We start from the raw sequence: 72,089 nt of genomic DNA, 5'->3' as shown, positions 1-72,089 counted from the left end.
ATGGTTTTGGTAAATTCAGTAGGTCTTAAAAATTTCATAGCTATACTTCCGTCGCGAGTCCTTGAAGTTCTTATAGTTGCCCTCCCCCCGGCATATTTTGAAAGATTGAGTGCATAATGCGTTTAGTCTATAGCGGTAAGTATATGCAATTTTAAAATTTTCAAAAAATATTTTGACCAACTTGCGGCGGGTTTAGAATTTTTTCACTATTTTTTCCGAACTCCCCGTGGTCTAATTAGTCAGTAACCGCTGTTAGTTGAGTTAGTTAGATAAAGTGCAATCATACCCACGTACTCTCCCAAAAGTAATTAATGTAATGATTTATTTATTTGAATGATTGCCCACAAAGTCAACAAAGTGACGTGTAAATGGGCATCGTACGTGGTTACAAAATGTCAAGAGAAAGAAAATAAGTGTAATTACAAAATAAGAAAACATTAACACGCAAGTAGTCAGGAGCAAATAGTACAATAGCATTGGGCAAAAATAACACCACAAGATTAATTAAAACCGGGTATATGTAGAAAAAAAAATAAAATAAAATGTTTTCGGGAATGGAATTGTGGTCGAAAAGCCGAGATAAGTAAATTTTTGAAATTGATTAGCAGTAAAATAATTTATTTCAACGGAAAACGGTAATGGAACGTTGTTTTTTCTTAAGCATGCATTTAAGTTTCAATAAAAAGAAAAACTAATATCTGATCCTTCAGACAAGTGATAACCTCAGTCTTATCGATAATTTTTAGGTCTTGATTCTAATCAAGACATTTTTGATTAATATCTGGATATGATGACCCGTTGTTGGGGGCTTCTAATATCTGGGATTTGACCACCTGCCGTTGGTGGCTTCTTATATCTTGGATATAATGACCCGTTGTTGGGGGCTTCTAATATCTGGGATCTTATCTCCTGCAGTTGGTGGCTTCTTATATCTTGGATATGATGACCCGTTGTTGGTGGCTTCTAATATCTGGGATGTGATCACCCGCCGTTGGTGGCGTCTAATTTCTTTGATGTGATCACCCGTTGTTGGGGACTTATAATATCTGGGATTTGACCACCTGCCGTTGGTGGCTTCTTATATCTTGGATATAATGACCCGTTGCTGGGGGCTTCTAATATCTGGGATCTGATCTCCTGCAGTTGGTGGCTTCTTATATCTTGGATATGATGACCCGTTGTTGGAGGCTTCTAATATCTGGGATCTGATCTCCTGCAGTTGGTGGCTTCTAATATCTGGAATTTGATCTCCTGCAGTTGGTGTCTTCTTATATCTTGGATATGATGACCCGTTGTTGGGGGCTTCTAATATCTGGGATCTGATCTCCTGCAGTTGGTTGCTTCTAATATCTGGGATCTGATCTCCTGCAGTTGGTGTCTTCTTATATCTTGGATATGATGACCCGTTGTTGGGGGCTTTTAATATCTGGGATCTGATCTCCCGCAGTTGGTTGCTTCTAATATCTGGGATTTGATCACCTGCCGTTGGTGGCTTCTTATATCTTGGATATGATGACCCGTTGTTGGGGGCTTCTTATATCTGGGATCTGATCTCCTGCAGTTGGTGGCTTCTAATATCTGGGATCTGATCTCCTGCAATTGGTGGCTTCTAATATCTGGAATTTGATCACCTGCCGTTGGTGGCTTCTTATTTCTTGGATATAATGACCCGTTGTTGGGGGCTTCTAATATCTGGGATCTGATCTCCTGCAGTTGGGGGCTTCTAATATCTGGGATCTGATCTCCTGCAGTTTGTGGCTTCTAATATCTGGAATTTGATCACCTGCCGTTGGTGGCTTCTTATTTCTTGGATATAATGACCTGTTGTTGGGGGCTTCTAATATCTGCAATCTGATCTCCTGCAGTTGGTGGCTTCTTATATCTTGGATATGATGACCCGTTGTTCGGGGCTTCTAATATCTGGGATCTGATCTCCTGCAGTTGGTGGCTTCTAATATCTGGAATTTGATCTCCTGCAGTTGGTGTCTTCTTATATCTTGGATATGATGACCCGTTGTTGGGGGCTTCTAATATCTGGGATCTGATCTCCTGCAGTTGGTTGCTTCTAATATCTGGGATCTGATCTCCTGCAGTTGGTGTCTTCTTATATCTTGGATATGATGACCCGTTGTTGGGGGCTTTTAATATCTGGGATCTGATCTCCCGCAGTTGGTTGCTTCTAATATCTGGGATCTGATCTCCTGCAGTTGGTGGCTTCTAATATCTGGGATCTGATCTCCTGCAATTGGTGGCTTCTAATATCTGGAATTTGATCACCTGCCGTTGGTGGCTTCTTATTTCTTGGATATAATGACCCGTTGTTGGGGGCTTCTAATATCTGGGATCTGATCTCCTGCAGTTGGGGGCTTCTAATATCTGGGATCTGATCTCCTGCAGTTTGTGGCTTCTAATATCTGGAATTTGATCACCTGCCGTTGGTGGCTTCTTATTTCTTGGATATAATGACCTGTTGTTGGGGGCTTCTAATATCTGCAATCTGATCTCCTGCAGTTGGTGGCTTCTTATATCTTGGATATGATGACCCGTTGTTCGGGGCTTCTAATATCTGGGATCTGATCTCCTGCAGTTGGTGGCTTCTTATATCTGAAGCACTCTTGATGTCTAAATTTTTTAGAGTGATAGTACTATCTGCTAAGTCAGGGAAGAAGTCTGGCATACTGGTTGTAAGGCTGGCAAGTTAGTTAGGTCAAGCGGTAGAGAACTAAAGTTTTGGACTAGAGTTTCATTTAAACAATTTGACATGTCAGAGTCAGAATCAGTCTTTTCCCCTGTGGCGAATATTTAGACGAGGGGGTTGGCTTCGAATCTGGTTTTTTAAAAGAAATATTTTTAAGCCTTGGATTTTTGCATGTTAGATTGTAATAAATTTGTACAATTAAGAAACCTCTTAATTTGATAGTTTAAGCTTTTAGGCCTAATTAATATTAAGTGGGAAATTAATTTGGATGAAAAATAGGTGGATATCTTTTATTACTTGGGAAATAATGCACACATTTTACATTTAAATTTTGGAAGTAAACATTTATTTTGTGTATATAAAGTTCATAATTAATTTCACTAAGGCAATAAATTAATTACCTACGAGGATTTACCTAGTACATATGTTTAATATTAGAATTTAACTCGTTTGAAAACTAATAAAGTTTTGAACCGGTTTTTTTTTAATTTAGTTAGTAAAATTTGGGATTGTCGATTGGTGATGATGGAACCAATTTTTTTAAACTCAATGGAACTGAAATATCAATCATCTACTGAAAGAGGTATCAACCTAATTTTTTTCAAAAGAAGGTAAATAAGGATTAGATGGCTTGCTGCTTCAAACAAGATTTTTAATCATGAAGAGAATATTTTGTTAAATTTAGTCAAATTTAGATATTCGGTAATAGAGTTGATATGAATAAAGCCCTTTTTGCTCATGTCTATTTTAAACTTTAATCACAGATTTTGCTTACCATTTTACAAGCATAATAAGCACTACTGAAGGACGCAAATCTATCAGTGATCGTAACAGTGACCAATATAGCAATTTGCCCAATTAATCGGTTTGAACTTAAAAGCAAATAAAATAGTGTAACATTTTAAAAAAGCAAATAAAATAGTGTAACATTTTAAAAAAGCAAATAAAATAGTGTAACATTTTAAAAAAGCAAATAAAATAGTGTAACATTTTGAAAAAGCAAATAAAATAGTGTAACATTTTAAAAAAGCAAATAAAATAGTGTAACATTTTAAAAAAGCAAATAAAATAGTGTAACATTTTAAAAAAGCAAATAAAATAGTGTAACATTTTAAAAAAGCAAATAAAATAGTGTAACATTTTAAAAAAGCAAATAAAATAGTGTAACATTTTTAAAAAGCAAATAAAATAGTGTAACATTTTTAAAAAGCAAATAAAATAGTGTAACATTTTAAAAAAGCAAATAAAATAGTGTAACATTTTAAAAAAGCAAATAAAATAGTGTAACATTTTAAAAAAGCAAATAAAATAGTGTAACATTTTAAAAAAGCAAATAAAATAGTGTAACATTTTTAAAAAGCAAATAAAATAGTGTAACATTTTAAAAAAGCAAATAAAATAGTGTAACATTTTAAAAAAGCAAATAAAATAGTGTAACATTTTAAAAAAGCAAATAAAATAGTGTAACATTTTAAAAAAGCAAATAAAATAGTGTAACATTTTAAAAAAGCAAATAAAATAGTGTAACATTTTTAAAAAGCAAATAAAATAGTGTAACATTTTAAAAAAGCAAATAAAATAGTGTAACATTTTAAAAAAGCAAATAAAATAGTGTAACATTTTAAAAAAGCAAATAAAATAGTGTAACATTTTAAAAAAGCAAATAAAATAGTGTAACATTTTAAAAAAGCAAATAAAATAGTGTAACATTTTAAAAAAGCAAATAAAATAGTGTAACATTTTAAAAAAGCAAATAAAATAGTGTAACATTTTAAAAAAGCAAATAAAATAGTGTAACATTTTAAAAAAGCAAATAAAATAGTGTAACATTTTAAAAAAGCAAATAAAATAGTGTAACATTTTAAAAAAGCAAATAAAATAGTGTAACATTTTAAAAAAGCAAATAAAATAGTGTAACATTTTAAAAAAGCAAATAAAATAGTGTAACATTTTAAAAAAGCAAATAAAATAGTGTAACATTTTAAAAAAGCAAATAAAATAGTGTAACATTTTAAAAAAGCAAATAAAATAGTGTAACATTTTAAAAAAGCAAATAAAATAGTGTAACATTTTAAAAAAGCAAATAAAATAGTGTAACATTTTAAAAAAGCAAATAAAATAGTGTAACATTTTAAAAAAGCAAATAAAATAGTGTAACATTTTAAAAAAGCAAATAAAATAGTGTAACATTTTAAAAAAGCAAATAAAATAGTGTAACATTTTAAAAAAGCAAATAAAATAGTGTAACATTTTAAAAAAGCAAATAAAATAGTGTAACATTTTAAAAAAGCAAATAAAATAGTGTAACATTTTAAAAAAGCAAATAAAATAGTGTAACATTTTAAAAAAGCAAATAAAATAGTGTAACATTTTAAAAAAGCAAATAAAATATTGTAACATTTTAAAAAAGCAAATAAAATAGTGTAACATTTTAAAAAAGCAAATAAAATATTGTAACATTTTAAAAAAGCAAATAAAATATTATAACATTTTAAAAAAGCAAATAAAATATTGTAACATTTTAAAAAAGCAAATAAAATATTGTAACATTTTAAAAAAGCAAATAAATTATTGTAACATTTTAAAAAAGCAAATAAATTATTGTAACATTTTAAAAAAGCAAATAAAATATTGTAACATTTTAAAAAAGCAAATAAAATATTGTAACATTTTAAAAAAGCAAATAAAATATTGTAACATTTTAAAAAAGCAAATAAAATATTGTAACATTTTAAAAAAGCAAATAAAATAACATTTTAAAAAAGCAAATAAAATAGTGAAACATTTTAAAAAAGCAAATAAAATATTGTAACATTTTAAAAAAGCAAATAAAATAGTGTAACATTTTAAAAAAGCAAATAAAATAGTGTAACATTTTAAAAAAGCAAATAAAATATTGAAACATTTTAAAAAAGTGTAACATTTTAAAAAAGCAAATAAAAGTGTAACATTTTAAAAAAGCAAATAAAAGTGTAACATTTTAAAAAAGCAAATAAAATAGTGCCACATTTTAAAAATATAAATAAAATATGGCGGAACGGAATTCATCTTCCGTGAATTGAACTACTTCTGGTCCAGCTTCACTATGATTAATCAATGGAGCAGAAGCTCCAAAAAACAAATCGGGGCTGGAAGTACCGGATAAGGTTTCGTGAATTAAGTTGTGGGAGGATCAACCTGGCAATGAATCAACGGGAAGACTAAGGGTGGATTTTCTAAAAGTACGTCGATTTACTGCAGCAACTCCGACCTATAATGTAACATAACACTAGATTAAATAAAACGTACTAGATTAAATAAAACATATAAAGCGAGGCAAATGCTTCCCTATTTAGAAGTATAGAATAATCACACCTTAGGAAAACGTCGAAGAAGCCTTTCATGTTCAGTTAAAGAAACTTCAGGGGTCATAATGTGGGTCATAAATCTGATAGTTTTATTCATAAATTCTTAAGAAATTAAGTTAAATGACTAATATGGTTCTCTATAACGTCAGTAACAGTCCCGTTATCCTACCATCCCAGGGAGTTGGAGATAACCATGGAAACGGGCACTCAAGATAGGCTAAAGCTAGATCTAAGGCGCCGCCACAAGGGAAAAAGCCTTGACAACCCTAACACAGAAAAAAGGGGGAAATTCTTATTCTTCTCGGAAGAAAAGCAGTTCGCGTGTTTAATAACAATACACAAGGCCATTTTATTATAGATTATATATTCGTATAAATCCATTATATTGGCCTGAAATAACTATTTTATTGTTTTCGTTCAGTAGAGATTCAGCCAAGCTTGAAATCCTATAACTTATTAAAGTCGAGAAAAACAAGTTAAATATTTTATTTCATAGAGGAAGGTAGCAATTATCTGACTTTTATTATACATCGTTTACCAGGCCAATTCAAGGGGGCTGCCATTGCGTCTTAGTAGTTTTTGATACCGCCATCTAGCGTCGAAGTAAAGCGTAAAATTCCGTATTTTTGTCTCTTTAAACGTCGGTGTTTAAACCCATCTAGCGTTCAAAAGCAGGAAGTTCAAAACCATCGTCTGAAATCCTTTGGCTCGGTGAATCCGAGGATTTGAACATATTTTTTAATTCTCATTGGTAATTAGTAAGTTTTGAAAAATAAAAATGGCAAGCTGGGGTAGAACATGTTCCGTTCTTGGCTGTAAAAGTAATGATAGGGATTTAAGGGAGTGGAGATCGCGGGTTTGCAAACTTCATTCGGGACCTGACAAAGGGTTAACTCTGTGTCATAAAGATTGTCGTTGTCCGCGGCCATTTTTAAAATACGGAATAAAATCAAAGTACAGATGGCGATTACCAAAAACTACTCACATTTTAAAAATGGGAGGTAACCTCGTACATCGCGTATATCAAAGGCCAATATAATGAACAGAAAGAAAGGCACTAGGTAACTGGGACGGATGCACACTTCCGTAGTGGCCAGTTTGACAGCACATTAGAATATATTTAGTTCGTAGTGATAATAAACTGTCTTACTTTCTGTTACTTCCATTTGTTTTTACCATGGGTAAAGAATGCGCGTGAGGAAATTGTTTTCACGCTGTAGGATAAGCAACTCCCTATCTCCGACGGCAGCTTATTATTCGATCTATACTCTGTCCCAGCTTCGGTTGTCAGCACTCACAAACCAAGGTCTCTATGTAACGTAGTTTTGTGCGTGCTGACAACAGACGAAAGCAATATGGAGTTTAAGGATTTCAAATCTCCCGATTCACTTCGAAATTCTTTAGTTTCTTGTCAGCACGCATAAAGCTATGTTACACAGAGATCTAGGTTTGCGCGTTCTGACAATCTAAGCTGGAGCAGAGTATATATCGAAAATACTGCCGTCAAACATAAGGAGTTGCCTATCCTATAGCGTGAAAACAAATTTTCTCACGCTCATCCAAAAATTAGTATTTTTGAAGAAAATTTACATAGCGATCGGTCAGGTCCTTTTACTTAGTCACTACAAAAAAACGACCCATTTCACACTCTCTCAAAAGAAATATTCCGTCAAATTTTAAAAATACTAGCTATTCAAAATAAATACTTGACAGAGTAACATTAAAGACCCAATTTTCAATATATCGACGGTTTTTCAAATAAATCTTTGGCAGCAGTAAATAAAATTTGATTTCTAGCCAAAGCGCACATTTGCCAGGGCAAAATCAACCACCAGAACCTTAACACAAACTCTCTCAAAGTGAAAGTTCAAAAGAAAACTCTCTAATACCGAAACACCCATATAAATAACGTAATAATATAAATATTATAAGGGCAAGTTTTCTTACTTTTATATTATTGCCAGTGTTACTCATAGTTTTAAGTACTATTTAACAAAACTAGTTCTAACAATAAGGTAGGCGGTTGGAACACCCAATGGATAAGGTCTTACTTATAAATAAAAAGGGGGATTATTTAACCTTTTTCAACATGTAATATAAATGAATTTCACGCCTAATAAAAGATTCGCGCTATTGTTTTGGGTGTTTAAATTCTTTTGAAACAGTTTTTTCATTCCAATATCTTTATTAGAGTAAAAAACTAGTTTTGCTCACGTTTTTTTCATTAGCCGAGGGGGCGGTCTATATCTAACAAACCACGCAAAAAACGAAGGTGAAAACTTTTTCAAAGTAAAAGGAGAAGAAAATACCTAATGTTCAAAACATAAAATGGGGTCCTTAAGTTCTTATCTTTAAAAAAATCTCTACATTGACATTGCTACTATAATGTAAGTTTGTTTTTAATATTTTTTATATAAGGCTTTTGATTAGATTGATGGAGTTAAAAGAACTCATTAAAAACGCATGAGCATTCAAGTTAAAATCCCTTCTGGACCCAGACTAACTGACTAGCCTTTAAGCAGCCTAAAACCACATTATAAACCCGTGAAGAGCAACCAAAAATTTAAAACATTACTCACATAAACTTGAGTTTTCCCAACACAATTGGTTTCAATAGGGTTTCAACTGCCAGAGTCTAGATTTTCACCATAATCTTCAAAAGATGTAGCGACGGACACGAAATTTTCTTTTTCACTGTCGAACGTAACACCCTCATCTTCTTCCAAGTTCCTTTGTCTTTCAATATTTTCCCCACTTTCAGTTGTGATGGGTAAGGGCGAAGCGTTTTGGCATGGCGAAGTAGAGTTCAACATTTCCGAATCAGCGGTGGTGGTACTCTCAAAGTTGGTCTTTGCAATGATATTTTTGTTATTTTCAACATTGGGATGAGAGCCCAAATTGCATTTGGTTTCAAATGGGTTGATGTTTTCGTCAAATTCCATTTTGGGTTTGTCTCCGGAGATTAAACTGAATGGTAAGAACAGGAACTCACGGAAGAACGCGATATTAAACGAACTATAACTAACAGTGATGGAATATCCCCGCCAGACAGACCGTTACCGTTGTGAAATTTTGAATTTACACAAGGAAAGACCAGAACTTCAAGAAGCCAATCAAATTCGAGTAGGCTTCCATAAAAATCCGAACACGTAAAGCCTAATTACGAGCGATGCACAGTTAACACTAACAGGCTAAGCCTAATTACGAGCGATGCACAGTTAACACTAACAGGCTTAGCCTAATTACGAGCCATGCCCAATTAACCCTAAGAGTTTAAGCCTTTTTCGAGCGACGCCCAGTTAACCCTAACAGGTTAAGCCTTTTTCGAGCGATGCCCAGTTAACCCTAACAGGTTAAGCCTTTTTCGAGCGATGCCCAGTTAACCCTAACAGGTTAAGCCTTTTTCGAGCGATGCCCAGTTAACCCTTACAAGTTAAGCCTAGTTTCGAGAGATGCCGAGTTAACCCTTACATGTTAAGCCTAGTTTCGAGAGATGCCGAGTTAACCCTAACATGTTAAGCCTAATTTTAAGAGATGCCGAGTTAACCCTAACATGTTAAGCCTAATTTTAAGCGATGCTCAGTTAACCCTAACATGTTAAGCCTAATTTTAAGCGATGCTCAGTTAACCCTAACATGTTAAGCCTAATTTTAAGCGATGCACAGTTAACCCTAACATGTTAAGCCTAGTTTTAAGCGATGCACAGTTAACCCTAACATGTTAAGCCTAGTTTTAAGCGATGCACAGTTAACCCTAACATGTTAAGCCTAGTTTTAAGCGATGCACAGTTAACCCTAACATGTTAAGCCTAGTTTTAAGCGATGCACAGTTAACCCTAACATGTTAAGCGGAGTTTCGAGCGATGCCGAGTTAACCCTAACATGTTAAGCCGAGTTTCAAGAGATGGCGAGTTAACCCTAACATGTTAAGCCGAGTTTCAAGAGATGGCGAGTTAACCCTAACATGTTAAGCCTAGTTTCAAGAGATGGCGAGTTAACCCTAACATGTTAAGCCTAGTTTCAAGAGATGGCGAGTTAACCCTAACATGTTAAGCCTAGTTTCAAGAGATGCCGAGTAGGCCCAACATGTTAAGCGTAGTTTCAAGAGATGCCGAGTTAAGCCTAACATGTTAAGCCTAGTTTCAAGAGATGGCGAGTTAAGCCTAACATGTTAAGCCTAGTTTGAAGAGATGCCGAGTTAAGCCTAACATGTTAAGCCTAGTTTGAAGAGATGCCGAGTTAAGCTTAACATGTTAAGCCTAGTTTCAAGAGATGCCGAGTTAAGCCTAACATGTTAAGCCTAGTTTCAAGAGATGCCGAGTTAAGCCTAACATGTTAAGCCTAGTTTCAAGAGATGCCGAGTTAAGCCTAACATGTTAAGCCTAGTTTGAAGAGATGCCGAGTTAAGCCTAACATGTTAAGCCTAGTTTCAAGAGATGCCGAGTTAACCCTAACAAGTTAAGCCTAGTTTCAAGAGATGCCGAGTTAACCCTAACAAGTTAAGCCTAGTTTCAAGAGATGCCGAATTAACCCTAACAAGTTAAGCCTAGTTTCAAGAGATGCCGAGTTAACCCTAACAAGTTAAGCCTAGTTTCAAGAGATGGCGAGTTAAGCCTAACATGTTAAGCCTAGTTTCAAGAGATGCCGAGTTAAGCCTAACATGTTAAGCCTAGTTTCAAGAGATGCCGAGTTAAGCCTAACATGTTAAGCCTAGTTTCAAGAGATGCCGAGTTAACCCTAACAAGTTAAGCCTAGTTTCAAGAGATGCCGAGTTAACCCTAACAAGTTAAGCCTAGTTTCAAGAGATGCCGAGTTAACCCTAACAAGTTAAGCCTAGTTTCATGAGATGCCGAGTTAACCCTAACAAGTTAAGCCTAGTTTCAAGAGATGCCGAATTAACCCTAACAAGTTAAGCCTAGTTTCAAGAGTGCCGAGTTAACCCTAACAAGTTAAGCCTAGTCTCAAGAGATGCCGAGTTAACCCTAACAAGTTAAGCCTAGTCTCAAGAGATGCCGAGTTAACCCTAACAAGTTAAGCCTAGTTTCAAGAGATGCCGAGTTAACCCTAAAGAGTTAAGCCTAGTTTCAAGAGATGCCGAGTTAACCCTAACAAGTTAAGCCTAGTTTAAAGAGATGCCGAGTTAACCCTAGTGGTCCTGGTGAGGGGGAGGATCTTGGGACTGGGAGCTCGCCTGTCGGGGGGGGAGGTGCCATTAGCCCTCTCGGGACCGATGAGGTGTAGCTAGGTCCCTTCTGAACCCCTCTCTTAGGGACCATGGGGACGCTACGTGCAATTCAAATCAACTTGCACCATAGTAAGGCGGCCTCTGCGGTACTCTGCAGGAGGTTTGCTATAGAGGGTCTTGATCTGGCCCTCATACAAGAACCGTGGATTTGCCATGGCAAAATCCTCGGTCTTGACGCGGCGGGGTCATTATTCTATGACCAAACTGCTGCTAGACCTAGGGCGTGTATTTTGGTTCGGAGGGATCTTTGTTGTATCTCTCTACCGCTGTACACATCCCAGGACACGGCGGCCGTGAATCTAGTCCTGGCCACTGGGCATGCCAAGTTGACTATCACGGCTGCCTCCGCATACTTTGCCCACGACGCGGACTCTCTCCCGACAATTGAGGTGATCAATTTGGTCAATCAATGTGAAAAGAGAGGGGACAAACTAATCATTGGCTGCGATGCCAATGCTCATCACATCACGTGGGGCAGCTCTGACTGCAACAAGAGGGGTGATGATTTACTAGAATATTTAGTTGGTTGTAAACTCTATATTCTTAATCAAAACAATGAACCTACTTTTGTTACTTCTAATAGAAGGGAGGTCATTGACCTCACGCTAGCCACAGAAAACCTCGTGTCTTCCGTGTCTAACTGGCATGTGTCAAATGAACCGTCTCTGTCGGATCATAGGCACATCTGCTTTACTGTCGCGATTACTTCTGTCCCGGCGGGGACGGAGATACGCAACCCAAAACGGACTAATTGGGCCGGCTATAGGGAAGACCTAATCCTACGCTACGGAGGGGGTCACACTCTTAAACTTACTTCACCTAAGGATCTTGATCGGGCTGCTGGTGATTTACAGTGCTCCATCATGGAGTCGTTCCACCGGAACTGCCCACTTAAGACCGTCAACCGCTCGAGGCTTGTCCCTTGGTGGAACGCGGATCTCAGCCGGCTTCGTAAATACACGCGCAGGCTCTTTAACAAAGCCAAGCGCACGGGTGACTGGGCTGGATACAGGCAGTCCCTTAACGCCTACAACAGGGCCATTAGAGCTGCTAAGAAGGACTCCTGGCGGACCTTCTGTGAGCAAATCTCCAATGTCCCTGCCACGGCTAGGGTCATGAAGATTCTAGCGCACGACAGCACACATCGACTTAATGCTATTAAGCTACGGGAGGGTGTGTACACTAAATCTGGGGCTGAGACTCTCAAGCATATGCTGGAGGTCCATTTTCCTGATTCTACTTTTATTAATCCAACAAACCCTGACTCTCTCTACCCTGTCCTGCACAGGGCTAAGAGGGAAGACTGGCTTGTAGCCAGACAGGTTGTCACGATTCCCAAGCTTCGGTGGGCTGTCAACTGTTTTGAGCCCTACAAGTCTCCGGGACCCGATGGGGTCTTCCCTCTGCTTTTGCAGGAGGGCTTAGACCACATCGCCTCTCCGCTATGCAAGATCTACAGACTTTGCATTGCTCTCGGTCACATACCTCGTGACTGGAAACGCTCTAGGGTCATCTTTATTCCCAAGCCCGGGAAGGCTTCCTATCTCGAGGCGAAAGCATTTAGACCCATATGCCTGACCTCCTTCTTCCTCAAAATTCTGGAGAAGTTGGTGGACAGGTACATCAGAGACGAGGTACTTTCGATAACTCCTCTCTCTTCTTCACAATTTGCCTACCAAAAAGGCAAATCCACTGAGACGGCCCTTCACGGCCTTACGAATTGCCTGGATAGGGCATTCGAGTTTCAGGAAATTTCACTGGCTGTCTTCCTCGATATCGAGGGGGCCTTTGACAAAGTCTCTAGCTCGGTTATTACTGAAGCTGTTGAGAGATTTGGCATCAGCGCCACTCTTGGCCGCTGGATCAAGTCCATGCTTACCGACCGCGAGGTGTCGGCGTCCCTCCTTGGGGACTCTCTAGGGGTGACTACCAGCAGGGGCTGCCCTCAGGGTGGAGTGCTCTCCCCCCTGTTGTGGTGCCTGGTGGTGGACGAGCTCCTGGGGAGGCTCGGGGGTGCTGGGGGCTGTTGCTGCTTCGGGTATGCGGACGATGTAGCGATAGTCTTTACGGGGAAGTTCCCGGATACTGTTACCGCGCTTATGAGATCTGCTCTCTCTAGCGTGGAGCAATGGTGTCAGGCGGTTAACCTCACCGTTAATCCTGATAAAACTGTCCTTGTTCCTTTTACGAGGAAGAATACTAAGGATCTGTTCAATGATATCTCTTTCTTTGGCCAGGTCCTGACAAAGTCCTCCGAGGTGAAATACCTGGGGGTGACTTTTGATTGTAGACTCACATGGAAGCCGCATCTTGATCGGTGTATTAAGAAGGCCAAGATGCTCTTCTGGAGGACCAGGAGCTCTGTCGGCCAGACTTGGGGCCTCAACCCCAAGGCTGTACACTGGCTCTATACTGGGATCATCAGACCCATACTATCTTACGGGGCACTTGTCTGGTGGACAAGGGTCCGGCTTAAGACGGTGCAGGCTGCCCTGCGCAAGCTTCAAAGGCTTGCCTGCATTGGTGTTACGGGGGCCATGAGATCGACCCCAACTGCTTCCCTGGAGGTGCTCCTTGACATGCTTCCTCTTCATCTCTTCATTGAGGAGGAGGCTGTCATGGGAGCCTACAGGCTCAACATTAGTGGCTGTTGGGTTCCAAGACTTTGGGATTACAGCCATACGAAGCTCTTTCGGGAGTACGCCGCACTTGAGCCGTCGCTTACGATGTGCTCTGACAAAACCGTTACCAGTTTTGATTTCACTAAGCCATTCAGTATCCACTTCCCCAGTCGGGCAGAGTGGACTAACCTGCTGCCTCTTGGCACTGGGGGTGAAACCATTTGGTTCACCGATGGCTCCAAGACTGATTCCGGCGCCGGCGCCGGCTATTACTGTCAAACCACAAGGGTCGGCTTTTCTGCTTGCCTGGGCACCTTCGCTAGTGTGTTCCAGGCTGAAATTGCCGCGATCTGTTATTGCGCAGATTACTGTATTAACAAAGGGTATACCGGACGGACTGTGAGAATTTATTCTGACAGTCAGGCTGCCCTGAACGCTCTGAACCAGTGTCAGATTTCTTCTCAACTGGTGCGTAGCTGCCTCGACCTGCTAGCGCGACTGGCATCCTGCAACAGGGTTCTGCTGTACTGGGTGCCAGGGCATAGCGGTTATTATGGCAATGAGCAAGCCGATAGATTTGCGAAAAGGGGTGCGGAGGCCAAGCTCTTGGGGCCGGAGCCGGCCGTCCCCATCCCCTACAGGCACGTCAAACGGTGTCTGCATGACAGGTTGACTGTCATACAAAATCAGCTCTGGCACAGCATGGAGGGCCAGAGACAGACAAAGTTGTTTGTCGATGGTCCCTGCAGGTCTCGTGCTAGGGACCTAATTTCGCTCGGCAGATGGGATATTAGGCTGGCCACCGGTCTTTTGACCGGGCATTGCCGGCTTAATAGGCACCTCCATCTGATGGGTTTTGCCGACGACCCTCTCTGTAGGTCGTGTCAGGAGATGGAAGAAACATCCGCCCACGTACTTTGCGAGTGCGACTACTTCGCCTCGCTTAGATTAGAATATTTTGATTCACACACCCTGGAACCCTCGAGGGTCTCCTCTCTCACGGTGGAGCGAATTCTTCGCTACGCTGCAGCTACAGGCCTATTCAAGGCCTGATTACGAGGATGCACAATATGCCTTTGGCATCGGTGCTAGGGCGCGTACCCTCCTCATCAACAATAATAATAATAACCCTAACAAGTTAAGCCTAGTCTCAAGAGATGCCGAGTTAACCCTAACAAGTTAAGCCTAGTTTCAAGAGATGCCGAGTTAAACCTAAAGAGTTAAGCCTAGTTTCAAGAGATGCCGAGTTAACCCTAACAAGTTAAGCCTAGTTTCAAGAGATGCCGAGTTAACCCTAACAAGTTAAGCCTAGTTTCAAGAGATGCCGAGTTAACCCTTACATGTTAAGCCTAGTTTCAAGAGATGCCGAGTTAACCCTTACATGTTAAGCCTAGTTTCAAGAGATGCCGAGTTAAGCCAAACATGTTAAGCCTAGTTTCAAGAGATGCCGAGTTAAGCCAAACATGTTAAGCCTAGTTTCAAGAGATGCCGAGTTAACCCTAACATGTTAAGCTGAGTTTCAAGAGATGCCGAGTTAACCCTTACATGTTAAACCTAGTTTCAAGAGATGCCGAGTTAACCCTTACATGTTAAGCCTAGTTTCAAGAGATGCCGAGTTAACCCTAACATGTTAAGCCTAGTTTCAAGAGATGCCGAGTTAACCCTAACATGTTAAGCCTAGTTTCAAGAGATGCCGAGTTAACCCTAACATGTTAAGCCTAGTTTCAAGAGATGCCGAGTTAACCCTAACATGTTAAGCCTAGTTTCAAGAGATGCCGAGTTAACCCTAACATGTTAAGCCTAATTTTAAGCGATGCTCAGTTAACCCTAACATGTTAAGCCTAATTTTAAGCGATGCTCAGTTAACCCTAACATGTTAAGCCTAATTTTAAGCGATGCTCAGTTAACCCTAACATGTTAAGCCTAATTTTAAGCGATGCACAGTTAACCCTAACATGTTAAGCCTAGTTTTAAGCGATGCACAGTTAACCCTAACATGTTAAGCCTAGTTTTAAGCGATGCACAGTTAACCCTAACATGTTAAGCCTAGTTTTAAGCGATGCACAGTTAATCCTAACATGTTAAGCCTAGTTTTAAGCGATGCACAGTTAATCCTAACATGTTAAGCCTAGTTTTAAGAGACGTACAATTAACCCTAATTAAAAAAACGGCATTTTAAGCTTAGTTTAAACGAGCTATTAATAAACTTAGCAACCGACGTAGCTAATTCTTCTTGCCTTTCCCTTAATAGTTAATAAAATCTTTAACACCTTTACTAATATCATAAAACCAAAATATTTAAAAGTAGCTAAGCTTAATTTCTCATAGTCTTCATATAATCCAAACTAAGTCTCCTTATGCAACCACCACCTTGCTATACATAAAATTATCATATATTCCTGAATCTAAAACCGGTTTTCCGGTTAACCCTCCATGTCCCGTTTAAAACCCCTTTGACTGTCAATAATGTAGAAATATTTTAGGGCATGAAACCAGATTAAAGTGGAAAGAAATAATCAAACTGATTAAACTTAAGGCCACTATTTGAAATTAGAGAGTCGAAAGGGAAATTAAGTCGATACCTGTTTACTGCAAGATTTAAAGGGTATATCACCCAAAAATATTCCCCTTTTTAAATTCTTAAAGAATGCACGGATGGTTATAAACTCTTCATTTAAATGACTCATGTTTATAGAGTGGTTTATTTTTCCGATACTTCAAAATTTTAAAACTGGGCTTTTGATCTCAAATGTCAATTGAAATAAAAGACAACAAAACATCAGAGTAAACGAACGCACAGCACAACAGATTAACCGATAAAACACAAAGTAATTATCGGTCGTACTAAAATTTGAAATTCTTCATACGAATTTCTCTCATTTTTTGTAACATTTTTTAAAAATGAATAAAACCAATTCAGACTTACCAGTTTCTTGAGAAGTAAAACCAGGGTTAAGTATAGTCGGTGACTTTCTTGACCTTTGGCCCTCTTCTACGAACCCAAACAGTGGCGGCGCCAGGATATTCTTTGGTGTAGGCTAAAGGTTTTTCACAAATATGGGCCCCCTTAATTATTGTTAAGAAAATTTTAGAATTCATTGTTTAAATTGTTTGTGAGTATTTATTATCGTAACTCAAAGCCGGTCTGTGCTTTTTTGTAAGCTTCAAAACATTTTCCATAAAGCTTAGTTAAAGGGGCACACTTTATAGGTTTCGACATTGATAGACAAATACCATAGTCTAAACGATCATGATATTCAGATTTCAAAAATGTGCGAAAGAAACGAAACCATATCAATCCGAAAGGGGATCCGACTCATCCTAGCTAATGCTAGTGGTGAATAAACAGTTGCATTAGAGGGTTTAAGCTGAAACTACGCATACTCTATATTTAGCAGTCCTTAAGGCCCGTTTTCCATCAAGCTTTTCAAGAAAGTTTTGCTTCAAAAACTGAAGCATAACACTATAGCGAAATCAGAACCCGTTTTCAAACGCGCTTTTTTGGGCGCTTTTCAATCAGATTCGCGTGAAATAATGGAAAAGGTGATATCCTACATGGGTAGATATTTGCTTTCCCTTTTATCCTAAAAAGCGCTGACCAGGTAGTCAAGTGGTTACGTTATTTCTCTCGACCAATAGAGTAGTGGCACTCCATGTTAATTTCTCATAGAGCGTAACATAGCCAAGGTATGCAGATGCCATTACTCTATAGATCATCAATATTTTCTAGCGTCATATTTATTGCGATTTTTTTTCGACAGCCGCGGGTTTTAATAACAATAATAGTAATAATAACAATAGCTTTATTTCATGGATATTCCTATCAGTTTACAACTGGTTTACTTAGGAGTCCGGTTTAAGTTAAAAATGTTAATTAAAATTAAACAATATCTTTGACATATTCCAGGATCTTTGTTTTAAAAACAGATATTGAATTAATTCTTTTTATGTCGTGTGGGATAGAGTTCCATAATTTTATTCCCCTGCCTTTTACGGAATAGATGAATTTGGATTTTGAAACATAGTCTTTATGTACTCGGGATACTTATTGTTAATAACCTTTTGCATAAAAATAGCTAAATGCAATGTATGGAGTTGGTTAAGTGTTAATCTCACTCGCATTTAATTACATTCAACTACACAACAGTCGTCCTGACTTCGTATCAAAATTAATGTTAAATCTGACACCGCCCCCCATTTGTCACGGACCGTCACAAATTTCGAAACCCCCTCCCCCAATAAGAATGTGACGTAGTTTATTTACGATCCCTTAGACATGTTTATTTTTACGTGAAATGTTTCACATCCTTTTTGTCAGTAGAAACAATGGGCTTTAATAATTTCCCTTCTCAACGAAAGTGGGGCCAAAATATACTACATTAAAATTCAGGGCGTCGCTGGGCCCCTAACAGCGTTTATGGGCCCCCAAATTGAAACGAAAAGTAGGCTGTAGCCTGTGTCGCCTACCCCTGGCGCCGCCACTGAACCCAAATGCTTTATTCATGACCTTGAAAATTTCATCAGTTATGTGTCCAATCCTAGTTTGACTTCCGTAATACCATCTGTATAAAGTTTTAAAAGTAAAAAACATTTGTTAATTTTAAATTTTAAATTTGAAACTTGTATCGGTGACTTTTTTATTATTAAAGAAAAATAAACAACAATTGTTTAAATTACTTTTTATACTATGGATTGTATAGTTTGTAAAATATTTTGAAAAAAAAAATAAGGTTTTCATAAAATTTTTTGAAAGTTTTTTGTTAAATATTAAAATAATTTTTTTTTTCAAATTCGTGGACTCATCAACACTAAACCTAAACCCTAAAAAACTACTTGTGCTGGGACGTTAATTTTAAGTCGCAGGTACGTATTAACTAAATATTTTTCTAATCGGCAGCCATCTTGAAAAATGTAAAAACAATTAAATTACGGAATAACTTCGGTAAGTTTCAACCTATTACATGGTAATTAAACACACTGGTTCACGCGGCCATGTTTTAAAATGGTGGCCCAAAAGATTACCAAAACGTCATCGCCCTTCTTACTCTCCCACTACCTATTATTCTCTATATGCATTTGCTAAATTAAGTAAGATCCAAATAGCTAAATTAAAATACATTATAAAACACTATATACTGTAAATTTAAAACTAAACTTGGCCCTTCTAAAACTAAATGAGGGAAAAGGCATTTTGTAAACTGAATTTTATTAAAATTTAAAAATCCCCATTCCCTTGAGTAGATACGTGTCGGACCCTATTATGCTTTCTTAACTTAAACCCATAAAACTGACAATAAGTAATTTAAACATAATGCTTTCAAATGCCTAAAACGAAACATTAAATCCTTTTAAGATAAAAATGTCTTTTTTAATTTCGTTTAAGTTTCATGTTAAATTCATCCTACAGCTAAGCTTAAATACAATATGTATAAATATAGGATAAAGTAAAAAAAGATATAGTATAATTAATAATTATTTAAAAATCAATTAATTTGAATCTTACCTTAATTTAAAACAATTGGCGTATCGTTGGTTTCAGCCGTTACTAAGAAACGCCAGTAAATTAATAAGAAAATAATTAACTTCCGACATCGAAACTTAGTCATTTTATTTAATATAAGCTAATTTAAATTTAATTTAACTTTAGAACGCAACTAAATAATATTTAAAACGACAAACTGACCAGCTCAGTCGAAGGCATTAACGAACTGATTAACTAGAGATTAAAACCCAAATGAGATTGATTGTAGGCCTTAAAGTGCAAAGATCATTTTTTAATTTTTTTTAAATAAATTTGACCTAAAATCTTGTAGACCAAAAAACAACACCAAAAGCTCTGCCGCCGTATTCTGCAGGCTTAGCCTTCCCCGCTCCCTTGGATTCTCCTCGCTCATTGGTCCATAGAGAACTGGATTCTGGCTTTTGATTTACGGCTTAGGTTTCGAGGCAAAATTGGATTCTGGGCTGAGATTGGATGTTCATGCAAGCAAGGAAAGATAGTGGTTCAGTTCAGTTAGCTTTTCAATTGACACTGAACGTACGGTGTAATGTCAGCATTTTGTGTCGGTTATCGTCAAAGGTCAGTGCAATAACCTTTAACCTCTATGTTTAGGTTATTTACGCCATCTATTTCGTGAACCTTCAAATAGCAGACTATTTTCCCCAATTCCCACATGTTTAGGGTTAGTGTACTGTATCTCGGTAACATGACTCTGGAATGGAAGTTTATTCAAGTATTATTTAATGTGTAACGATAGTGTGGTTTATGGTAGACGAAGTATAATTTTACATTTTAATAATATAACTTCACAATCTTTACTAAAATATAGCATTGTAACAGGGGTTAATTCTGGTCGTCAAAAACCTTGTAGCAGAGGTGTTTTATCATTGAAAGGGGCGTGTGTAGCTGAACCATGCAAGGCTATCTAAGATATATTGTGCGCAATACACTGGTTAGGCTTTGGAGAGCCTATTTGCCTTTATGAAAGAGAGATTCCAATGCACAGAAATTGAAGACGTAACTGTTCTGATATACCATTCCAGTTCACGGGTAGAATGTATCATGTCACCAAGTAATAAGCTGAGAAAAACGAGCGTAAAAACGCTGCTGTAGGTTGAAGAAGCCTAAAACAATAGATTTTCGGTTATAATTCCCGGGTTTAATCATGGCATTTCTAATTTCTGTTAGTCCTGGATGAGTACTAATTGTTGGTATCGAGTACCTCGATCGAATATTAATACAAGTACTTGTACCAATAATAAGTGATACATAGGGCTCGGGGATCGGTTAACCATTATTCAAACATATTACCATACCAAAATTTGTTAAACAAGAATTAGATAAAAGTATCTCGTCTCGATTTGTTTTGGAAAAAGGTAGAGTGATGCATTATTAATCGTAAGTATTTTTTCCGAAAAACTAAAATTTTCAACATAATCAGAAGAATTTTACTCAAAAAAGTTTTTTGTGATACGTTTTATTCGATTTCGAATAAAAAATTATGATGTATACGTTTCTTGATACAAATGTGGTTTTGGATTCTTTTATCGATTAGTATTTGGACGAATAACTGGCACTACTATTTTTTACGATAAACTTTGATCTTTTTAAAATTTTTGAAAGTCTATATTAACGAAAAAACGCGAAGTTTAAATCATTGATAAATAATAGTATTTAAAAACCTGATAATGGTATGAACAATCAATAAAAACATTATGTTTTTCAATATTATCAGAAGTATATAATACTTCTCTTCGAGAGAAGTGTACCACAAAGCGTGGTAACATGAGAACATAAAAAATCAGGTTACTATAGCGAATCACATACGCGATAAATAGTACCCTCATCATTACTCTATTAGCACTTGACTATTTCCCAAGGCGTGCACTGTTAAAAAATGTTGCCAAAATTGGATTTGAATTGGTCCAAACGGCTGACTCTGAGACAGCACAGTTTTTTATCTATTTTTGGATAGTGTTAAAAAGGGAGGGTCGAATGATAAGCCAGATTTGGAGTCTCATTCAAAATTGGATCCAGAATCATTTATTAAGGGATCTGTTATAAACCAGAAATGGGCAGGAAATTATCCACACATCAATCAAACCCACATTGGACAAATTTCTAACCGATATTGGACTAAAATCAAACTCTCATTGGACAATTTCTAGCCGACATTGGACTAATATCGAGCCCATATTGGTGTAATATCTAACCGTCATTGGACAAATGTCGAACAATATTGGACTCATATGAAGCCAAAATAGAGGCTAGATTTTTTATTTCACCGAGCGATGATTGTTTTGGAAACGTTCTGTTCTCGACGTATCCATCTGTCTGTGTGTTTGTTGGTCTGTCTGCCTGTTGTTACACCCCAGGGGATCGCGTTCGCAGTTTCCTAATCTGAACAAAAGGGTTCTCAATTTCCGGATCTTATTCACAGCTGACGGATATCTGAAAAACTGTACTGACCACTATTCTATTAACTGTCATCAACAATCTAACTACACCATTTTAAGGTCTTTCAGACACTCGCGAAAGAGGCATACTCTAGGGAAAACGTCTCTTAAAACGATACAACTAGAAGAATAATAAGTAACTTCAGATAAAAATAATTAATATCATCAGGAGTTCATAATAACCCCCCTTCGGGGTGGAAGTATGAAACTGGCCATAGAGCTAATGGTAAAAATCGCGAACAACAAGATTCTGTCGTTGCGCACAGAAAGGATTAGCCTGTTTATGGACATACAACCTTACAGTATATCGTAGTGGTATCTATACTCCTTGGTTTTCGTTCCGAAACTTACGTTGGCTGGGATCTCCGTCGAAAAGAAAAATGGCGATGTGGTGGACGTAGAAACACGTTGCAATTCTTATATTAAAGATACTGGGAATAAATTTGTCCAAACCGTTTTAATTTAACCACGGAATTCTCACTCACACATATCACAACAAAACATCATTGATGATCGTTTAAATGTTTTGTAGAAAACTAGAAACCCCGACTAAAAGCCAAGGCTTAATTTACACCGTTCCGACAGAAACAGACGTGAGCCATTTTCGCTCGCAAAATCACAAGATAAAATAGTGCTAAACCGGAAGTGTGTAAGTTTATGCGCGTGGGTGCTAAAAAATGGGGTAACTATTTTTTGGGAGCTAAGCGGTGTATGAATCCGCTGAGCTTTACGGCGAAACTTTGTTGTTACGGGCTTTTCAACCAGTTTCGTACTTCGGGTTATTATGAACTCCTGATATCATATAATATTAATAAATTATTTGAGAAAAACCTCTAATAGGAGTAGTAGAAAGGGGTAATTCAGCGTAAATATGGACAAACGTTAGCGATTATATTGGCAAACGAAGTACCATGAGAGGGTCTTGTTTTAATATAACTACCGAAGTATAACGAAAGTGTCTACAAAAAGAAGTGAGATCCTATGAAAAACATTAACATGTACAAAAATGGGCCAAGCCTCGCTTCGTGCCCTCTCCGTCGTAAAACGTTCTGAGATCCCATGTAGAGACAAGTCTGCCTTTTTGTTCTTATTCAATCGCCAATTGAGCAATTATGTTATAAATTAAGTCCTTTTCCTAATTAATAACCAATATTCTTTGACTCTATCATTATTAGACATCTTTGTTCGTATCAAAAATATCGTGACTTGGCAAGCGCGGGTAATTACCTTATAAACGTGTACATAAGGTTATGCATAACTCGCCTTATAATCTTGTAAATAGGGTTATGCATAACTAACCATAAAATTTGTACATAGGGGTGTGCATGACTCATCTTATAAACTTGTAGATATCCCCTCAACCATAAACGACTTAGTGAATATCCCTTCGACTATTTTAAAATCGGCAACGATTTAGTGAATATCCCCTCGACTTCCTTTAAATATTACTTACTTGCGATTGCCAAGTCACGATATTTTTGATACGAACAAAGATGTATAATAATGATAAAGTCAAAGAATATTGGTTATTAATTAGGAAAAGGACTTAATTTATAACATAATTTTTCAATTGGCGATTGAATGAGAACAAAAGGCAGACTTGGCTCTACATGGGATGTCAGAACGTTTTACGGCGGAGAGGGCACGAAGCGAGGCTTGGCCCATTTTTGTACATGTTAATGTTTTTCATTGGATTGGGTTTTATCGAAAAGATTGGAACAATAATTGAGTTTGGCGATCTGATCATAAATAACTGACACGGAGAAAAGCGTATACAAGTTAAATTCTAATAAAAAATATTAGTGACAATATTCCAGATGAAAGTCTACTTCAAAAAATGATTTGGATATTTTTTACAAAGCTTAAATTACAAAATATTACGCTAAAAGTTAGACTTTAAAGCAAGTGGATTTTATAACATAAAATATTTTTAATTTAACCGAACGTAGAGTACGACCCTTTTTTCTACATAATTTTTTTTCGAAAAATTTTGTCGATTGCATACATTTGTTGGTTAAAATCTTACTAAGATTATTCAATCTCTAAAAATATCATCTAAAATCGTTGTATTGTTTAAACGAATAAACTTCTGAATAGTTTTCGATTATTTGTAGTTAATCGTATTTTTCGAAAAAATCGACCAAAAAACCCCGAGCCCTATCTCCGAGTGACGATGACGTGAAAGGTCTGATCATAATCGGATTATAGCTTCGTGTTTTCATACTTTTTATGGTGCGCATTTACTTTCAGTGCATGTAGCCACAAATAAGCTTTGGTGTTATGTAACGTTAACAGTCATGTTGACAAACTAAGAAAATCGTTGAGGTGAAACGAGAGGATAGTGTTTACACGGCAACCCTGTTGTGAATATGGCTTTGAACATAGAGGGTATACAGTTGAGGAGTAGAAAATTGGGCCTTTACAAACACGTAAAGGTAATATCCCTCCAAAGTTTTATCTCTTCATTTCCCGTTTTTCCCCATCGGATGATTTTAATGTGTACAAGTATATCCTTATTGGATGTAAAATGTAAATGGATGATTTACAGTATATTCGCTATGCTTTGTATAGAGTGCTGTCAGTTGTGACGTCAGATCCAAGGTTAAACGTCACGAGTCTGCCTTTAGCAATGAGCGGCCATGACAGTTACCGCTTTTTCTTTATGGGAAAACAGCATGGGTGACGTCACACCGGCGCTTCTGACAGCACTCTATACTGTTTAAATATTTCATAAATTTTAACTTCAGTATTTGCTCATTAATTACATTTCCATATTGTAATTAACTAGGTTCTAATTTACATTAATTATGGCAATAAGTAATCCTTAATCCATGAAAGGAAATTTACAAGTAACAAGGCTACGTGAACACCTAACTAGCCAAGGCTCAGCACGCGACCATAAATAGCCTTTCCCGTTCAAGAAAATGATTAAATTAAGAAATTACGCGCGGCTCAAATGATTAATTAGATAAAAAAGTTTTTAGATTCACTTACCTTTAGTTGTAAAAAGTATTTCCACCCAGTAGTTATTTTTTTTTCAAAATCTTTACCGACAACGAGGGTGAGCGATCTGAAAAAAAATTCCACATTTTGGCTAGCGAGGCTTACGACAAGGTGACGTCACAAAGAGGAAAGGCAATGCGGCTTTTCGTTGGACTGGTTCAGGGTCACGAGATCTCTCTTACTAACCACGTGATAGAAAAAGTCTCCAATCCCATTTGTCAAAAGCTTCAACGGTCAAAATTTGAAAAGTTATTTTTAGTGGCGGATCTACTTATGTAGAAAAATGGTGTATCTCATTTTTTATGCGGATTAAGTATTTTTTAAGCTTTCCTCAAGGGTAGAAAGTAAATTAATTGTTATTATGGAAGGTGATTAGCTGAAGATAGGCACGGTTTTAATTATATCCTATTTTAATACGAATTACGAAGAAGTCGAGAATTTTACAAGTGTACACTGCAGTGACTGCCACCCTGTTCTCGGATTTCCATTGTTAAAATTCAACTTCTTTGTTTGGTGACATTTGTCGTGTAAGTTTTAACTTTATTATAAAGTTCTCGCGTAGTTTTTAAATTTAAAAAAAATTTAAGCCAAATTTTCTCGAAGTCGCGGTAAAATGACCCCTACCAGCATAAAAAGGCGACCTTTTAACCAATCTATTAAACGTTTGAGCAATCAAAGCTTCAAAAGTTTTAACGCGAGTTCGGCGGAGAGTTCCGGTAACATTAAAGTTGTAGTCAGGGTTAGACCCTTAAATTCCGCTGAAGTTGCAGCAAACACTAGATCAATATTGGAAGTTCCTGAAAGGCAAGCTATCAATATACCGTGTTGTTGGCGCGTTTGTTTAAACCCCTTTTCCTATTGCATTGTACCCTAGAACTTTGCTAGTTTTTGATCCTGTTGAACAAAATGACGAATTCTTCTTTCGCGGTGTCGAACAATTACCAAGGAGAGACCTAGCTAAAAAGGCCAATCGTAATCAGACATTTGTATTTGACCGGGTATTTGATGGGAGCTGCCCCAATCAAACTGTCTTTGAGGAAACCACTTTACCTATTATTGATTGTCTTATGAATGGGTTTAACTGTTCAGGTAATACCGAGCTATAGAATGGGGTAGTGTGTGGTATTGGTTTTAAATTTATTGTACTTCAGTCTTTGCTTATGGCGCAACTGGGGCTGGGAAAACCCATACAATGTTAGGCAATGCTGAAAACCCAGGAATATCCTTCCTTATGGCTATGGAAATGTTCACAAGAGTAGGTTTAGTGGAGGACAAGGAATGCGAGATATCAGTGTCATATTTAGAGGTATTATTAGAGTCTAACCATGGGTTCTTAGAACAATAAACAAATTGGTTTGCCTACTCAGGTCTACAATGAAACTATTAAAGACTTATTGGTACCATCAGTCCCTTTAAATATCTGGGAAGATAGTTTTGGGGTTGAAGTGCGGGGGTTGTCCATGCACAAACCCAAAGATGCTGAAGAGCTTTTGCAATTCTTGGGTCGTGGCAATAAAAATCGTACCCAACACCCGACCGACGCCAATGCCGAATCATCCCGCTCACACGCAGTGTTTCAAATTCATTTGAAACAAAAAGACAAAATTCCTGGGCCAAATGAACGTATTAAAATGGGCAAAATGAGTTTGGTGGATTTGGCTGGGTCTGAACGTGCCACAGCTATGAAAAGTCATAGCAAAGCTCGTCTGATGGAAGGGGCTAACATAAATCAATCCCTTTTGGCACTAGGAAGTTGTATTAATGCCCTAGCTGATAAGAAGGTATTGCTTATTGATTTAAGGGTAATTCTCTTAATGAATGTAGTTACCATTTATTTCTTTTTCTTCTTGCCAACCTAGAAAGGAAACCACGTCCCATATCGAAACAGTAAATTAACCCGGATTTTAAAGGACAGTTTAGGGGGAAACTGCGTAACAGTTATGATTGCGGCTGTTAGGTACTTCGATCTTAACCCAAACTAATTAGTAATAGGCTTAATTAACGTAATTATCCATAGCCCTTCGTCACTGACCTACGAGGACACGCATAACACGTTAAAATACGCAGCTAGAGCCAAGGAAATCAAACTAGACTTAAAACGCTATACCTATAGCGTCGAGTCCCATGTCTCTCAATACAAAGAGATTATCGAGGCTCAACAACTTGAAATTGCCCAGTTGAAAATGAAGTTGAAAACCTACGAGGAGGAGAGCACAATTTCCATAAACGAAACGACGTCTGCATTCTCTTGTCAATGTTCGCTAATGGATTATGATCAAAATAATCCTGAGAAAGTCGCGACTACCTCTGGTCCGACTCTGGTGAATGAAACACCAAAATTAACCGAATTAGATCCCGATTTCGTCATAGCTCTGGACGCATTATTTGTAGAGCAAATTAAGATAAGGACAAAAATGATGAATTGTGAAAGTGATGCCAAGCTCTTGTTGGTAAATTAGAACTTAGTCTCTAAGTAGTTCGGAAGTAAAAGTAGTTCTTCCTTAATGTTTTTGTCGTTTTCTCTTAGCTTAAGCGGCATTTTAAAGAACAATCCCACGAACAAGTTCAATCGTTAACATGGGAACAACTAAATCAAACGAGGGTAAATTAAAATTACAAAAACTAATCAACATCTTAGAACTTCATCTTTTTTTCTTTATAGAGCGCCCAAAGAATGTTAAGCGTTTCAAAGGGTTTGCGAAAAACGGAAAATAGGTGTATAAACGCAGAGGCTATTTTCGCTGAGAAGTTGGAAGCAATTCAGCAAAGCATTGCTAATCTACTTGAGGAGAAATGTGGCATTGACGCCTTTGGAAACAACTCCTTACGTAGATATATCGACAACAAGAGAATGGAAGTCGAGATTGCGTGTTTGAACGTTCAAACGCAACATATTAACAAATTGTTTAAGCTGCAATTAAATGATAGTTCTTCGAATTTAAAACTGGCCATTAACGCCTTGCAGTTGGTCAAAGATCAACAGTTGCTTCTAATGGTTCACGGACGGTTAACTGATGATCTGAAAGAAAAATATGAAAATCTTCTGGATCAGGTAACGCGTCTACTCTTCCTGTTCTACCAACAAAATAACAATTGTTTATATTCTTTACACATATTTTTTTTCCTCCGCTGTTTAGGTTAACGTACCGAAGGAAGTAATGTGGGCCGATTGGGCCAACTTTAACCCCGAACCAGATGAATTTATAAAAAACTATATGATGCTTAAAGTCTATAAGTTCACCAGGGAGTCCATCTCCCCTTGGAATCGTCAACCTCAGTCGGGACTCCGTTGTAATCCTAGCTTTCAATCGAATGATCAGGAAATGGAGGACAAGAAAGAGGAAACGACTCCGCCGGTAATGAGTATCTCCCCGGTTGAAGGTGGAGGAGGTTTAAGTTCCGTACGTCTTCCGCCACGTGGCAAATGCGGGTCGCCCTTTTCACTTCAATGCAAAGGAAAACCTTTAGCACGATCTTTGGATGATACGTTTGATTGTGAAGCTAATAAAAATACGCCGGTTCCTCCTTCCGTTGTTGATGTTAGTGATGAAAATGAGGACAAAAGAACACCAACTGATTTTCCTGGAAAGGTTAATACAACGTTAACCTATGACGTGTCTCCTCTTATTGAACAAATGAACCAAAAAGATACGCCTCCATCACCTGGTAAGTTAAACCATTGCGTGTTAACGATTAATGTTGAAGTAAAACATTACACATAAAAGTATAATCAGGGATAGATTTAATTTTAGGAGTAGGAATGGAGAACGGTGGTTAGTATTTACTTCAGTCCGACTCATAGACCACCCAGTATAGAGCCCCTCCCTCCAACGCGTAACGAAAAGTTTAAATTATCTTATTGGCTGCTCACTTAAACTACGTTTTGATGACGTTGTTGACGGAGACGGCGAAAAATAGTGACGTAATTCCTTTTTACCTCTGTCGCTTTGACCCGCCGCCTCTTCTTTTTATACCCCCCCCCCTCCGTCCTGTGGAAGGGGGTCCGGGACTTTGACGCGCGCCCACCCACATTACTCTGTTCTCCATTCCTACTTCTAAAATTAAATTTATCCCTGGTATAACATACCTTAATTAAAAGAACGGAGTTTTTCGAAATATAAAAGGAATTAAATAATATTAATTATATTTTGGTTTTAGTTTATACCTCTGATTATTTAGAGATGATGAAGAAACTGAATTCTACCCCTCCGTCGCCTAAAATACTGAAGAGGTTCACGCAAGGCAATCAGAAACCCGTCCCAGAAATTAATGTTCAATCCGTGCATCCAATGGTCAGATCTAAATTAAATGGTGCCGGAGTTTCGACCCCTAATCTGAATGATAATGCGGAAGTTTCCCCTAATCCGATAAGTAAGCAATTGTTCTATTGTTCTGGTTTGGTTTTCATTTGCCTGGTTTTTTGGAAATTTGGTTTGCTTTTGGAGTTATTAATGTTTCTGTTGGTGTTGCTTGTGATTTTAATTAGCTTTTATTAGATTGCGTGACTTTTAATTGATTTGTTTTTGAATAAATTTTATCTTTATTTGGTTTAATTTATTCGGCCGTTTTTTTTCTTTCGTTTTGTTTTTTTTTAGGGACCAGGACAACTTTCCAACAACCTACCAGCGCTTCTAAGAATCGCGCCATGTTCCGAAAAATCCACCCAACTGGAGCCCCCCCTGCTGCAGCCTCATCTGGAATGGCTTTAAGAAGTGCCTCTATCTTAATCTCCAGGTTACAAAAATTGAAGTAAGTACTCTTCGGTTTTCATTATTTTGGGTTTGGGTTTATTGGGGAGGGTTTTTTTAATTTTGATATGGTAAAAAAAATCCCCATCGCGCAGGTTTACTGTTGTTGTATGTCTAGTAAGAATTAAATTAGATATTCCGTGGTTCTATTGGTTCTACCCAATAGGAAGCTAACAGCTGGCTAGGGGGAAGAGATAGTTTGACGTCACGCAGCCCCTCTCTGGTGGAATTTTTGCGCGTAGAATACTGTTACCAACCGTTAGGGGGGATGAAACTCCAGTAAGAGATAGAAGGGTGTGACGTTTTAGGGGGAAAGAACTGTTAGCTCCCTATAGAGCAAAAGGTAGGCAACCCTCAGTATCGGGACATACAGGGGGGCGCACTCTCATGATGCAAAAATACTACTGCGCAGGCGCCAAGATGCCATATGGAAGGCTAAGTTTCACCCCCCCGGTGTCTTTCCCCTCTTTGTTAAATCGAGTTGGTCTATTTTCGTGGGGCTCTTGCTAATATTTTCATGAGTTAGGTCATCGATGTCTATAATTTTTCTACTATTTAATATATCTATGGTTGGGTTTAATCTCGCGGCTAAATAAGAAACAACAACGCGATAAATGAATTAAATGAAGGCATACCAAAGTTTTTGGGGTCCAAATTCTTCCATGTTCCATCTTCGTTCTATTATATCCAATGGTAACAAGCCCTCCTTTGAGTCCTTCTTTCTAAAACGGAAAGTTTCGAAGGTGAACAGAAATTAAATTCCCACGTGTATAACTCCTCGGAGGTAGTTGCGCGTGAGAGCCATATCGACCCTGGTGGCCCTGGCCGTCATAGTTACCTTCCCCCTTCTATCTTTGACACTCCTTATACGACCTCTTCTAACTGGTGTTATCAATGCGTACAATTTTCAGGCTTTTAGAGCAAAATTACTAGTAATGTAGTTCAGCGGGGAGTACTAAATACTTTCAATGCTTTGTATGGTGGTATACTTTGGTTTTTGGTTCTTGGAATTGCCTATGAATCATCATGCTAAAAGGGGGTTGATTTTATGGTGCAAACTGTTTAAGAATAACAACGTGGTATTAACTTGAACGTTAAGTGTCCGTATGTCGTCGCTAAATTAGAGTTACAAGTAGAGATTGTACTACTGTAAGGGCGTTATAGAAATATATTTTAAAGAATTTTTGGATTTAATTGGAAGGGGTTGGGGGTTTTGCTATGCATTGACATTTACATTGACGTCATGAAAATTTACCGCAGAATGGTATTTTCTTTGTCGCCTGTAATATAATAGACACTCCCATTAAATCCCGAAGAGAAGGCGCAAGTCAGCGTGTAGTGATTATTCGGGACATCGTCTGGCGTTGCCTCTTGGTTGGCGCCAGAGAAATAACCTAACATGGTGGTCTCCCGCCTTTGTAATTAACGGAGTAGTCTATAATAAAACGAGAACGAGATTTTAAAAGCTTTAAATTATTATTATTATTTTTTTTTTTTTGAAGAGGAAGAAAATCTAAATCCTCTACAACTTCAAACATAATTTCCATGCACGGAGACTTGACTTTTGCGTCACCTAGTGATGTAGGCCTCTGTGTAACAACAGAAGCCTGGCCTACATCTCGTTACGGAAATATTAATTATAATACCAAGAAATAAATGTAGTTAATTAAACAACTTTTACGTCTTATGTAAATAGCCTTTCTTCTGTAAAATAGTCCACTAAAAAATTAGTTTTAGAATTTGTAAAGAAGAAAAAACCACCTAAATGTATTTTGTGTTTTTATTATCGCCTACACGACCCCCCAAAATTAGTTCCGTATTTTTGTAAAATGTCCAAATGAATTAATAATAATAATAATATTGCTCGGCTTTCTCTGATCTCAATGATCTAAAGCGTGTTGTTTTAATAATAATAATAATAATAATAATAATAATAATAATAATAATTAATATCGTGTCTCTTAAATAACAAAAGAAATGTATATATAATTTTAATTAATCAACTTGTAACTTGTATTTTAATGATTGTATTTTAATGAGAGGAAATAAGTGGCTTTTATTAGTTTTAGTATGTTTTAGTAAATAAAATTGAATTGCGCAAGTGACAATGTATAGCGTTTTTTTAAACTTAATTCCATCACAATGCGACAATTACTTTACCAATATTTTTTCCTTCAAACATATAGTGGAAATAACAAAGATGTTAAGTCGTTTTTGGGTATTTTTTTTTTTTGGTATTATCATAAGCAGGGATAGATTTAATTTTAGAAGTATGAATGGAGAATGGTTAGTATTTACTTCAGTCCGACTCGTAGACCACCCAGTATAGAGCCCTCCCTCCAACACGTAACGAAAAGTTTAAATTTTCTTATTGGCTCACTTATGGTATAGGCGTAGTTAATTTTCGACTTACTTCAGCGGCTCTAACGACTGATTCAAGTCCTATAAATTCACCTTCTTTACTTCGGGAACCATTTTCTTTTTTAACTTTTATTTTGTCGGCCCTTTGCATGGTTGACAGGATTGCAAAGCATGATGGGATGTATTCCATGTGATGTAATAACATGAAACCATTTAGCGATAACGAGTTTAGTAGTAACTGTAATGGTGGGGGTTAATTTTGATTTTATTAGTTTAAAGGCCAACTTCCAGCGAATTGAAAGCGGATAAGCATAGAGCCTAATAATGGATAATTTACCGGTTTTCGAACACCCGCTGGGGCAAAAGTTGGCAGGGTTCCAGCTAACTCAAGATGAACAATAGAGAGTGTTCTTCAGGGGAAAGCAAAAATTCGGGAGGAAAAAAAGGATTTCAATTGCACCTATTTCAGTTAGTTGGAAGACTTCCAACTTTTGCCCCAGCGGGTGTTCGAAAATCGGCACGGTCGCGCGATCCATTGTTAGTCTCGATGCTCATCGGTTTCAGTTTCGCTAGAACCCTTTTCGCTGCTGGAAGTCGGCCTTTAATGGGTGGTTGTAATTGTAATTCAACTTGCTCTGCGTGGGAAAGAATCAATTTTTACCTCTCCGAGAGGTTCTGTAACGATCGTGTCTGTCTGTCTGTGTGTGTCTGTCTGTCTGTTGTTACACCCACGTGACCACGTTCGCAGTTTCCAAATCGGAGCAAACGTGTTCGCCATTTCCGAACTGCTTTCACAGTCACGGAAATGGCTCCTCCACTTGAGTTCTCACATCACCATCTTCTGGTCTTTGTCCATCCCACACGGACACCAGTCTGTACTTACTGGCTTCTAATCACCACCATCTTTTGATCTTCGTCCATCCCACATGGACACCAGTCTGTACATACTGGCTTCTAATCACCACCATCTTCTGGTCTTCGTCCATTCCACTTGGACACCAGTCTGTACATACTGTCTTCTAATCACCACCATCTTCTGGTCTTTGTCCATCCCACTTGGACACCAGTCTGTACATTCTGGCTTCTAAACACCACCATCTACTGGTCTTCCGTCTATTCCACATAGACACCAATCTGTCTTCTACTCCATTATCATCGTTTGGTTTTAGGATATACGCGGCGATCAGCATGGGTTACGAGAAACGTCTAGCCTCCCTAAGGTGGGATCGCCACCAAAGGTTTTCGCAATTGCGCTTTTTCCTTACTATTATAATGGAAACGAATCGTATATATACCCCAAAATTTGAAGAAAGCGGGCAAGAGGGGTACCCTTCACTTTAAACGTCAATATTCGCAAAGTTTGAGATGATAATAGGTATAACTTTGTTTTAAACGATTTAACTATTATTAATGTTAATTATTGAAGATTAAAATAATTAAAAATAATTATATTTATTTAAATATTAAAGATAATCTTGTTTCTCAACTCAAAATTAATACGGAAAGAGTTAAAAAACAGTCTATGTTTTTACCTCTCCGAGTGACGATGACGTCACGGAGAGGTATTGCACTGGACGTGTCTGTCTGTGTGTCTTTCTGTCTGTCAGACCTTACGTGACCGCGTTCGCAGTTTACAAATCGGAGCAAACAAATACCCGATTTCCGGAACGCGTTCGCGGTTCACGGAAAGTTGGCCATTCATCTGCCAACACCAGTCTTTACTAACTAAGCCTTCTAATGACCACAATCTGCTAGTCTTTGTCCATCCCACATGGACACTAGCCTGTTTTTGATGGCTCGTAAGCACCACCATCTTCTGTTCTTCGTCAATCCCACATTGACACCAGCTTCTATGCACCACCATCTTCAGGTCTTTGTTCATTCCGGCTTCTTCTCCATCGTTATCGTTTGGTTTTAAGATATACGCGGCGATCGGCTAGGGTTACGAGAAACGTCTAGCCTCCCAATGGCAGGGCTTCCACCATCGGTTCACGCGAATGCGTTTTTATCTATTATTATAATGGAAACGAATCGTATATATACCCCATAATTTGAAGAAAGCGTTCAAGAGGGGTACCCTTCACTTTAAACGTCAATATTAGCAAAGTTTCGAAAGATAATAGGAACAACTTTATTTTAAACGATTTAACTATTTTTAAAGTTATTTACTGGCGATTAAAATAATTAATATCATTTATATTTAATTAATTATTTAAGATAAACTTATTTCTATGTAATGACACAAGTGAGAGTTTATATAGAACGAGTAATGAAGATTGCATCCGAATCGAAACACTACACGCATATCAAAGTTAATATAAAGCGAGTAGGATGAAAAGATCTCTTACAAAACGATAACATTTCGTTTTGGCAGAATATTAAATGGAAATACTTAAATATTTTTCGGCATTACGATTCTTTTAGTAGTTGTGTAGCTATAAAGATCTGTTTCATCTCAATATGCCAAGAACACATTTTGATATTAACATTTAAAATTTGGTGTTTACTTTTTAATTCATCTTTACTACATTTATATATAGTGTAAACGTAACTTTTAGCTTCATTAAATAATTAGGATGTTAATACTTCAACTCTCCTTAATATTCCCTTTTTCCATAATATAAAGTGAATATGTGGAAGTATTTTTCGTAATTATGATGCATTTAGTACTTTTGTAGCTTTAAAGCTCTGTTTCATTTTGATATTCCAAAGAGTTTTTTTAATATTGTTATTTGAAATGGCTGTTTATATATTACTTAAGCTATACTACATCTGTATATAGAATAATCCTTGGTTTAGTCATTTCATGAAGAAAACTAAGACCTAGACTCCGGCGGGTATATTAAGTATCATCCGTAATAGGCTTAGTGAAACAAAGAGTAAATAATTGAGGAGGCCTGAGGTGAAGTAAACTTTGGGCTTTGATTTTCGTGTCTGAAATGAAGAGGCATCAACAGATCAGAGTGAGCCGAAAGTTAAATACACTATTAAATAATCAGGTTAAGATTTTATAATAGAAGAAAAGATCATGGTGGCAATTAGAATAGTAAAAGGGCTAATGGTAAACGGGTAGTAGCTACAGACTTTTTATTCTCTTTATAGTGCGCATTGACTATTAGTGCGTCTAGCTACAATTTAGCTTTGGTGTTTTTTAACGTTAACATTCATGTTGGCAAACTAAGAATATTGTTGAGGTGAGACGAGACGATAGTGTTTACACTGCAAACCAGTTGTGAATGTAGCTATCAGAATATACGGTAAACAGCTGAAGCGAAGACTTCATTTCCTGATCTTTTCCCCATTGACTGATATCCATGTGTCCAAGATTTATCCTTATTGGATGTAAAATGTCGTCTGCTTTACTGTATTATTCTCTATGCTTGGAATACTGCTTCAATATTTCGTAAATTTTTACTTCAAAAAAGAGAAATAATTCCAAATAAGTTTGTAGTAGTAGACCTCTTGACTCGGAGAGGTAATATTTTGGTTTTCCCAACTTGTTTTATTTATGTAAAAATTAGATTAAACTATAAATTTGATAAATCAAATGACAGGAAAGAAAAAATGGTCTTCGAAGACACAAAAAAACCGTTTACGTTTGCTAGGCCTTGCCAGAAAAACCATACAATTCAAACTGCGTCGTCTGCATGGGGTGACAAAGTTCTACGTTTTGACGTCTGAGGGCGCCACATGGCGACACTATTTGAAAACGCCCGGTTTTGCTTACCTTTCATATCCAGGGGTTATTAATCTGAGCTGATAGCGAGAAGATATTGTCACCGAATTTATGTAAAATGCAATAAGGAATAAGGATAGTTCAGAAAAGGATTAAGAACTTCAAATATCATTAGACATGTTGATTGATATTTAGTGGCAACTAGTTGAAAAACTGTGATAAGAAATAAAAGTTAACTGTTATGGATTGTTATATGCTACTTTTTCCTACAGTAAAAAATTCAAAATCAATTAGAATTTATTTTTGTCTTTACGCGCTTTTTATTCTCACCATTTTAGAAATTTAATTTATAGTGGAACCGGTAAAATAATTATTAATGAGAGGGTCACTGGTCCCAGGGACCAGTTTAATAATTCCAACATGAGGGGTCGCTGGTCCCGAGGACCACTTACAAAATTCACCTTATTTCCAACCCTGGTGTGGGACAGATCGAGATCATGACCTTTTAAGCTGTCGTCTGCATCAGTTTCGGCTCCGAAATGGTCGGAAAGTGAGAGAACTCGGAACAGTTTGACGTTAACGACGTTTGTGAGGCGGAACTTTCTCTAACTGTAACTAAAGTCGACGATTTAGAAGCAGGGAGGAAAGGGAGATGCCGCGTGAATAGCGCGAGGTGTCTCTCTTTTGGGTGGGGGAAGTAAATTTCCCAGCCAACGGGGGTAGTATCGCCCGGGCCACCGCGAGCTCTACAGCGCAAAATCCAAATTTTTTTATCTCATGTAGCAACTATTCGTGATGTCACTTCGCGCATGCCCAATGATCCACCGAATGACCCAGGGAGAGAGAGAACATAGTATTTCATACCCCCGTTTTCAACCCCTTCCCGCTAGATACGAGTTCTGTTAGCATTAGGCGGCTTCTCCCTTTCCTCCCTGTTAGAAGTTAGTGTAGCTCGAAATTCAGCGAATGCTATAATAATTTCGAGAAAAGATGACGTTACCTCTAGGTTACCTCCCCTAAAACCCTAAGCCTTTGCATAGGGATACTGATGTTTTGTTTTTGTATAACTTTGGTGAAGAGTGGAAGGAATTAAATTTTTACTCCACCCTGTGAGAATAGAGTGCAGTCAGAAGCGCCGGTGTGACGTCACCCATGCTGTTTTCCCTTAAAGAAAAAACGGTAACTGTCATGGCCGCCCATTGCTAAAGGCAGACTCGTGACGTTTAACCTTGGATCTGACGTCACAACTGACAGCACTCTATAGTAATATCGAGTTTTTAACGGAAAGCAAGTCTCGCCTTTTTACCTCTCCGAGTGACGTATGTCACGGATAGGTATTACACCGGCCGTGTCTGTTTGTCTGTCTGTCACGCCCCACGTGACCGCGTTCGCAGTTTGCGTATCGGAGCAAACGTGTTCCCAATTTCCGGACTGCATTGACAGTTCACGGAAATTTGGGTTTGTCTCCTCTGGCTATTCTACTTGAGTTCCAACACCACCAGCTTTGGTTTTCGTCCACTCCACATGGACACTAGTCTGTACTTGCTAGCTTCCTAGCACAAACATCTTCTGAGCTTCTATGCACCACCATCTTCTGTTTTTCGTCAATTCCACATTGACACCAGCTTCTATGCACCACCATCTTCCACATGGACGCCAGTCAGTCCATTCAGGCTTCTTTTCCTTCGTCACCGTTTGGTTTCAAGATATACGCGGCGATCGGCTAGGGTTACGAGAAACGTCTAGCCTCCCAATGGCAGGGCTTCCACCATCGGTTCACGCGAATGCGTTTTTATCTATTATTATAATGGAAACGAATCGTATATATATCCCAAAATTTGAAAAAAGCGGGCAAGAGGGGTACCCTTCACTTTAAACGTCAATATTAGCAAAGTTTCGAAAGATAATAGGAACAACTTTATTTTAAACGATTTAACTATTTTTAAAGTTATTTACTGGCGATTAAAATAATTAATATCATTTATATTTAATTAATTATTTAAGATAAACTTATTTCTATGTACTGACACAAGTGAGAGTTAATATAGAACGAGTAATGAAGATTGCATCTGAATCGAAACACTACACGCATATCAAAGTTAATATAAAGCGAGTAGGATGAAAAGATCTCTTACAAAACGATAACATTTCGTTTTGGCAGAATATTAAATGGAAATATTTAAATATTTTTCGGCATTACGATTCTTTTAGTAGTTGTGTAGCTATAAAGCTCTGTTTCATCTCAATATTCCAAGAACACATTTTGATATTAACATTTAAAATTTGGTGTTTACTTTTTAATTCATCTTTACTACATTTATATATAGTGTAAACGTAACTTTTAGCTTCATTAAATAATTAGGATGTTAATACTTCAACTCTCCATACGTGTTGAAACGACTGGGTCTATGAGATAAGATAACCTAGATTTTAACCAGAATTGACCTTGTTTCATGTCCTCTTATAGGAGGTCTTAACGGTTCAGAGTGAGCCGAAAGTTAAATACACATTTAAGTGATAGATATTAGGTCCTCATTAGAATCATTGAGGATACGCAGGAAATTATTAAACGCTTTAAACTTTATAAATGATCATTGCAATATCTCGCCGGTTAGAACTATGTATTTCCGGTTTGTCTCATTGGCTGGCGGACCGGTGTTTGGAAAGTAAATTCGTCTCGGCTCGGAGAGGTTTATTTTGGCTTCCCAACTTGATTTTTAGAAACGTAATCCTTGGTCTACTTGTTCAGACGACGTATCATGTTTACATTCGGGTTCACCGCGCATAGGTCGCGGGAGTCGCGGCGCAGGTCGCAAAATACGTCAAATAAATTATGCATGACGTCAACGGTGACGGTTTCTACACCGCTCCCCTTTCAGTCAGACACCCAGGCCCATAAAATGGCCTCTTAAGGATTCCAAGTAGTAAATCCATGAATTCATTTACTAACATGAATGTCTTTCTGGCTTACCATACATCGCCTCTTACTCGGCAGTAGGAGGAGCCTATTTAAAAAAAAGATGTGGCGAACGGGAAGTAGCGATCAGCTGACAGCTGTTATCTTTAAAGCAGACGACGCGTTTTAACAGTAGGCAATAGGCATAGGCTTAGCAACGAAACTCGCGTGTTATACGTTTATCGTGGTTTTAGGTGTTATATTTTGGTATTTTGTTTATTAATTTTGATGTTCATGTTATGAGTTAAATGTTAACAACTAAATTACGTGAGTAAAACGACAACCCGATACCAAAGAACTGTCTGCTTAATAACAAACGGTAAGACACGCCCGAAAGAAGAAGAATTTCCGGTATGGTTCCTATTGGATATAAAATTTACGTCACACGAGTGGCGCGAAAATTTGGCTCCTCCTATCGCTTTTTGAGAGTGGACTACAGGGGAATGCATAACATGAACATTCATGTTAGTAAATGAATTCATGGTAAATCTATGTATTCCTGATATACCAAACAAAATCCCTGACTTTTTAGGGAAAACTTTTAAATCCCTGACTATTTCCCCTAATTTTCATATCCCTGACTTATCCAGGTTTTCCAGGTTCCGTACGAACCCTGAACCAAATAAGTAACATTAAACATTAAGTGCATGTTTCATCCAGACAACTGGACTTGATGCAGTTTGGGGTGCCTAAAATACCTTTAAGTATAGATGCCACCTAAGACCATTTAACACTGTGTTTAATGGTCTTAGGATGCCACGACCCTTTCAACACTTACAAAAGTGCCTGGTGATGGGTAAATGAACAACTAAAAAAATAACTAACATGTGAAACTAACATGACGACAATGAACAACAAGATTGACAGCAGATACCTTAGGGCAAAAATCAATTTGAAAGGTCATACCATTTTTCCATTTTGGTTTAAAATATTGGTGATTTAAAAAACTCCACGCTTTCAGTCTCTGCGATATTTAGCGTAACTTGATTGAATTTAATGCACTATGGGCCTTGCTCAGAAGTTGAACGTACTATTTAAGACAATAACCCCCATTCCTAAAAAGAATGCTTTCAAATTTAGTTCATCTTTTTCGCAACATTTGTAAAAAATAAAATAAAACTGACACATTTAAGTCATTTAATAAAACTAATAGGTTTTTATTGATAGCTTAGTTACATATTAAGAATAATGAATGGGTAATTTAATTTAGTTAATTCATTTAAAGCAAAACAGTTTTAAATTTTAACGTAGGCATAGGTTAGTTACATATTAAGAATAATAAAAGGGTAATTTAATTTTGTTAATTCATTAAAGGCAAAATAGTATTAAAATTTAACGTTAGGCTTATGTTGTATACAGAATTTGATAGTTTACGTCTCATAAGCATTTTTCAGTTAGGGGTATCTTGGTTGAATACAGATTTTATAAAGCTTGAATTGCAACTAAAATCGCGCGGTGTAGGCCTAATTGGTGATAAAAAATCAATCATATCATATTTGGGTAGAGACTCGTTCATAATATCTTCATCTAAGCTACTAATTAAATCCGTTGACTTCCGTCTGTTTTTAATTCCTTCATCCAATACGAAACTACACGGATTATCAAATGAATTGTTCATTTCCTTGATACATGTAGGGGCTATGGCTATTTTTCTGAATGGTTTTTATTATTTTAGTAACTTTCGGTGTTTCGTCTCTTTTTAAGGCGTTTGTTTCCCAGTTTTTAGGCGTAATTGTTGAAGAAGCCGAAGCTAAATTGTGAGAAGCGTTTCTTGAAGGGGAATCTCCCAATTTGTTTCGCGATTTAAACACCTCAGCCTCTTCTTCAACGCATTCTGAAGCGGATTTTGTAGCATTGAGCTTCTTCGCAAAAAGGTTTCGAACCTTAATTTGGCTTTCTCTTAAGATGGGGATTTTCGTGGTTTGTTTCAGTGTTGATTTGGGAGTGACATCCATATTTAAATCTGTATTGGTAGATTTTGTTTCATCTTCACGTTTATTAGCAATTTGCAATTCGGAGCTGCATCCAACATCGCAATCTTTACGCAAGAGTTGATGCTTATCAGTTCCTTTTTCAATTGGAGTAAATCTCAAAGATCCTGTCCATAGATTGTCTCTTCTAGCCTTGCCTTTGAAATTAGGGGTCATCCTCATTATATTGAGTTTGGGACTTCCTTCGGTCTGAGAATTTTGGTACTTTTCTAGTTCTTGAATTGCAGCTTGCACTTTAGGGAGAAAGTAAAATTCTATCCTGTTCTCAATTTCAATTAGGCTCTTATAATTGCTTCTATGAGATTCTTCAAAAACGTCAACGGGTGCGTGGGTTAGAGTCTGCTGTGGTTGAAAATTTTGGACTATATTTTTAAGCAATTCGTGGTAAGACTGAAACGCAATTGCTACAGTCTTTAACAAATTTTCCAATTGGAGAATTTCGCCTTTGTATATTTGATCAACTGAAGCGGCTCCAAATTGCATTCCATGCTTTTGAATGAATTCTTTAGATGGTTTGATAAGATTTTCTTTACCAGCATCAAATATGTTGGAAGTTTGAGTTGGACCCAAAATATTTTCTAGAGTTATTCCAGTTGTTCGAGCCAAGACGGATTGTTTATATACTCCTGACCATAACTCCCTTAATTTCTTAAGCTCTTCTTCGCATTGTTTTATCACGGCTTTTTTTAAAATATATCTGGATATATTCTTCCTTAGTTGGTGATTTTGTTCAACTAGAACTTGGATGTGGGATGTGAAGGCATTACGCCTGCCCTGTGCTGTTGCCTCTCTAGATTTGTAAATGTTTACGTAACGTTGCGTAGAAGACGCCAAAATATCATAGTAAGAGCTAGTAAATTCCGTGTTTAACAATTTCGTATAGCGTATCGAGAGCTTTTGCTGCCCATATTCTTCAATAAACCTTTTCGTTAAGGCAACTCTAGCAACTGCCATATACAAATGGTAAAATTTGTCAAGATGAGGAGACAAAAGTAGAGAAGATGTAAAGGTGGGAAAATGCGACCCTTCTTTCTGACTCAAAGTTGTCAACCATGACAAACTCTTGCTCTTCCTTTTTCCCCGGAATTAAATCTTCCGAGCACTTTCTCGTGTCCAAGATAGAGAATAAAAAGAAACTAATTACCTGGTATATGTTACTTTTGGGTACTTGAAACATACTCCGCTTGATAATACCAGGGATGAACAACTTTTCACGCCAAGTACTTTGCTCAATTCCGAGAATGGCAAGCATATCGTAAAAAGTATCACGCAGGGCGCGGCTTTGAACATTTCGCGTTGACATTATTTACTGTGAATTTGTGATTAAAAATTAAACATAAATAGGGCTTTATAACAGATCACCGAGATCATCAGGCAATGACAACTGACAAATAAGTTGAGAATAATAATTCAGTGTTGCCGAACCGCAAACTGCCATATCGGTAGATTTCGCTTCTAAAAATCGGTAGACAGACAGAAACAAGACGGCCCAAGGGCTCGTAATAGTAGCCATATCGTACGAGTGAATAGCCTCTCTATACCCTACCCTAATGAGTGGATAACCCCTCTATAGAGTTATTTCAGTGGGGGAAAGGAGTTTGAAATTTTTCGTCTGCTTACAAAAAACCAAGGAGTATACATTTTCAATTTTTACCAACAGCATGAGGGTCGCCATTTTGTGCAGTTTTTTCTAAGCCTAGGCCATTAGTAGCGTTGTTGTTAGTGGCGTAGAGCTTTTAATCTTATCTTAGTTGTGCTGTTTGTGATAAAAATGGCACAGTTTTCTACATATTTTGATAATTTAAATGATCAAAGTGCCAAAGAAAGATACAAATCGAAGATTTTGGTAATTGATAATGTTGATCCGTATGTTTTAAAAGCAAATGCGTGTATAAGAGTAAACCCAAGTGAAATTGAAACATTTCAATATTTACCACCAACTTCATTCCCTGATATATATTTGTATCTTGTTGAGGGTATTTCCCCTTTTACTAAAGAACAATTTAAAAACTATAAGAGTATGTACGCTTATAATTTATTTGTTTGTGGGTTCGTGAGGGACCTTCTAGTCAAGAAGTTCGTCAATAAAATGCTCGTACTAGCTACTGTAAGTACCAAGTTTTTATTAAACGGTGCCGATTAAGAATTATAATGATTTTATTCTTAGGTCATGCACTCCCAGCGATTAAGGGAAACTCCCCTTAAACCATGGGTTATCATCAATGAAAACGGAAACATTATTTCAGCCCATTGTACGTGTATGGCAGGCCTTGCTGAGTCTTGCACTCACGTAGCTGCGCTGCTATTTTATATCGAATACGCAGTTCGATACAGAGAAATGAAAACTGTCACTGGAGTAGCGGCTTACTGGTCAGTACCTGTGACGAAACAACCTTCTTATTCCGAGATTAGCAAAATGAATCTCAAATCTGCATTAGGGAAAAAACCCAACTAGATACAATATTAGAAGAGCCTAAAGAGAATGATGCTATTCTTCAAGGTAATAAGTCTAAGAAATCCTGTGTCCTGAAACAAAAGACTGTTCCACCAATTACGAATGATGAACATGCAGAGTTGGAAAATGAACTATTTCAACTTGGACTTAAATGTTCATATTTCAGTATTCACCGAAAGTATCAAGAAAGTTATATACCCAAATGTATTAGTGTCGGCTACCCTATTGTTTTAACTGAACTTTTTGAAGAAGCCAAGTGTGGATTAACATTCAATATTTTACTTGATGAATGTGAAAAAATTAATGTTGAATTTACTAAGGAACAGGCTGAAAGGGTAAAGAGGGAGACAAAGAACCAAGCATTAAGCAAATCGTGGCATCGATTTAGGGCGGGTCGCATAACTGCTTCAAATTTAAAGAAGGCATGCCATAGCGATCCGGCTATGCCATCAGCTTCATTAATCGCGTTAATATGCTACCCAAACACCAAGATTTTTGAAACAAATGCAACAAAATGGGTTATTACGCATGAAGAAACTATGAGAAAAATCTACATCGAAGAAATGAAATCCAAGCATCAAAATTTTCAACTACAGAATGTGGGTTTAGTTCTAAACCCTGCTTATCCATATCTTGGGGCATCACCTGATGGAATAGTACACTGTGACTGTTGTGGAACAGGGGTTCTAGAAATAAAGTGCCCATACGTCATGAGATATAAACGCTGCTCAAATTTTGATTCTAAATATTGCTTAGAAACCTCAAAGTCTGGGAAATTACAGCTGAAAAGAAATCATGAATATTTTTACCAAGTGCAGGCTCAGTTGTTTTTAACTGAAAGTTCTTTCGCTGATTTTTGTGTTTGGACCACGGTAGATTTTCATATCGAACGAATTTTTCAAGATCGAGAATTTTGGAGTGACGCAAAAGCTAAAGCACTTAATTTCTTTAAACTAGCTGTCCTGCCAGAGCTTTTAGCAAAATTTTTTACACGAAGCTCTAACGCTCCTCCTGTTATTGAAAGTTCAAAAGATTATGTGATCCCTGAACCAAAAATGAAAAACTCTGCAATGGTCGGTCCAAAAGCTAAGACTAACTCTGTGAAACAAGATTCTGGTTCCACAAGAATTTTAAAACCCAAAATAAGGACAAAATATGACTCTAGCCCCATCGTAACCACTTCAATCATCACCGGAGCCAGTACAAATACAAAGCCAGTTTCTAAATCAAATGTAGGGAAGAAAACTGTCTCAGATGTTCCCCAAGCTTCAGTTTCAGCATCAACAACAAACATTGCGACAAGCTTGCCAAAACCCAAGGTGACTTCAACCAGATTGCCAAAACCCAAGGTCATTGCAACAAGCTTGCCAAAACGCAACGTCACTGCAACAAACTTGCCAAAACCCAACGTCACTGCAACAAACTTGCCAAAACCCAACGTCACTGCAACAAACTTGCCAAAACCCAACGTCCCTGCAACAAACTTGCCAAAACCCAACGTCCCTGCAACAAACTTGCCAAAACCCAACGTCCCTGCAACAAACTTGCCAAAATCCAACGTCACCGCAAGAAACTTGCCAAATCCCAACATTCCTAAAAGTTCTATTTTATCACCATCCGAAAACATTTGTTTATCTCAAAAAATGATTACATCGCCGAAAAAAACTGGCCAGTCAAAAAGATCACATCAATATCTATTATCTCCTATCAAACAAAACAAGACGAAAATTAATAACAAATGGTGCTACTGTGAAGGAGATGAAGAGGGGAAAATGATATTTTGTGAAGGGGAAAATTGCCCAATTAATTGGTTTCATGTAGAATGTCTCAAAATCAAAAGGATTCCAAAAACAAGGTGGTTCTGCCCAGATTGCGCAAAGCTCAACAGAAAATTCAAAAAGAAAAAACCTAAGACTAAAAACTGAGGACTGAGGTGTTAATTTATTAAAGCCAAATTTGAAATTTCCATTGTTATAAAGTTTTAGAAGGTTTTATTAAAGATATATGTTAATAAAATATATACATAGATTGCGATAACCTTAAAATATTCCATTCATGGTATCAATTATTCTGACATTTTAATGATCTAATCGAAAGGAACTACTGATGGGGTAAGGTTAGTCAAGGCACTGCAGACTACGGCAATTTTATCTAGAATAGCCATTTCATCTTCAGGGGCTACTTGAAGCAATTCAATTGGAAGTTTAGTAAACAGAATTGTGTACTTCTGTCTGAGATGGCCTATCACCCTCTCAACGTGAATTCTAACATTTGCAAGTTTTCTAGTAGATTCCACATCTTGTGGGGACAACTGCTTTTTGCCTTTGGTAAATGTTGGGTATTTTATAGTTGCATAGTAGAATCCAACTGAATCGTCTATGTTAAAGCCCCTATCAGCTAACACTAGGTCACCAGGTAAAAGTTTTTCCAAAAGGCCAGAATTTTCAGTTAGGTGCTTATCGCTAACTCTTCCTCCCCACCCTTTGGAAATGAAGCTTATAGACCCTTGGGGTGTTACACCAATTAAAAATTTCACGGTATTACAGCTTTTATAGTTTGAGTATGTTTCAGCCCGACTTTTAACATTCGATGGTTTATATGTGAATACTTCAAAGCAATCTATTATGACAGCGCACTGTTTGCCAAACTTTTCCCTGAAACACATGGGCATTGTAGCCCATAACTCATCCCTTTCTGGCCATTTTATAAATTTATATAGACGGTTATACAAAGCGTTTAAACAGTTGTTGAAAATTCTCCCAACTGTTGCTTCCGAAACCCAAAATCTATAAGCTAAATCTTTATTCGTTAAAGCTAGTCTTAGTTTCATGATTGTTAATATAACTTGCTGAAATAATGTCAGCTTAGAGTTTTGAAGCAAAAACGGTGATACATGTTTAACTATTACCAGTAAAACCTCCAAGCTTTCAAGTCCGGTGAAGTACTTCACTTTCAGGTTTCCCCTTTCTCCTCCAAAGTAAAATTCCGAGTATTTATGCTGACTTAACTCATCCTCTAGCTTAGCTACCTCAGCCACCAGCTTATTAATTTGTTCTCTACATGAATTTAGCAAACTATTAGTCTTTTCGAGCTCAACATTAAGCTTTCTTATTTCTTTAGAAGATTTTTGGAGTTCAAGTTCTACATATTCTAATTCAAATCTATCACAAACCCTGAACAAGGTCTGAGAACAACGTTCCACTAATTCTATTCCACATTGTGTAGAACTATCTACCATTTCTTGTTCTAAATTTTTACCAAATTTTCCTTCTGTTTGTGTATCGCCATCTCTTCTTAACAAATAGCTAGAAATTGTTTGGGTGCTAACGCTAGCAGTTTTAATATTTTCATCTTCATTAAGTGAAACTGAGTTATTTTGTGGTGAGGTCAATGAATCGATACCTTCGTCGCAATAACCGACTGTTTCTGTGATGGAATCTTCCAAAATTATCATTCCAGTTTCCTTCCAGATTAATGAAACTCCGGCTTCATCCCAAAAGGACTGACTCAGAATTTCTTCAGAGACTGGCATAGGAACCACTTCTTTGGGCAATCTTATAGACAAATCTTGGTTTTCCGAACTCATCCCTTCCCCGAAACTTGTTGAAGGTGTCACTAAGATTGACGAGACGCCAAGATCTGACATTGGGTGTTCCATTTGAAGCACTCGGGGAACAGGTGTTGAAACCAATCTGGAATTTAATAACTTTTGTTTCCTTGATACAGGTGTTGCATAGTTAACGCGAGATCGATTTATTCTTCTTTCGTGTCTGTCAAGTTTTCTCTGTCCATCCAAGAGATTTGATGATTTCTCAAATTCCTTAGAATTAGGAGACTTGACTCCCAAATCTAAGCTTGGTAACCAATCTGGATGAGTTTTGTCAAACAGCTTAGACGGTTTACCTAAAACCAAAACTGAATAAGCATTCTTTCTTTTTTCTATCCACGTAATTGACGAGCTAGGGCTGGGACAGCCTTACAGCTCCAGAGTTTAAGATTTAAGTTAATGTAAAGGGTAAGTTTAAGTTAATTTAAGGTTTAGGTTAATTGTAATCCTAGCCTCCTAGGGCGGTGACAATATTTTGTTGGGCAGCCATACCTGATAAGAAATGTCTGGAACAAATTTTCACTTTGTTTACATCCTTGTAGGAGCAAAGGCTTAGCTTTTTCAACCAGAGTCTTCGTCTTTCACAAGACAATTCGTATGTTTTTTCATCTTGGTTTTTTATTATACCTGGTATTTTAAAGTACCCTATGTATTCTCGAGGTTCGGAGCCTTTTTTTCCTCCCTTACATTTCGCAACATAGCATCGGCGATTATATTTGTTCATTTTAAGTTCACTAAATATTACTGAAAACTGCACAAAATGGCGGATCGAGAAATGAAATAAAAAAACCAGAAGTAGATAGAGCCAGCTAGATGGCAGTCGCGTACGCTCTGTTTAATATGACGTTACACAAACACTCTCTGAAATAGCTCTATACGACACCCTAATGAGTGAATAGCGCTATCTTTTTCAATGCTTAAATGATTTACCGTGCATAAAATCAGAGTGAATAGCCCCTCGATTCCCTACTCTAAACAGTGATTAAATTATAACCGTATAAATTTACTTATGCTGTAATTCTAATATTCCGGCGAATCGAAGAACAGATAGTTTTAGTGATAATCCCCTCGATGAGTTTACAACATAGACTTATGCCGATGCACACTTATCGCATCTTATAAATTTCTAACAAGGACTTATGCCCAGAAACTTTTGAAAGAGAAAGTTTAGTTATAGTGATTACGCATTTTAGTGATTATCCCCTCGAATTACCTTTAGCAATGCTAAAATGTTCAAACGCATAACGCTCATTTAACACTATGTTAGCTCTATCTAAACCCACATTTGAATTAACCGCCAAAACGTTCCAGTCAAACATAACATAGATGACGATAGCTACCGAACGAGAACGAAAAACGGGGAAAATCGTTATCTATTTAATTAGCACATACATAAAAAGAAAATAAATATAAAAACCCCAAACATACAAATTTATAAGTATCCGACTCCACAGATAAAAATTCAAAAGTTTCCGACCCCAGAGATTAAGAGGTACCCCACCCCACATCACCCCGACATTTTAGAGATAAGAATAAATAATGAAAAACTCGGGAGTTTCTCTCAAGTTTCTATGGTTCATTGGTAGAGTGGCTGTTTACTACGCCAGCGACCCGGGTTCGAATCCCGGGTCTGACCCGAAAAAATTTTAATTAAAATTAAATCTCTAACCGAGCCCAGTAACCCCTATGGGTGGGTTGTGGTAATATAAAGTTCCTTTTAAGCTAAAATCTGACGATAACGAAGCGACAACCCCGGCCACTACTACTACTACGGACGGCTCGGGTCAAACTAAGAGCCTATCGTATACTACGATATGGCTAAAAATCGGTAGGGCGCGCGCAAGGCCATTTTAGTCTTCTGAATGGCAATTGTTACGCAGTTTTCCATTGGAGCAATATTTCTGGAGCCATAGATACAACTAATTTTATTTTTAAAGAAACTTCTCTCTCACTCCTCCTTGCCAAGAGTCATTGACGAAAAAATAGCAATTGAGACTCAAAAAATGTATTTTTTGGACTAAAAAAAAGCAAAAAAAAAACCTATTTATTTATTTGAACGTGTTGTTCACAAAGTCAACAATGTGACGTATGTGTGAACATCGTAAATCGATACATTAGGCATGTTACGGAAAGACAATAAGGGAGTACAGTAATTTGAGAACAACAACAACAACAAAAAAACGGATAACAATATAATATTAAAAAATAATAATAATAACAATAAAAACAATGTCATATAATTCAGAATTCCCTGCACAATAATGTAATTCTTTAAATAATCATTTAGGATGAAGGTTGAAGGAAGTGTAGAAAAATCAGTAAATTCTTGAACTATCATAGAAAATCGGTAGGAAAATCAGTAGATTCTTGAAATATCCTAGAAATTCCGTAGAAAATCCTAGTTTTCGGTATTTCGGTAGATCAACCTAAATATCGGTAGATATACCGATTTTTCGGTAGGTTCAACTTCAGCAACACTGTGAAAATTGGAAGCAGACTTGTAAATAGGGGGTACCAGGGAGCCTGTGACACCCAAGAAAATTCACAGGACACCCTGAAAAAATATTTTTAGGGGGGGTCGGGTACCACCCGGGTTCGCTGAAAAATTCCGTGCGATGAGAACTCTCCCCCATAGCTACAGACCAAAACAGCTCTCAAAAAAGTCAAAAAAATAAATTGACGAATATTTCCCCTCAAATCTGTAGCCGGAAGACATCCTTCCCTCCCGCACATTTTGTTTTGGGCTTGCTCCCTTACTCCCTAGCTTCTGTTCCCTTCATTCCCTTTAGGCGAGTGTGACGCAGTTTCTAGGATCAAGAGTTCAAGGCTCAGTTGTCTACTAGGGAGCCGCGGGTACCCAAGAAAATTGGGCGTTGGGGGGGGGGGGGTCGGGAGCCCGCAGCAGGGCTCCCGAAGAAATGATCACTATTTACAAGTCTGAATTTGGAAGTCAACTTTTCCCGCCAGAAACGTCTTGTCTGGAGCGGTTCCGCCCTCTATCAGGGCATGGCCAACTTAGATTACCGGTGGTAGCATCATGAGTAAAATTGGATTGGTAGCGCACCTAACGGCGAAAGTCGGAGCTAGGGGCGATTTTGCTAGTCGTTTTTTAATATGGGGCTCGGTTAAAGCTGGCAGGCCTTCTACCACCGGTAATCTAAGTTGGCCATGATCAGGGACCTCAGAGGAAATAAAAAAAAATGGGGTGCGGATGTGTAACCAGGGATAAGGGAGGTCAGATGGATTGGAAATGATGATGGGCGACCTGCGGCACCGTATCTCTCCCAGTGTACCTCGCGCACGCCCCTACCCTTCCGTAGGCGATTGCTAAGTGCTGCCGCGTAGCGCCATTTTATTTGAATGAGAACTAGCTTCTATTTTTGAGATAGAGGGAGCGTCCTTTACAATTTCGTCCGGCACGACCCTACCTAACCGCTGGGGATGATGGAAGGACTACGGTGCCGTACTCCGACTCCGTCACGCAGTCTTGGAAATTAGGATTTTTTTTGAAACTAGTCCTCGGGACCAGTGACCCCCAGCGTCTACAATATTAATCTCGGTTTTGGGACCAGTGACCCTATCCCTAATTTATTTTTTACTAATCCTATTAAAAAATTAAGGGAGTATTTCGTTGACGCACAGCCCACTCGATCGGGCTATAGAAGCAAAAATTAAGTCAAAAATCAGAGTTAACTCTTAACATTGCCGTCAATGGGAGGAACACCGTTTTTTGGTCCTAATTTTGAAAATACTGGTTGAAAATCCTTGAAATTTTAATGAGTTTTGCAAAATAAAGTTTGCTCTTTTTGTGCAAAGTTTTTGTAAGAACATTAAAACGAAAATTAACCATAATTTAATGGCTAATTGGTCTCAAACAGTTTACATTTGTTTCCTTCAGTTTCACTGGTTCGAGTCTCTTGAAATTTTAGTGAGAGGCATATTGAAAGGTTTTAAATTATCGCGCAAAATTTCGAAGTTTTAAAACGAATAGTTCTTTTCCTAAAATTTCCCTACGCGACAAGATTCATACATTAAATAAGAACCAATTTTATCATAAATCTTGGTCCCAATTTTACAAATCACTTCTAAGGTTCTGTAATTATAATTACAAATTTTTGTTTGTTAAGAAGTAATAATATACAGTTAACGCATTAATTCTTACATACATAGTTAACAAAAGTGTGATATTTGAAAATCTTTATAGTTTCTTCAATGTTATCAAAATTGAAGTATTTTGTCACTTAGTATAAATTTTAATAAGATAAATATGAAAACAGGCAGTTGTATTTAAAGGCAAACAAATTTTTGGTGTAAATATCAGTATTAAAATAAATAACAGTTAATTTTTAAGAACTACAAAAACATCTATCAGAATCAACAATCATATGATAGTGCACATGCTGCACCTTCTAACCAATGACTACAATGTATGAAAATATCACGTTTTTTTGGTAACTATCACAAATTAAATGTCTGAAGTGCGTGTTGAAGACTTCATTGTCTGAGTCTAAATAGTATTTATGAATATTATACAAATTTATGTCACTAAAATATAACACTTAATGTACCACTCTTAATAATTTAATATATATATATTGATTGACAAACCAACAAAATTTCATAGTTTGGTTTTAAAATAAAGTGCAAATGAGCATGGAAGCACAGTACTTTTCTTCTACCACAATTTCAGGAAAACATTTTACAGCCTATTTTTTTGGATTCGTTGACCAACCATAAATATAACTTACAATGACGCATAAAAGTTTCTTGAGTCATTTACGACAAGGAATTTTTAATTCTTTGTAAGCTGGCATTGATTTGCTCGTTGATTTGAGAGTTGATACTCTTATATTTATTGTATTTATCTAAACAATATCCTACAGAGCAGCCTAGAATTTAGTTGTGATTAGAAAATTAGTTGCAAATGAAATTTAGAAGTATACCAGTATGATTTTTCCAGTGAAGCCTATCAATCAGAAATTTAGTGTTCTTAAAAAGCATTGGTTCTCTATTTAGGCAGTATTTATGCAAGGCACAAGCGTGATCATAGATAACAGCACTGGGCACTAAAATAAAATTATAAATATTACTGCGCAATTATGACAATTGAATTTTTAATTACTTTGTGCAAAACGTGTCGTTAATATGGTGAAGGGAACATCCACGGATTCACAACTTGGCATCACTTGGAAACCATAGCAGACACCTGACAAAAATGTTCCAATCATAAGAATTTTAGATGAAAGTTTTAATATGCAACAGTTATTACCGTGTCCACAATAGAGCGCGAAAACGCCTGGCAAAAGTACTGGGTGGCCATTAAATGTTTCATTGCAAGCACTAGGGTTTTTCCTTGTATTTTTATCCGCAGCATAGTTCTGTCTTCCGCAAAGCAACTGGAGTGATGGAAAGTGAGTCACTTTTTTTACCACTCCGAGTAACGTATGTCACGGAGAGGTATTACACCGGCCGTGTCTGTCTGCGTGTCTGTCTGTCAGACTCCACGTGACCGCGTTCGCAGTTTACAAATCGGAGCAAACAAATACCCGACTTCCGGAACGCATTCGCGGTTCACGGAAATTTGGCCATTCATCTGCCAACACCAGTCTTTACTAACTGGCTTCTTAGGACCACAATCTGCTAGTCTTTGTCCATCCCACATGGACAATAGACTGTACTTGCCGGCTCGTAAGCACCACCATCTCCTGTTCTTCGTCAATCCCACATTGACACCAGCTTCTACGCACCACCATCTTCTGTTCTTCGTCAATTCCACATTGACACCAGCTTCTACGCACCACCATCTTCTGGTCTTTGTCAATTCCGGCTTCTTCTCCATCGTTATCGTTTGGTTTTAAGATATACGCTGCGATCGGCTAGGGTTACGAGAAACGTCTAGCCTCCCCATGGCAGGGCTTCCACCATGGGTTCACGCGAATGCGTTTTTATCTATTATTATAATGGAAACGAATCGTATATATACCCCAAAATTTGAAAAAAGCGGGCAAGAGGGGTACCCTTCACCTTAAACGTCAATATAAGCAAAGTTTCACATATAATAGGAATAACTTTATTTTAAACGATTGAAGACTAAAATAATTAAAAATAATTATATTTATTTAAATATTAAAGATAAACCTCTCAAGTACCGAAGTTGATTAAATCATTGCCTCCTATATCTATCAAGGCCCGTGCATTGCGATATATTTTATTCATTGCCTGCTATATCTATCAAGGCCCGATCATTGCGTTATATTTTTCAAAACAACAACCAAAATGAGAAACTCCTATCAGAATCATAATAATTTCTTTTTCTCTGTATATGAAATGAAAAAACGGATAATATTTTCGGCAATTCGATTATTTTAGTTGTTTAGAAGCTATTTAGCTCGGTTTAGTTCGATAATCCAAGAAAGTCTTTTGGTATTATATTTGAAATGCGCGTTCATCCCTACTTGTAGCTATACTACATTAATTTATAGCCTTCTGCGTGAACGCTGTTTTTGACAATGTTGGCTTCAATGAAGCAATCACTTTGAATTGCACTTTTTGCTGTATCACTCTCTCGGCACCGTTCATAATGGATAGAAACGTAGAGATTCGAGACACTATGAATTACGTAGTGTTTCATACCCTCTGTAAAGAGAGCCAAACGGCTTTGAGTGGGCCGAAAATTAAATTCAAATTTTATGTGTTAATTATTTAAGATAAACTTCTTTCTTTGGAATGACACAAGTGAGAGTTTATATAGAACGAGTGATGAAGATTAAATCTGAATCGAAACACACGCATCTCATAGTTAATATAAAGCGAGTAGGGTGAAAAGGTCTCTTACAAAACTGTATCATTTTCTTTTTGCAGAATATTAGAAGGAAATATTTTAAATATTATTCGGCATTACGATTCTTTTAGTAGTTGTGTTGCTTTAAAGCTCTATTTCATCTCAATATTCCAAGAACATCTTTTGATATTAACATTTCAAATTTGGTGTTTACTTTTTAATTCAGCTTTACTACATTAATATATAGTGTAAACGTAACTTTTATTTTCGTTAGATAATATGGATATTAATTCTTCATCTCTCCATAAGTGTTGAAACGATTGGGTCTATGAAATAAAATACCCTAGATTTAAACCAGAATTGACCTTTTTTCGTGTCCTCTTATAGGAGGTCTTAACGGTTCAGAGTGAGCCGAAAATTAAACACACATTTAAGTGATAGATATTAGGTCATCATTAGAATTATTGAGGATCCACAGGGAATTATTAAACGCTTTAACCTTTACAAATGACCTTGGCAATATCTCGCCAATTTGAACTGTGTTTCCGGTTTTTCTCATTGGCTGGTGGAACTGTGTTTAGAAAGTAAATTCTTCTTGGCTCGGAGAGGTTTATTTTGGTTTCCCAACTTGTTCTAGAATAACAATTAACGAAAGAATCTGGCAGCGTCGCAAACTCGGTGACTTTTTGAGCCAGCCGCCATTTTAAAAGATGGAGGATTAGGGTTTTTTCTAACAATAATTTACTAAGTGTCTTTGCTAGGTAACAACCGGAATAGAGTAATTTCTCTCCCATATATGGTAACGTCATAACCCTCTATCTCTTGCCTTTGCGATATCAAGATGGAGACAGACGGACCGCGAGTAGCTTTGTCCATATTAGCCTCTTCGCGACGGATGACCAAAAAACATTCGAACTACTTACTGTTCAAATACGGGCTAATACGGGTTCGCTTTTCCGCCAATGAAAATTGAGCGGTCATTGAACTCGAATAAGTCACTGATCAGCACGCTGCTTCGGCCATTGTGAAATAGTTGCAACCCTCCTTTAACCTCGTCCGTGATTGGTGCGGCGGTGCTTTCCTCGCGAAGGCGCCAAATTTTTGGCCTAGCGAGGTGATGACGCAAAGTAACGAAAACCCAACGCGGACGGTAGCGCCCGATCTCGCGAGCTAGCAAAGCGAAGACGAGCCTGTCTAGTCAGGCCTATCCATACAAAAGTAGATTCCGCGCGTTGCGATTGTTAATTTGATCAGATTAACGGGTTTATTTTTTGCTCTATGTAGGCCTATACACCCTCGCTATAGCCGAGCTGGGCTTCAAAAATATAGAATAGATATAATAATTAGAATAAAAAAGACACCATTATATTTTTTGACAATAATTATAATTCGTTCTATTATTTTGTACAGAAAAAACAAAAGAAAAAATAGAAGAAAATAAAAACAAAACAATTTCTTAATCAAATGATAATAATATTTAAACGTCATTCGACGATCCTTCGTTCCTCCATGGCGGAGAAGAACTGACGAGCAGCTGGTGCTTTTCGATCGCATCCCAGTCAGCGTAGAAAGGTGACTGCCAAATTAACAATGACATTAATAAAATGATTAAAAATGAAGTGAATTCTCTGAAACATTTCAGGTCAAATATACCTTGGGATCCGCAGTCGGGCACTTCCCCTTATATCTCCACCCCTTGCATTTCTTTAACTATTCATAAGAGACCTGAAAACATTTTAACTGTTGTAATAGGCACATCCGAGGGACCCCCTTTAAGTTAACTTACTTTAGCTTTCTCCCATGAAAAAAGCGGGATCTTGGGCCGCTTCTCCGGCCTCATTTTGGCCAATTCCTCCCGCCAGGTGAGGACTCGCCTCCTCCTGTGGATTAGCTGAGGCTGGGTCTACGAATGTCTAGTTATTCACTCCCTTAGGAACGTCCTATTATAGACCCGCAACATATTAGTTTTATGAATAAACCCTGGTTAAGCATTATTAGTTTGAATTTGAGAGTTGTCAAACACCTGGTTTAAGTCAATTTTTACACCCGAACAAAGCCGCGTAGCTAGACTCGTTTGAACACACCACACTAACTTATTCATAGAAATAATGTTTAAATTTACGATTGCTGTGACGTTCAATTTCTGAATGTCTTGTATGGGTCATGAGTGAAAACAGTATTTTCAAATGATCATTGGCATGAAATTTCGGGCTTTTCTATTGCCAGGCCTATCGCAACATTGTTAGTACGACAGCAGTTACCACAAATACAAGTGGATTTTTAGTTCCGAATCTTAAATTTACTTCGAAACGGTATACGGACTAAATACCCTTAAAACCAAAACCCCAGGTCATAATCCCTACTATTGAAATCAAACCCCCCTCCTTAGACAAAATCGGCGGTCGTTTTCCCCCATTATCAAGGCAAAATCCTCTGGTCCGTTTCGCCTATCCTAGAAGAGAGTAAACCCCCCATTCTCTAGGCAAAATCCCCCGGTCATTTTCCCTCATCCTACAAGAAAGTGAAGCCCTCCCCCATTCTCGAGGCCAAATCGCCTGGTCATTTTCCCTCATCCTAGAAGAAAGTAAAGCCTTCCCTCATTCTCGAGGCCAAATCCCCTGGTCATTTTCCCTCATCCTAGAATAAAGTAAACCCCCCCCCATTCTCGAGGCCAAATCCCCTGGTCATTTTCCCTCATCCTAGAAGAAAGTAAAGCCCTCCCCCATTCTCGAGGCCAAATCCCCTGGTAATTTTCCCTCATCCTAGAAGAAAGTAAAGCCCCCATTCTCAAGGCAAAATCCCCCGGTCATTTTCTTGCTATCCTAGAAACATCTCACTTGGATAGACTATTGGATTTCTAACTTACGGTTTCAGTTTTACTTTTGCCAATTAATACTAAAAAATTCCTTTTTATATAAAAAGATTTTATTATCATAAGTAATTGTGTGTTGAACTCCTTAAGGTTTTGAAATATGTTGAGCGCCAATAAATTTATAAAAGAGGCAAACAAGACAGACAGCGGCAGTTATAATAAACGTCCTGCATGGTTCATATGCCGAAATTACCAAGATCTCCTTAACATACTTTATAAATTTTTAGTTCAATAGCTCAACTCGGCTCGCATTTTGGCTTGATAAAAACACTGAAACTAATGAATATTTTTCAAAATTTTAAAAAACTGAGTTGAACTACGGCTGACCAAAGGTTCTCAACCGGGTTCAAATCAGGGGACTTGGAAGGCCTGTTCAACGTCTGTATTCCTTCACCGTTCAAGAAGGCCGTTACGACCCTGGCAGTGTGCGCTGGACAGTTGTCTTTCATGAAATGGAAACTGAAAACCAAAAATATTTATAAAACCTCTTGGTCCTTCGGCGAAAACAGTAAATTAATAATACTCTGCTGCCTGTTCCAATTCGTAAATTGCGGCTGCCAATGGAATCATGGCTTCCGGCAAAACGTTTATGTAAGCGTTACCGGTCGACCTGCCCTGGATATGGGAGAGGATTCCGGCTTGATTGCTTCCCAAGCAACAACACTGAAGCGGCCACTCGTCTTAGTCTCTTCGATGTTCCGATGTTGCGCTCTTTGGGAGCGCCTCCTGGATACCCACACAGTTGGCTCGGAAGAAGAGCTCTGGAAGGTCTAAAATGGATATCTCAAAGTGAGCGTTTAAACGCTTATTGAACAACAACTACTATATAATACTTTTTCGTCAGAAAAGAGAATATACTTCTCCAAAGTTTCTCTTGGCCAAGTCAACAACTCTCGACAAAGGTCCATTCGCTCTCGTCTGTGTGGGTTTATTTCATCGTGGTTCAATTAGTTTTTTCGTTGTAAATAGCCAATAATCATTCTGTTAATTCTCGTTGTGAAGGATACCACGAGAAGGTAGACCACCGGTATTAAATGATGTCCAGGGACGAAGACTGGAAAGAGAGGCTCTTCGCAGGCCGAAGCTTTCATTTCGAAATATTGGACATATGTGGGAAGACATCACCGGTAGCAATCTGTCGGTTCCCACCCTGTGGCAAAACCTCAAGAAACATGGTGTGAGACGACGACGCTCTTTATGTAAACCAATGTTAACGGCAAGGCACAGACGAGAGCGAATGGAGTTTTGTCGAGAGTTGTTGACTTGGCCAAGAGAAACTTTGGAGAAATATCTCTTTTCTAACGAAAAAGTAATACAGTGTGGAAGAGATCAGAGCAACACCTACCTTTGTGGAAAACCCCCAAAACCCCTGACGGACTACTTCACTGCACAACATTTTCGATCTCGTATACAGGGTGTGACATGTGTCATTGTATGCAAATGAGAACGTGCAACAAGTATCATAGTGAATATCGTTTAATGATACGCACTTTGAAACGTTAAAGACCTACGATTAAGCTTAGGAACTAAGGCATCACACTACAAATTAAAGGGCTGTTTGGTAAACCCATCAGCGTAAACGTTCGATGTGCCTACCGTCGTGGTGTAGGCACTCTTCAAGACGATTGTCCATGCCTTGTATTACGTTTTCTAGCATTTGAGGAGTGATTCGTTCAATTACGCTTCGAATTCTGGCCATCAAGTCGTCTACATTTAAAGGTTCTGTTGCAAATACCTTCCCCATAAGAAGAAATCAAGTGGGGTTAGGTCAGGGGATCTTGCTGGCCACGGAATTGGTCCACCTCTACCGATACAACGGTTTGGAAAGTGCTCAGTTAGCCATTGGCGAACATTGACCGCCCAATGTGCTAATGGTAATGCGTCTATCGCATCACTAAACTCGTGGCTTTAGCCTACTTAGATAAGGAATCCATACGAGGTTACGAAGGTCAGAATTTTCCGCGGCACTGAGAATTCGGCACATTATTCAATCAAACGTACGGGTCGTTACTAGCAGCTTAGTTCGTATAAACGTTGTAAGTCCTGTGTCGTAGACTAATGGCAGCCTACTCCAACCGAGAAAAATTGGACATGACGTTTATTTTGGGTGAATGTCGCGGTAACGTTCAACAAGCGGCATTGCTTTATGCCGAACGCTTCGCAAACCGACGAAGGCCGGTTCGAAGAACCTTCACGAACATTAGAGACAACCTACGAGATTTCGGGAGTTTCGTCGTGCAAGACCGTCAACGTAGAAGAGAGCGTATAATTGGTAATCATGATAGGGAAGTCGGCATTCTAGCACGTTTTGAAGCCAATCCTCATACTAGTAGTAGAGCGGTCGGAGAAGAGGTTGGTCTAAGCCATTCAACCGTTCTTGCCATTTTACATCGGCATCACTACCGGCCCTATCATATCCACCTCCATCAAGCCTTAACGGACGATGACTACCTAAGACGTCAAGACTTCTGTCTTGCCATGCGCGAGCTAATTGAAGCCGATCCATTGTTCTTAAGAAAGGTTATTTTTTCTGATGAGGCGACATTTCACAGGGATGGTACGGTAAACCGACATAACTTTCATTACTGGACCCAACGAAATCCATACTGGTTACGGCAACATCACCATCAAATTCGATGGAAGATAAATGTTTGGTCTGGCATTCTGGGGAACAGAATCATCGGACCTTTCTTCTTCGAGGACAACATTACTGGTGACAGAGGTATTTGCACTTCCTGTGCCTCGAGTTTAGTGATGCGATAGACGCATTACCATTAGCAGTGATGCGGGACCTGTGGTTCCAGCAGGATGGTGCGCCACCACATTGGGCGATCAATGTTCGCCAATGGCTAACTGAGCACTTTCCAAACCGTTGGATCGGTAGAGGTGGACCAATTCCGTGGCCAGCAAGATCCCCTGACCTAACCCCACTTGGTTTCTTCTTATGGGGATATGTTAAGGGGAAGGTGTTTGCAACAGAACCTTTAAATGTAGACGACTTGATGGCCAGAATTCGAAGCGCAATTGAACGTATCACTCCTCAAATGCTAGAAAACGTAATACAAGGCATGGAAATCGTCTTGAAGAGTGCCTACACCACGACGGCAGGCACATCAAACGTTTACGCTGATGGGTTTACCAAACAGCCCTTTAATTTGTAGTGTGATGCCTTAGTTCCTAAGCTTAATCGTAGGTCTTTAACGTTTCAAAGTGCGTATCATTAAACGATATTCACTATGATACTTGTTGCACGTTCTCATTTGCATACAATGACACATGTCACACCCTGTATACGAGCTCGAAAATGTACTGCAGTGAAGTAGTACGTCAGGGGTTTTGGGGGTTTTCCACAAAGGTAGGTGTTGCTCTGATCTCTTCCACACTGTATATCGTAGTTGTTGTTCAATAAGCGTTTAAACGCTCACTTTGAGATATCCATTTTAGACCTTCCAGAGCTCTTCTTCCGCGCCAATTGTGTCGGTATCCAGGAGGCGCTCCCAAAGAGCGCAACAGCGGAACATCGAAGAGACTAAGACGAGTGGCGGCTTCAGTGGTGTTACTTGGAAAACAATCAATTTGGAATCCTCCACCATATCCAGGGCAGGTTGACCGGTTGCGCTTACATAAACGTTTTGCCGGAAGCCATGATTCCATCGGCAGCCGCAATTTACGAATTGGAACATGCAGGGGAGTATTGTTAATTTACTGTTTTCCCCGAAGGACCATGATGTTTTATAAATATTTTTGGTTTTCAGTTTCCATTTCATGCAAGACAACTGTCCAGCGCACACTGCCAGGGTCGTAACGGCCTTCTTGAACGGTGAAGGAATACAGACGTTGAACTGGCTTTCCAAGTCCCCCGATTTGAACCCGGTTGAGAACCTTTGGTCAGCAGCAGTTTTTAAAAATTGTGAAAAATATTCATTAGTTTCAATGTTTTTATCAATCCAAAATGCGAGCCGAGTTGAGCTATTGAACTAAAAATTTATAAAGTATGTTAAGTAGATCTTGGTAATTTTGGCACACGAACCATGCAGGTTGTTTATCATAACTGCCGCAGTCTCTATCTTGTTTGCCTCTTCTATCAATTTATTGGCGCTCTACATATTTCAAACCTTAAGGAGTTCAACACATAATTACCTATGATAATAAAATCTTTTTGTATAAAAAGGAATTTTTTTAGTATTAATTGGCAAAAGTAACACTGAAACCGTAAGTAAGAAATCCAATAGTCTATCAAATTGAGGTGTTTCTTGGATAGCGGGAAAAGGACCGGGGGATTTTGCCTTGAGAATGGGGGGCTTTACTTTCTCCTAGGATGAGGGAAAATGACCAGGGGATTTTGCCTTGAGAATGGAGGGGGGGCTTTGCGTTCTTCTAGGATGAGGGATATGACCGGGGGATTTTGCATTGAGAATGGAGGGGGGGCTTTGCGTTCTTCTAGGATGAGGGAAAATGACCAGGGGATTTTGCCTTGAGAATGGGGGCTTTATTTTCTTCTAGGATGAGGGCAAATGACCGGGGAATTTTGCCTTGAGAATGGGGGCTTTACTTTCTTCTACGATGAGGGAAAATGACCGGGGGATTTTGCCATGAGAATGGGGGGTTTACTCTCTTATAGGATAGGCGAAACGGACCAGAGGATTTTTCCTTGAGAATGGTGGAAAACGACAGGCGATTTTGTCTAAGGAGGGGTGTTTTATTTTTTTTCAATAGTGTGGATTATGACCTGGGGTTTCGGTCTTGAGGCTATTAAGTCCGTATACCGTTTCGAAGTAAGTTTAAGACTCGGAAATAAAAATCCACTTGCATTTGTGGTAACTGCTGTAGGACTAACAATGTTGCGATAGGCCTGGCAATAGAAAAGCCCGAAATTTCATACCAATGATCATTTGAAAATACTGTTTTCACTCATGACCCATACAAGACATTCAGAAATTGAACGTCACAGCAATCGTAAATTTAAACATTATTTCTATGAATAAGTTAGTGTGGTGTTTAAGGATTTCAAACAATGCTTAACCAGGGTTTATTCATAAAACTAATATGTTGCGAATCTATAATAAGACGTTCCTAAGGGAGTGAATAACTAGACATTCGTAGACCCAGCCTCAGCTAATCCACATGTGAAGTCATCCTCTATTGTTAGTGGTCAAATTGGGTAACTAACAGTGATTGTGCATAAAGACTAAATAACCTAAAATACAAACTAACTTTTCAAATATAAGATCACAGCTACTTATGAACTTTCACCTTATGGGTTATATTTGGCTTGAGTAGACCGACCGTTCTGATTATTCATGGTGAAGTCAAAATATCGTGAAGCTCGGTCATTAACAGCATCTTAGATTACGATATTTAATCCAAACAGGTAAACACCACTAAACAGGGCCGGGAATAAGCACAGGACACAGGACATTGTCCAATTAAATTTGAAAATGCCCCATATTTTTTTAAAAATTAAGGTCACTTCACATTTTGACCGATAAATATTTCCAAAGTTGAGATAGCTTGACTATTAGGTTTCGGCACTATTTTTGGACATTCCGGAGGACAGGGTTCTATATATTTTCCAGTCAAAGGAGGGGTTACTGGACACACGTTATATAATAATTTTACTTTATTTCAGGCCCAGCTACTAAACCAATGGGAAAGTAGTCTTTACATTTAAAAAAAATTCCTTGTGACATTTACAACGGCCAGGTACTATTGAAGTGAAAGACTAAATTCTTAAAACTAGAACATTTATGTATCCCTTTAAACATAATGAAAAGTTAAAGTTAGCTAGAACTTACTAATTCGTCATATCAACAAAAAGATACTTAGAAATACCCAATATGGGATGTTCTAGATATCTGGGTAAACGGTTTTCATTTTCACTTTTTGTGGAACTTAGAGGGTTCTCAGTTTTATAAATTTAAACAAATTGAAATATCTTGCGAAATACTAAAGATACAAGGAAACTGAAGACACTTTCTAAATATAAATTGACCCCTCTGATAACGAAAGTCCCATTTATTTATTCCAAAAACTAATAATTGAAAAGTTGAACATTTTCAGATTTTCGAAAAATTCGCTTTTTTAGCACGTGCTTCGACCAACGACTTTAAATTTGGTCTCATTTGATGGAGAACTAAAATATCTATCATATTGTCAAATATCAATTCCCTGAGATCATTGGTTTTTGAATTATTCAAAATTTTTGGAAAAAAAATCAACGGGCAAAGACTTTTCTGACTGTACTTACGGATGGTACCGCTCTTGATGACACCGATAACGTAGGGCCAGTCAAGAATTTTTTACATTCGCTCTGGGATACGGTAGAAGTAACCGCCAATGATACGGCTATTTCATCTTCAACCGGAAACTACGCCTTCAAAGCCTACCTAGAAACATTGCTAAACTATGGAGGAGACGCTAAAAAATCTCATTTAACTTCTTCTTTATGGCATAAAGATACGGCCGGAAAAATGGTTTCTCCAACTGAAAACCAGGGGCATCTTGTCAGGAAAGAGTTAGCAAAGGGCTCGAAAGAGATTGAAATGTACGGAGCCTTACACGCTGATATGTTTAACGTTTCAAAATTCATACCCAATGGCGTCAGTCTTAGAGTCAGGATGACCCGTAACAAACCAGGTTTTGTTGTGATTGGAGCTCCTCCCCCCGGTGGCGTATGGTACAAACACGAAATACTCGAAGTAGGTTTATATATTCGTAAAGTGAGAGTAGCTCCTCGAGTAATGCTAGCTTTAGAATCGGCTTGGACTAAAGCCACGGCAAAATATCCATTCACTAGGACAGAAGTGAAAGTTTTTACCATTCCGGCAAATATTCAAAAAACTACGATAGATAACGTATATTTAAGGGTTTTACCAAACAGATTAACATGGGGACTAGTAACTCATAACTCATATAACGGCAAATTGAGTTGGAACCCTTTCGAATTCAACAACTTTAACGTAAATTATATTAATCCGATTATCGGTTCGGAACAAGTACTCTCTAAGCCTTTGCGACCAAATTTCAAAAAGGGTCTTTACGCTAGATCATATTATTCTCTGTTTACCGGATCTGGTACTCATTACAAAGACGATGGTAACGAAATATCTATGAAGGAGTATCCCAAAAGCTATACGCTTTACTGCTTTGATTTGACTCAAGACGGAACCGCGTCAGATATAAATCATTACAACCCTATACGACAGGGACAATTGCGACTTGAACTCGGGTTCGAAGAACCTGTACCCGAAACGCAGAGCTTGATCGTTTATTCAGAGTTTCAAAGATTAATGCACATAGATCATATTAGGACCGTCGTTGTAGATTCGCCATGAACGCTTCAACCATAAGAAGGGTTTTGAGATACACCCGCGGATTCATGGGCGTATACCCGCGCGATGTTCTACCCAAATATATCCTTCGATATCCGGCTTCCATTGTTATAAATCTAGATAATCACAAAGGAAACGGTAGTCATTGGATTTGCCTCTATATAGATGGGAATAAACAATGTTAATATTTTGATTCCTTGGGCTTGGGTCCCTTGACAGAAGATATTAAAACATTTATGATAGAAAATTCTACGAAAATAAACTATAATAGGAGGGCTTTGCAGCCCCCCACCATTTCCGCTTGCGGTATATACTGCGTTGTATACATTATGCACAGAACGAGGAGAAGAAGCACAAACCTGTTTTTCAAGAAATTTAAGAGGGATCCGTGGATGAATGACGTCATCATTTCCAACCTCTACAAGAGAACCACGCCCCCCTCGGAATTCTCGTATCCAATCCCGACTCGGTATTAGCCCGCGTACTGGCCTCATCATTTTCCAGCCCACATAAAAGAAGCCCAACGGTCGTTTGAGGTTTCATATTCAACCTCTGTTCGATTTTACACGGTCATACATAGACTCGCCGCTAGTTATTATGAAGTCCGCCGTTATTGAGTTAGAATACCTGAACGGGTGCACTCGTAGTGACGGCACTACAGACCTCATCGTTAAAGAACTGGCCATAACGACCATCGAGGCAAAGCCTTCAACTGTTTCCTGGACATTCGCGCCACCCTACAATAAATCTCACTTGGCGATATCAAAACAACGCCAGATCCAATGGGTCTCGCGTAATCTACACCAGCTGGACTGGACTGCCGGCCTAACCTCTTACAGCAAAATCGACGAATGCCTCGCCACTGCTCTTCAAGGGGTTGACCTGATCTTCTCCAAGGGCGACTCCAAAGTCGCCTTTCTGTCGGACCGCCTTAACAGAACGGTGCACGACCTAAACGATTTCAAGTGCCCGAAAGCCACCACCGCGGACATTTCTTCTCTTCCCGTACGCTGCCTATACCCACATCCAGTCGGTGCGCACCGAACGGCCTGCGCCTTTGACAAGGCTTTAATTTACGCCTTATGGGCATATTCTAACAAAGCCGAAATTAATATTTCGTGCAATCTTGATACACTTAACGAATTTTATATGTAAAAAATAAATAAATGCATTTTTCTCTAAAAATGATTTTATTTTTTCAACATACACATATTACAGTTTTAAACAGGGCCTATTTTTTCTAGCAAGGAGAGCGAACGTGTCTAAACACGTATTTTTTTGCAAGGATCCGTTATTCGGGGTTTTTTGTTAAGGAATCGAGACGATTGGGCCTCATTTCTAATAAAACCGAGATGATGTAACCTTGACACACTTAAAGAATTTTAGTTATAGTATGCAAGTCTAGACCCGTATTATTTTTAAAGGGGCCTTTTTTGTTTCGTCTTGTCGAGGAGCCCTAGGTTTAGTTAGAGTTTAGTTTTTATGGAGTTCCGGTTATAGGTTGGGTTCTAGTTAAAGTTTAGTTTTTGGTGTGGGGGAAGGAGTTGGGAAGGAGGGGCGAACAGGTCTAGACATGAATTATTTTAGCCGCTAGGCATCGGGTGTGTACATGTTGAATTATATAAACAAACGGGAAAGACCGTTGGGCTTTATAGCCCAGTATGAACGTCGAGGCGAAAAGACGTGAAAGTTTCTATCGCTGGAATGCCCCGTATAGAAATCCCAGAGATCTAGCTAGAGACGGATTTTTTTATTTATATACGTATGGTACCGATACCGTAGAGAGTTATTTTTGTCACGTTATATTAAACGGTTGGAAACCTCGAGATTCTGTGCACGAAGAACACAAACGGCATTTTCCTAGTTGTCCCTTCATCTGTGGACTTCCAACAAACAACGTACCGATCGAAGACGACAAGGGTCACGACGTTCCGCCTACCGTCCGCTCTGTACCGATCGAAGACGACAAGGGGCACGACGTTCCGTCTACCGCCCGCTCTGATTATATGGAGTTTCACATTCCAAAGTCTGTCATTCAAAAGGCGATTTTGGATACCTACGTCAAAGAAATTTTCAGCGACCCCAAGAACCGCGATATGCTGAATAGGACATGAATTCGGAAAAAGCCCGTTTAAAAACTTTCCAATCGTGGACGTAGCTTTACGTTGATGCCACCGAACTAGCGCCAGACGGGTTTTATTTAGACCGTAGAGATACCTTCAGATGTTTCTTTTGCCACGGTACTCTTCAAGTATGGACAACCTCGGAATCGGTACAAGATAAACATAGACAATTGTACCCCGACTGTCCATTAATTTTCGGGTAAAAAACGCTAGTCCACACGGACCATACCTTCAGATGTTTCTTTTGCCACGGTACTCTTCAAGTATGGACAACCAAGGAATCGGTACGACAATTGTGCCCCGACTGCCCCTTCATTCTCGGGCAACAGACGCTCAATGTGCCTATCGAATCATTAGTATACGTTACTTCGGAAGACGAGGACTATATCTTCCATATCAAGAAAAGACGAAGCCTTGACTCTTACAATATTGAAAAAAAGTTACTTTTTGCCCTTTAATCGTAATATATAAAATACCCTACGAGGATCGTTTGAACTATAATTATATCGATAAATTGCATTTTAACGAACGCATCCGTATTACTAATACTTTACTCGAAAAAATACTTTGTGTAAATATATAAATAAAAACAGGGTAAAAATATTCAATGTTTCTTGCTTGATACATACATTGCGCAAAAGTAAAAATTCGGGAGAGAAATTCGGAGAGAGAGGTACGGAAAGGGAAAGTTTAGAACGAGAATTCTATAACATTTCAGTACACGAGGGAGAGACAGATTGCGCGCGGCTTGTATCGGAGGGGAACCTAGCTAGAGAGAAAGGTGGTAGAGAAAAAAGCTCCTCCTTATTGACAGCGCTTTCGCTGGTCTGGAGCTCGGGCAAAAGAGAAAGTGAGAGACGCGGTGAAAAAAAATACAGTGGCGGGAAAGGAGCTGGGGTAAAGAGACGGGAATGGAGCTGGGGTGAGACGGGAATGGAGCTGAGGTAAAGAGACGGTGAAAGTCAGCGATATAAAGAGACGGTGAAAGTCAGCGAAATAAAGAGACGGTGAAAGTCAGCGAAATAAGGAGACGGTGAAAGTCAGCGATATAAAGAGACGGTGAAAGTCAGCGAAATAAAGAGACGGTAAAAGTCAGCGAAATAAAGAGACGGTGAAAGTCAGCGAAATAAAGAGACGGTGAAAGTCAGCGATGTAAAGAGACGGTGAAAGTCAGCGAAATAAAGAGACGGTGAAAGTCAGCGATGTAAAGAGACGGTGAAAGTCACCACCAGGTGAGGGGGCTAAAAGTACCACCCCCGGAATTGAAGGGGGCAAAAAGTACCGGGGGCAAAAAATTCGACCCACCCTTCGCGGGTATCGGGGATGGGGGAAAAAATTCATCCCCCCCTGCGCTGCCCGCGGGTATCGAGGCTTACTATTCTCTTGTAGCTATGAGTATATCGGGTAAACAGCTGAAGCGTAGACAATTGGGCCTTTACAAACGCATAAAGGTTATATCTCTCCAAAATTTATACACTTCATTTCCTGTTCTTTTCCCCATTGACTGCTTTCCATGTGTCCAAGATTTATCCTTATTGGATGTAAAATCTCGTCTGCTTTACTGTATATTCGCAATGCTTTAAATACTGCTTTCATATGAACTCCCATAACGCTCTCGTTTGAACGTTAGAAACAATTGCGTTTGAAAGCCAAAGAGTTCTTATTTAAACGCATAATACGCTCTTTAATGCGAATAAAATCTTATGCGAACGCAAAAATTACCATATCTGAACTCTTTAATAGCGCAAGGCAGTTATTCAAAATTGAATGGGATAAAGATTCATTTTTTATTTGTAATATATAAGCTGGCCTTTTAACCTTCAGTCAAAAAGTTCGGTAGGACGATATCGGTGTTAATAATTCATACTTTTTTAAGAACTTTCAATCTCATACCAATAAAGAGGAATAATTGCATATCTAGGTAAATAAAAGTCGACTCGGAGAGGTAAAACTTTGGTTTCCCCAAATTGTTTCTATTTGATTTATAAGTTTTTGGTTATTTCGAAATAACTTCAACACTATGCACTAGTATCCACTGGTTCTATTAATTGCGATTAGTTATAGCATCTTATCTAATGACAATTTCGTATAATATTCAAAACTTTTTTCGTTTTAAAAAGGGCATTTGAAATGGATATGGGTCAGATAATTTACAACTACATGAAAATGCATCCTAAGTGAGTAAAGGCATGGTTAATGTACTGGTCAGTGGTGTTTTAAAACAATTGGTCTATTACCGACTTGGAAAATGATATGGTGTTGGTAGCTTGTTTTTAAAATCGAAAGGATCGTGGGAAAGAACCAACGGAGGCAGTGGAATGAAGGTCCCCATACGGACAGACCACTGATATGCGAGAGATATTTACGTACTGAAGACCCCCTACTTAACGCGGGAGTTAAGTTTTAGTAGTGAAATCCCGTACTTTTCTAGCGAAATCACTTACCGAAATGAAATCAATAAATCTTAAAGAAGACACCGTATTTTTTTTAACAATTTTCTAATTCTAGCACTTGAAACCCACCCGTTATGTTAAACGAAAAAAATCACACTACTTTAGGCTCAGGTTTCCTTAGAAAAAGCTGCAAAGCATGGTATTTTAAGTATTTATTAAATTAGAAACTAAGTTTTATTAAAATCATCAGGTCTAAGCATTGTATTTTAACTAATTAAGAAGTCAAAACATTAATTTAGTGTCAGAAGTTGGCCTAACCTGCAACCATCAATTTCTACATTTAGCCACATTCGCTGTTTCAGGCTAAACTTCTCTTCTTTCGGTTGTAATGGATAAAATTAGTGAACGCTTCAGACAACCTAGGTTCAAAAGCTTCAATCCCGGTGTTAGTGGTATGGGATTTGGGTTGTAACTAACCCATTAACGGAGAAATAAACAAATAGTTACTATCAAATATAAACCCAAAACATTTGTTTTGATGGGTTGAACCACGTTGGTTACTATGGCCACAAAGCGTTCCCTAGACGCCAGAAAATAGCCTATCTAGTCGAGAAATATTTCTAGCGATTCGGTGGTGTGGTGGATACGGTGTTGGACTGCGAAGCGATGGTTTGTTGGTTCGAATATCCGAGAGGTGTGTTAGAAATAAATGTTTCGTGATACTAATTAAAACGTTCACTTTCATTCCTTTCAAGGCAAAAGATATGTAGAAATAATGAGCAAATTGTGCCGAAAAAAAGTCTAGTCTTAATGGTAGTTCGAAAAATGTCTTTAAGTTTTAAAATTAAAATACTAATATTTTGGTTTCGGGTAGGTTAGGTGAGGTTAGGTAAGATTCACCATGGGTAAAACATAGTTAAAATAAGTGCAATAATACAGTTTCAACTCATTTATTTCAACGAAAATAAGCATTGATAAGGATAAAAACATATTTAATGCAAAACCACACACTAGACCTTCTTACAGTTGAATAGAATTCCGGTCTAATGGGACTGTATTGTAATGAAAATCGCACCATTTAGCTACTTTCGGTCGAATGGGATACCACAAAAAACCTTTTGTCGAATGGGACAAAAGCGTAGTGCCAACATGGTAAGGTTCGGCGAATCATAACGATAAAACAAGAATAAGGTGGTTTTTATGGAATGAGAGGGGTGACAAAATTTTCTTTTTCCGTGAACGACATTGATTGACCGTAGCCAGTTTAATGTTTAACTGAGACGGTTCTCCCTTCCCTCAGCAGGTGTTAATTAAAAGAGTCTAAGGATATAGAACTCAATAGACTGAATTGAGAGTAGCTGGTTTAACGATAGATCCAGACCCTTCACCTTTCGCTCAGAAGGTGTTAAGTGAAAGAGCCTAGCGTCAAAATTTTAAGTTCCTTTCTTCATTAGGGTGGACTTTCACAACGAGGAGAGATTTTAGAAGGAAAGCTTCTCTATAGGAAATGATGTACTGAGATATAATATTGTACATGAATTCAGTGAGCACGTATGAGAAGTTGAATCAGCCCCCCTCCCAATTCAAAACAGTTCGGTATGAGAGTTGTGCACATGTACAATCGGAGCAACAGAGAAGAAAAAACAGAGAAGTTTGATTACGGCCGAGGCTAAAGTTTACCACGCTGATCTCTGGTATGAGCTTGTTGCCGTCTTTCATAATTTACCCTTTTTGAATAGACCTTTTCGACTTAAAAAGGAGGTAGGAAAAAGGCCTATCTGAACATACAAGAGAGCTGATACATTTCCCTCTCTACACACTCTTATGTTACAAAGTGATTACAACGCAGGCGCCAATAGCAAGATAGAAGGCAATGTTTTACCCCAGTATCTTTCTCTCTTAGTTGCATTGAAATGGTCTATTTCCTTGTTAACGGGCCACGTGACGTCTGGTTGCTCGGCTGTACGCCAAGGTAGGTGCAAGTGAGGGAGAGAGATCGGACTATACCATTATAGTTACCTTCCCTCCTTGACTCCCGTTCTTATACGTGCTCACTCATAAATTTATGATGCGTTCCCGATTCGAAATTGTTTTTCGCTAAAAGGGAACCCATTGTAAATTTGACTCCGGTAGTTAGGGTAACCCACGTAGTGAATGAGTATCTGAAAATTTAAGTCATGCCTCAACCGTTGATCCACGTCGTGTATGACGCCCCAACCCATCCCAAACACTCATAGCTAATACGAAAGAATTTTCGCTACTTGTTATATTTTTATTACAAACACCCATGCCTTTTATTGAAGCTTCAAGATATAATAGGAGAGCCATAAGCGAATAGTATTTATTCGTGTTTGTATACATGTAAGTTACATAATAATTTAATTGTTTATTTTTAGGTTTGAACAGTTCAGGAATCATGTTGCAATATTTGTAAGTCAAATTTAATCTTCAATAAATGGAAACCTGCGGATTTTAAGTTGAACTGCTTTTTTAAACATTAAACTTTTTTTTAGAATCATTCGCTTGCGCCTTGTTACTATGAACAAGGCAAATTGCTAGGTATATCAAGGCAGTTTTATTTTAACGATTTGACAACATTAACCGCGCATGTACATAAGACGGATGTTTCTTCTGATGTATTTGGGGCGTTTCCCAGAGAAGTAAGTTCTGACTCTTCTGATAGGTCGTATATAACCAAGTATTTTTTCCACCGGCGGGACTCATATTGACGCGGGAGTGTAGAATTCTTTCTATCTCTACTTTGCCCTGGTCCTACGTATGACAACGACTTTTACCTCCTTCCTACTAATATTATAAATGTGAAAGTTTGGATGTTTATTACTCGATCCCGCTTTAACAGCTGAACGGATTTGGATGCAATTTTGCACACAGGTAGACTATGACCTGATTTAACAGGAACGATACCTTTTATTCCGGTAGTGTGTTTCCATCAGATAAATCGGAGCCTCTGTCAATCAGACTGGCGAAACCACCGGGTATTTTAAATTCTTTTACGGGGATCGGGTTACAGCCTACTTATAGGTGATTCAAAAATGGTGATGCTAGCGACGTCGTTCTTCAAGGGTCTATGACCAATTGCAGCGGAGAATGTTCTCTGACAGTTTGTCATACGAAGCTCCTCTAAATGAATTAATAAAGAAACGAATATGTTAATGTAGCTACTTGGGAAGCGGGTAAATGGTTTAGTCTTTAAGTAGAGAGGGATGGAGTTGAAAACCGTAATGCCTATAACGCTTGCTTCTGTATCCCCACCTACGACACAGACACCGTAGTCCTCCCAGGATCCTCGGCGTTTAGGTAGATTCAAACAGTACGAAATCGCAAAGGACGCCCCCCTCAGTCTTAGAAATAGAATAAGTTCTCATACAAATACAATTGCGCTACGCGGCAAACCTAACAATTGCCAAGCCTTCATCACACCTAGAGTCATGATTTTAATTGCTTTTCAGATATTAGACTCGAAATAGAGTAAATCGTCTCGAAAAGTGGAATAGTCCTATGTAAAAAAATATGCCTTGACTGTCAGCTAACCACCTAAAGTCAGATATTCGTCTCAAATCCAACTAAAGTCGACGAGGGGGATATTTTTTGTATAAGCCAATTCCAAGTTTCGAGAAGATTTACTCGCGTAGAAGTCGCAAACTGTCTATTGGCTACCCGATTTGGAATCGCTTTACTGAAAAGTAATAAAAATCAAGAATCAAGGTGATTAAATTGCCAACTCGGTTTCAAGTCGGTGTAGTGACGCGCCACATAAATCATCATCAGCAAAAACCAGTCAGGCCGACAACAAATCTGATCAGTCGGCCCGATAGAGTTATCGGACTGTCGGACCACAATACTTCATGTCCGAGTCATTCAGAAGTCAGCGAGCACTCGGATAAGAATCAAACGACCTTCAAGGA

General features: G+C 38.2%; 4 protein-coding genes across 4 annotated transcripts; 2 read left to right on the top strand and 2 right to left on the bottom strand.

Moving 5' to 3' along the window:
- The first annotated feature begins 25,482 nt into the window (after window positions 1–25,482).
- On the top strand, window positions 25,483–29,622 carry LOC149691201 (uncharacterized). The gene is made up of 11 exons (XM_089869492.1): window positions 25,483–25,673; window positions 25,744–25,958; window positions 26,021–26,175; window positions 26,237–26,650; window positions 26,729–26,826; window positions 26,887–27,319; window positions 27,397–27,471; window positions 27,532–27,921; window positions 28,007–28,535; window positions 29,028–29,240; window positions 29,465–29,622. The coding sequence occupies exons 1-11, from the start codon at window positions 25,483–25,485 to the stop codon at window positions 29,620–29,622; spliced, it is 2,871 nt and encodes a 956-aa protein (XP_089725618.1).
- A 12,750-nt stretch (window positions 29,623–42,372) lies between these two features.
- On the top strand, window positions 42,373–44,981 carry LOC149691200 (uncharacterized). Its single transcript, XM_089869491.1, has 3 exons — window positions 42,373–42,708; window positions 42,769–42,957; window positions 43,014–44,981. Exons 1-3 carry the CDS (start codon window positions 42,373–42,375, stop codon window positions 44,979–44,981), a joined length of 2,493 nt encoding a protein of 830 aa, XP_089725617.1.
- Window positions 44,956–47,387, bottom strand: LOC149691199 (uncharacterized). Its single transcript, XM_089869490.1, has 2 exons — window positions 47,156–47,387; window positions 44,956–46,959 (listed from the first exon to the last, which is right to left on the bottom strand). Exons 1-2 carry the CDS (start codon window positions 47,385–47,387, stop codon window positions 45,143–45,145), a joined length of 2,049 nt encoding a protein of 682 aa, XP_089725616.1. The 3' UTR covers window positions 44,956–45,142.
- A 3,852-nt stretch (window positions 47,388–51,239) lies between these two features.
- LOC149691198 (uncharacterized) lies at window positions 51,240–51,910 on the bottom strand. The gene is made up of 3 exons (XM_089869522.1): window positions 51,786–51,910; window positions 51,607–51,729; window positions 51,240–51,552 (listed from the first exon to the last, which is right to left on the bottom strand). Exons 1-3 carry the CDS (start codon window positions 51,889–51,891, stop codon window positions 51,440–51,442), a joined length of 342 nt encoding a protein of 113 aa, XP_089725648.1. The 5' UTR covers window positions 51,892–51,910; the 3' UTR covers window positions 51,240–51,439.
- Between the last annotated feature and the right edge of the window lie 20,179 nt (window positions 51,911–72,089).

Source organism: Phalangium opilio, unplaced genomic scaffold (genome assembly GCF_054372755.1).
Source record: "Phalangium opilio isolate 3A_F unplaced genomic scaffold, DU_Popi_V2 ptg000026l_1, whole genome shotgun sequence".
Taxonomy (NCBI): Eukaryota; Metazoa; Arthropoda; class Arachnida; order Opiliones; family Phalangiidae; genus Phalangium; species Phalangium opilio.
The sequence above is the reverse complement of the archived record's forward strand: the minus strand, read 5'-3'. Positions and strand labels throughout refer to the sequence as shown.

Excerpts from the sequence above, each read along its gene's own strand:
- LOC149691201 (XM_089869492.1), top strand. The coding sequence starts at position 25,483 with ATGACCCCTACCAGCATAAAAAGGCGACCTTTTAACCAATCTATTAAA. Across the intron at positions 25,674-25,743 it reads ATATTGGAAGTTCCTGAAAG|AACTTTGCTAGTTTTTGATC; the intron begins GCAAGCTATCAA and ends ATTGTACCCTAG. Across the intron at positions 26,176-26,236 it reads TATCAGTGTCATATTTAGAG|GTCTACAATGAAACTATTAA; the intron begins GTATTATTAGAG and ends TTGCCTACTCAG.
- LOC149691199 (XM_089869490.1), bottom strand. The coding sequence starts at position 47,387 with ATGAACAAATATAATCGCCGATGCTATGTTGCGAAATGTAAGGGAGGA. Across the intron at positions 46,960-47,155 it reads TTCCAGACATTTCTTATCAG|GTAAACCGTCTAAGCTGTTT; the intron begins GTATGGCTGCCC and ends TTTTGGTTTTAG.
- LOC149691198 (XM_089869522.1), bottom strand. The coding sequence starts at position 51,891 with ATGATTGGAACATTTTTGTCAGGTGTCTGCTATGGTTTCCAAGTGATG. Across the intron at positions 51,730-51,785 it reads AACGACACGTTTTGCACAAA|TGCCCAGTGCTGTTATCTAT; the intron begins GTAATTAAAAAT and ends ATTTTATTTTAG. Across the intron at positions 51,553-51,606 it reads TCACTGGAAAAATCATACTG|GCTGCTCTGTAGGATATTGT; the intron begins GTATACTTCTAA and ends ACTAAATTCTAG.
- LOC149691200 (XM_089869491.1), top strand. The coding sequence starts at position 42,373 with ATGGCACAGTTTTCTACATATTTTGATAATTTAAATGATCAAAGTGCC. Across the intron at positions 42,709-42,768 it reads AAATGCTCGTACTAGCTACT|GTCATGCACTCCCAGCGATT; the intron begins GTAAGTACCAAG and ends TTTTATTCTTAG. Across the intron at positions 42,958-43,013 it reads AAATGAAAACTGTCACTGGA|CAAAATGAATCTCAAATCTG; the intron begins GTAGCGGCTTAC and ends TTCCGAGATTAG.